Source organism: Rhipicephalus sanguineus, chromosome 1, assembly GCF_013339695.2.
Source record: "Rhipicephalus sanguineus isolate Rsan-2018 chromosome 1, BIME_Rsan_1.4, whole genome shotgun sequence".
Lineage (NCBI taxonomy): Eukaryota > Metazoa > Arthropoda > Arachnida > Ixodida > Ixodidae > Rhipicephalus > Rhipicephalus sanguineus.
The window spans coordinates 303444164-303516252 of NC_051176.1; the positions used below are offsets into that span (position 1 = coordinate 303444164).

A 72089-nucleotide genomic window follows, 5' to 3' on the forward strand; every position below is an offset into this window, starting at 1 on the left:
TGCGAGCGAAACAAACAGGGTTGTTCCAACCTGCTGACACTTTTCGCAGGACACAAGCACGCCAACCTCGCAAGAGGTGGCCGCAAAAACCTGCACTCTGTATCGCAGGGGTCTCAAACTCATTTACGCTAGCGGGTCGCAGTCGTCTCCCTCGAGGGCCGGGACAGCGGTGCAAGTTGCTAACCTGACAATTACTACATAAGTAGTGAATGTTGCGACAACCATTTTCTACCTCAAATTGTGCAAATACCACTACTTTTTTAAAAAGTGTACTATGTGGGAAAGAAATATGGTCACGCAAGAACCTAGAAACTAAGCAATTAAGAACGAACACAGCGCGATAATAAAAACATCAGCGCTGCGCATGCGCGGTAGCACTATAGTGCTGCGGTAATTTGAGCCTGCTCCTTGCATAATATAAGACGGTCAACGTAGACGTAGCTTGTAGGTTGACGATTATTGGGCATAAAAAAAGCTGTCTATTTTTGAATTTGGTGCGAATATTGGAATAATTTTAAAGCGAAGCTGACCTATTCTATACACCCAGAAATAGTTTCATGAAAGGAAATCTGTCACCAAACCTGTTTTAGCATGCGGCTACAAAGGAAATCCTTTGAGTTCCTGTGACACACGGATGAACGGCATTATTTTCCCTTGTATGAACCTCCCTCCGCCTGACTGGTTTACGTTGTATGCGCATGCGTGTGCGTGTGTGTGCATTCGAAAGGAACATAGGCACGGACATAAACCGCTTTCAATGGGTCGTGTAGGCGGGCGGTGTTGGAGCGCCAATCGTGCGCACTTCTCAGTCGCGAGGTGTACAATTTTTTCGTGAACGGTACTTGCAAATCGTCACTAAACAAGTCTTACGCTGAAGTAAAAAAAATAATAATAATAAATAAGGCCTCGCCTATACCGGTCCTCACAGTAGGCGGGATACGCATACTGGTACGGCATCAGCTTAAATGAAAAATTGTCAAAGGGTGCTCTTGAACCCATCCGATATGGTAGATATAGTATACACAAACCAGTGAGGCAAGCCTTTTTTCTAAGAATTTCTAATCGTTCTGATCACCAGTGCACTTATCTTTTTGAGGTGGTGCTTACTTTTGACAACCATGATTCAGCGAAATAACGCTTTATGTGGTTTTTCTCTTTTACTGATGTGCTTCCCCTCTGCTCGCCTGATACGGCAGCTCATCATTCCTCCTTTCTACCCCGCTTTCCCCTCTCCTCCTCTTCTGTTTCGGTTGGGGAAGAGTGTACGAAGCACCCACATACACGCGCTAAGGTAGGCAGTCAATTGCTGCTTGAAGAAGGCAAGACCACAGTCGTCGAAACAGCCTGTGTGCAAGAATTTTTCATCTCTTCAAGCTCTCAACTCTTGCCTTATTTTGGATTTGTATGTTACATCAGACACCCGAAATGTCTCCAAGAGTGGCGATATCCTCATCTTCCCTATACTTCCAACCCATTCAGGTGTGAGTGGTCTGCCATGGAAAGTTACATTGCGGTCTGCTGCAAGCTTCCATTCCATCGTTATTTCTTATATGGCCCTTTTTTATTTTAGTATTATCAAATAAGCCAGTAATTACTGCTTTCACATTACCAATTCTCTTGAAAAAAATGGCTAGAATTGTTAGTGAAATTTGGGGGTAAAATCGAAAAAAAAAAATGATTGCTCCTAGATGAATGACTGAATGACAGTGCTTCAGGCCAATTTTGAATCCTCAATAATTGTACACTTCTGTATGTCTATCAATTTTGACTTTTTATAGACACATTAAAACATTTGAAGCGATTCTAAAAACCTCTGACAGTCGGAGAAGATTTCATGCTTTTCATTTCGCATGCTATGACGCATTAAAGCATAGGACACGTGGTAAAATATTATTACGGACGAAGGCGGTAATAGGCACTCTAGCGGTATAGCCAGCTACGTTTTTATACCTTGATATGCATCCACCCCCCCCCCCTTCCCCGCACGCGAGAAGCATGACATTGTGCTCGCACAAATATGTTTAGCAATCTTCAGACATAAAAAAAACTGTTGCGGCTCGTGTAAATGTACATATGACGGAAACGACTAACTCCAACGTGAAATGGAAGGTAATTACTGTGGAACGCAGGTTTCGCGAACAGTGCGTGATCAGTCTGTTCATAAGAATGCTCTGTGCCTATCGCTTCATGAGACTGTGCAATTAAGCCTGAGTTGGAAATTATTCATCATTCTCTAGATCTAAGTGCATTTTAGTCCCCCTATACTGAGGTGACGGGCCATACTTTCCGGCTGTAAAATCTTAGATCCTGCAGTGCGTTACGATACAGCACGTACTTTTACGGCAAGAAAGCTTTTTTTATGTAAAAACTTGGATTTAGTTTGGTGTAATTCCTTGTAAGAGCGATCTTGCCTGCTCAAGCGTCGCATCATGCTTGAAGAGTCCTCTGAAAACTTACTCTCGGTGTCGACCAACTGTGCCACTAAGAGACATTACTGAGTGCAGTTGAGTTTCCGGGCCCATAAAAATTAGTCTTTTTTACATTTGTTGATTGAGCTTTACGGCATCATGCAACTTCGGTGACTGACTGCTAAGCTTTTGTGTTCACCTTATATCCATAAGCTTAGTATCCATAAATTTGAGCCATATATGCACGCTATACGCTCTGTTTGGCTCCATATAGCTTATCAAGCACAAACCGATTTTGAGGAGGTAACATCGAGATTGTTTTTCGAGACTATCGTCTGACTTCGTTTGCAGTTGGAATTGCCAAAAACTGGGTGCGGAGATCACTTCTACGCTTACGTGTGTAATCACGCTTGTTGCATTTCATGTTTCGTGCAGTGTTTTTTAGCCTTGCAAGCACCGTGTAGTTCTCTCTACAGCTCGCGGTCATTGCCTAATGGGAACGGCAGTCGGTCCGAGAGTTTCAACGCTTTTTTTTTTTCATTTTTAGCCGCAAAGCGAGAGATAGAAAAACATTGATGCGAAGCGCTCGCGAAACTTAGCTTGTCGGTGTGTTTGAGTTGGGCACTCTGTTTGCCCGTTCAGCCATCGGCCGCAGGCGCTGCCAGACCTCATGAGACTCGATACTCCCACGTTGTCCGAGGACCAAGTAAAGCCGACAAGCCTTCTCGCAGCTGAGGATTGCCTGAAGCGGCACTGACATACCCTGCGGGTGAAATGAAAGTAAGACCAAACATAGAATGAACGAAGACTTAAAGCCTTTAGTTTCAGTAATGTCAATCGGTAACAAATTCAGATATTGCTCTCCTGTACGTGCCAACTGAAAAAGCGCACGGGCATTTGATCTGCTTCGCAGATTTCGTGCGGCTCTTACATTGGTTATTCAAGTTTCGGAACGCCCCTCTGTAATCACAAGTAGCACATTTTATCAGGCATACATGATCCGCAAGTTTTAGCACCAACATACAAACAAGTAATTGCTTATTACAATCATATTTAGAATCCATCTTTGCGCTGCGCACGAACTTGACCAGGACACAAGAGAAGAGGACGGGACAAGCGCTGATCTTCAACTGAAAGATTTTATTTGAAAAAACAAGTGCGATAGTGTTTGTATAAGTCAGCCATCAGTCTCATTATCGGAACAAGAAATCCGTTTCATTGATCGAGTGTAATCTTGCGTGGCACGTGTTTCTGTATATACATATATATATATATATATATATATATATATATATATATATATATATATATATATATATATATATATTTGTTTTTTCAAATAAAATCTTTCAGTTGAAGATCAGCGCTTGTCCCGTCCTCTTCTCTTGTGTCCTTGTCAAGTTCGTGCGCTGCGCAAAGATGGATAAGTACCAACTCGCCCGCCTATCAATCCTACTGCATATTTAGAAGGCAGCAACATTGACAACAACCTTGTTTTTTCTTCGTTTCTCACAAAAGTGCGAAGCTGCCATTCTGTTTTGTGGTTGCTATAAGAAGACTTCCGAAGACCTTTTTGACGTGCAGCCGTCGGGTCAGGTGAGTTACGTCCAGCGTGTCGAGCAATGCGGACAGCGAGGCCGCGATCAGACAGCGGTCTTCTGTGATAACGTCATGAAGCTCGCTATTAGCAAGACAAAAACCGCGCAAACCTAAGCGTTTTTTGTGATTTCTCAATGCAAAAGCATTGATTCAGTTCAGTTCAGTTTATTACCTTAAAAACCCCCAGGGGGGTATTACATAAGGGGTGGTTACGTGAAAAACAAATGCAAAAGTGTTCTTAATACAATGCAATAAATTTGTTATTATGAAGTTGTTAGTACACTACTGTAATCTTTATAATTCGTTGTTTCAAGATATTCTGTCAGACGTTGTAGAAACAGAGATGGGCAGGTGGTGGCAACGATTTCCTCGGGAAGGCCGTTCCAGACTGTGGCCTGCAGTTCGAAAAAATGATGAAGATGAAAAAATTCACGCATATCCACGAACTGAATGATGATGAGTGGGCGAAGCACCGGGGATCATTCGGGTAACCGTGAATCCCCCGTGCATTGCCCACTCGAGCATGTAAATGCGCGACAAACACGTGTGTAAAGTATATACACACGTATATGTAAAGTGTGTAAAGTATGTTGTTTTATTTTATTGATGACATAAGGCGTATATGGTGTTGACGTGCGGACTTCGTTTCCCCTTCATTAGGACCGCCTTGTGGTCGGTGAAATGAAGAGCCAGGGGTTCTTGAATGGGATGTAATCTGACGTTAGCGAAGACGAGGTCTATACACGTCCCCCTGGTTGTTGTTGGATGTTTGTGGTCATATGAAATGCATCTGAGAGCATAACGCGCTTCTAGCGGTTTCCATTCAAACCAGAGCACGCGCCGGGAGCGAGTGCTGCTACCGCAGCGCCCCTAGCGATCTCCATTCAAACCAGAGCACGCGAAGGCCTGGAGCGCTGCTACCGCAGCACCCCTAGCGGACTCCATGCAAACCAGAGCTACGCTAGACGCGGGGGAACAAGGCTCGACCCTAAGGTGCTTCGCCCCTGAAAGGTTCGCGCACGTGGATGCGACACTTGGTGCGAGTGACCTAGGCGGCGAGATGTGCGCGCTGCGGGTGAAATGTAAGGTGGTTGACGAAGAGAGCCGAAAAAGAATTTGTGGTAGAGCGATAGGCTAGCGAGGCGGCGACGATAGGCGAGAGGTGAAAGAGCGCATTGCAATGTTAGACTGATGTCATATGAATTCGCGGCATGAATAAATCTGGCCGCCCGATTTTGAACCGCCTCTAATGCTTTGAGATATGCCTGATGTGGATGCCATACCGATGATGCGTGTTCCATTTTTGGCTTACTGATATGCGATTAGTTTTACGTGCTTCGCAGCATGTCAGAGATTACGTTTTAAAAGACCTAATATTTTGTTAGAAGCTGATATTAGGTTTGTGATGTGGGTGCGCCAGGATAAGTCACTGCATACAGTCACACCCAAGTATCTATATGATGATACTAAGTCACGGCGTGTACTGCTAATTTGGTAATGAAAGGCTAGGGGGTGAAGGCTTCGAGAAAATTGCATTATTTTACATTTTTTGGTATTAAGATACATTAACCAGGTGTCACACCATTTTGATACGTGAGAAAGGCCTTCGTGTAGAGCTTCTTGGTCAGTTATGGTTCGCATTCTGCAATTAATAATGCAATCATCTGCAAACATCCTAATATGGCTAGTAACATGCAGTGGAATGTCATTATTATATATTAGGAATAAAAGTGGTTTCCGAGTGAACGCCGCTTAAAGGCCAACTCCGGCGATTTTTCGAGGTCGATGGATCTCAATGAAATTCGCTGGGTACGTTCCTTTGCACGTTTCCGTCATTTATGCCAAATTACAAGCTTGAGACATGCGCAGATTGTTTGCAAATGAATTTTAAAGATTGTCTGCAAACGCACTCCTGGCTTCCCACAATTATTGGCAACATTGCGTCTGTGACGTCAGTATTGGGAAGGCGGCGGAAGTGACGCAGCCTCACAGCACATTCTCACACGCGGAACTTAACTTCCTTAGGCGCACGAGACATCTGTTTTGCTTTGCGCCAGTATCATTTCAGCGCCAACTTACTGCAGAGGTGGACGAAACTGCCCACATCTTTTTTTTTTCAATTTTCTCGATATTTACGAAATCTACTTCTTTGCGTGTGTGGCAGGACAGTGGTTATCAGTGTGTCACAAATTAGACCGATTCTTTTGTACCCGAGTAGTTGTTAACGTAAAATGATATTTCCGAATTGCAACCCTCTCGAACGCTAAACAAATGTTCGGATACTGAACATGCTAAAAAAATGGCGGAATATTTTGTTGTTCCTGAACACTGTCGCTAGAAGCTCTGACCATTCTGCTACTCCCAGAGTACTTGACGCCGCCATCGGAATTTCAAAACAAACTCCAATACTTCTTGCTATCAAAACACGCAAACTACTTCCTGAACAAGAAAGGCATAGACTATCCTCAGTGTATTTGCTCTAAAGTGGCTTCAAACGTCATCAGGCTATGGGACCTTCACTACCGAGCTCCATCCAGATGTTTGAAATTTCGTACAACGACTGCCCATGAAGACAAATGTTGACTTCATTGTTAATTACAATATCTGGGCTTTAACGTCGCAAAACCACGATATGATTATGAGAGACGCCGTAGTGGAGGGCTCCGGAAATTTCGACCACATGGCATCCTTTAACGTGCTCCTAAATCTAAGTACACGGGCCTCAAACATTTTCGCCTCCATCGAAAATGCAGCCGCCTCGGCCGGGATTGACTTCATTGTTGAATTTTAGTGTGAAGAGTAGGGCAGCTGATTTTTCAGCAGATAAGTTCACCTCCATATGTGCCGCAAGCATGACAACAAATTATCGTCATCCAATCGTATGTCCACTGCCGGGCGAACGCCCCTCCTATGTTTATCTCCAACCCACCCTGACCTGATCCCATTTTATGCCCGCAAATTTCTTAATTCGGACGGCAGTGCACCTCATCTATTGGGACGCTCTAATTGAGCATCGCTCCTTCTCACGAGGTGACCTGCCCAGCTTCTCTCTCTTAATACCGACTAGAACATCGTCTGCCTCAGTTTGGTGTCTGGTCGACTCTGTTTTCTTTCTGTCACTTAAAGGGGTCATGAACCACTTTTCCGAGTAATGATCTAATGACCTCAGTATCGGAGTTTACTGCCTCCCGAATCGATTGCCGCAAAAATTTCTCGAATGCGTCAAGAACGACCGGAGTTACGGGGGTTTGGCGCACGCTCTCAGCGCTTTCTCTCTTTTCTCGTCCCACCGAGCGCACTGGAAGCCACACAGGGAGTGATGGCACGGGGGAAAGAAGTTACGTCAGCGCGCGTCGTGAAACGCGATCGCTCTCCCGCTGTGATTCGCGTGCGCGAGTGTGGCCACCGTGTAAAGTTAGCAGACTGAGGAGTGTGGCGCCGACAAGTGGCGGCACCCCGTGGCAAGACGCGCATCTAATCTGAACGCCGCTCTCGATTTATGTCGGCTATCGGCCAATGAGGATGCTATGTCTTTTGCGACGCGGAGAAGCAGATACGCGACGTCAACCGGCAGGCGCTCCGCCCACCGACGAGAGTGAGAACCGGCCTCTGTTTGAAAAGAGGGAGCCTGAGAAAACATCAACTTCGCTCTCCGCTTGCAGCCTTTACGCGGCGCGCACGACTGCAATATTTGGCTGAGCAGTTCATAGCCGTGTCAGCTTTCCGCAAAGTGTGTTTTTCAACAAGCCCAAGGGGTGCTTCATGACCTCTTTCATGTTACGCCTAATATATATTTTTTTTTCATTCTATGGCACGCTGTTGATGGTCGTGCTGCCAGTGGTCAGGACAGCCTGACGTTCTGGAGTTTTGCTACGTACAGGTTCCTGTTTAGCGCTTCCATAATATAACGTGGCAATACTAAAGGAAGTACATACATGCGTGAGCCATCCTTCGATGTCCTTGCTTCCGTCTCTCTTCTCTTTCTCTTATCCTGTGACTGCTGACCCGAAGGTCGCGGGATCGAATCCCAGGCGCGGAGGCCGCATTTCGATCGAGGTTAAATGCTAAAGGCCCGTGTGCTTAGTATTTAAGTGCACGGTTTAGGTGCACGTTAAAGAACCCCAGGTGGTCGAAATTTCCGGAGCCCTCCACTACGGCGTCTCTCCTAATCATATCACCATTTTGGGATGTAAAACCCCAACAATTATTATTATTATTATTATGATATGACCCAGTCTTGGTGCTCTCGCGGCGGTTTTATTAATTTTATATATACTAAAATTTTCACGGCATGAAAGTACTACAAACATAAATGACAGTTAATGCCATGAATATCATTTTATGCTTGTTATGTACGTCATGACACACATGGCAAGGTCTTGGTGCACTTGTGGTCGTTTCATGAACTTTGTATATACCAAAATCGGCATGACGTGACACTAGTGCTTCACCAACATGAATTCTAGGTCATGACATGCATGTCTCGTACGTGATGGCAACGCGCCATCACATCACATTGATGTCATGATGCTTTTTTTCACTACCTTGCTAAATACTAAAATGTGCATCAAATGACGTCCCTGTTTGACGAGCATGAACGACAGGTGACAACATAAATGTTCATGACATGTATGTCATCTGTATCATAACATGAAAAACACGAATGACATGAAGCAAACGTCGTCAAGACGTCGCGGTCGTTTCATTATAGCTTTACGAGAACGTAAGCACATGCATGCATGGCAAACATGCGATAGTGAACCACACATATCATGGCATGAATGCCTTTCAAGACCAAACAATGCGGTGTATACAGCTCCTCGCTGACTGCTTCGCCTAACATCGATTTCCACAGTGCGTGGGATCTGCCGGTATTTTGTCTCAGTTCCATTTTCATCTCCCTAGACTCCCATGAATCTTTACCAATATGTACGCTGCCTTAATTAGTGGGAAAAAAACGTTTTACTGGATGTGGCTGACCTGAGTTATCATTACAACCTTTATGTGCTCCGCATACTCGTTTCTGAAGAGGCCATGGAACAAGAAATGAGCATCGGTTAAGGAACTAAGTATTAAGGAACTAATTGCCTCGCAGTGAACTAAGTCCACTGCGAGGCGATTACATGCCTCCATCACCAGTTTTATATTACTCTAGTCCAAGTCAGGTTCTGTGGTATAGCACTCTTCTTGTGCATTGACACATGCCGACGGTACCAGCAATTACACTCAAGCACCGACACGTAGTACTGCTCTTTGTTTACTGTAATGGAATAATTACCCTTAATTTGTTACACGCACATTAACTGCAAGCTACGCGTGAATAGCCGGCAGCAAAAAGATGTCCGGTGCTCCCACAGCGCTGTTACAAACGCACGCAAAGCATTTATGATTGCAAGCAGTCGTGCAGACTGTATTTCTGGTGAATCTGACACAATTCTAGCAAGGAAATATCCACTTCATTCTGGCAGCTTGCACTTGGCAATTTTGAGCGACTTCACAGTGTTGTCCAAACGACGGGGTTGCCTGACAGTCCAATCAGCCAAGTTTGTCAGGACCAGACCTATCGCTTCAACAGCGCCCGTTAACGAACGATGCAAGTGCGAGAGCGTCGATTTCTATCATTTCCGAACTACCGTCGAAATGATTTCTCAGGCGTCGGAATAACGTGAAACACGTGTCAGAGCCAAGCTTTCCTCTGCGCACGAACGGCGGTCTGAGTGGTGAGACTTTTCTATCGCTCTCATCCCGGGCAGCCATTTCCTGTGGTTGACGGCCACCCACTTTCCCGTACCACCGTTTCTCGCCTTCGAGCTGCGCGTAATTATTCCCGCTAGCGTTAGCCATAATAGCATCGAGTAGAACCTCGTAGTCCTCGATAGGATGGCATTGACGTCGCAGGATGACGAAAACTGCGGATTTTACACTGCTCCTGCGCAAAATAAGTACAGGATTTACGTATTCATCAAGAAAATGAAAGTGTATTGATGTAACAGACATTTGTTTATTGTTTTCTTGATACTTTCGACAATTCCACATTTGGTTCATTCGAACGTTTGTTCTGATCCCGTGAAATCCGCATTAACGAGCTTTTACTGTATACGCCTGAAGTTAGAACACTGCAACTATGTAGCATAGAATACTTTCTTTGGTACATGGGTGTCTGTCAAACATCCAGCTCAACTTAGGCTGTTCACAACGTCTTTCGTCAATATGACGCCGACACAACTAAGTATCGAACCGCGCCTTCAAAACTGCTACAGAGGCATTGGTTGTTCCCACAGATGAATGCGAAGTGCCTGAACGCAAATCCCACAAGAGCGAAAATGCGGGCAGATCAGTCGAATGCAACGCCCAGCCCTGAAGATGAATCGAATGTAATTAAGGCCGCCTTGTCACGCTAGGCTCCAGTGCAGCGCAGTGAATAAGCGGTTATCCACGCACGAAATGTCTGATATGAAGGTACTATTGATCGGTAAAATCCAGGACTGGCAGAAACTATAATTGCGTGTGTAGGAGCCTCATCTCTGGAGAAGGACTTCTTTATGGCATTTATTTCGTAAGGCGGCCCGATAACCTGTGTAAATTGTGTACAGGGCCTTACGTATCTCCAGCACTTAGCGTAACGATACGGTTTGCGTGACTCAGAAGTTCAAGGTACGCAAACAAAGTAAGCTGCTACTTGGTGTCAGACCTGACAAAGGCTCTTTGAGACCTAAGTGTCGCTTTTTATGTCGGAGCGTCTTGTACGGACGACACAATCGCCGAACGGACTATAGCTGCTCATAATTGAGGCGAGCCTCGTTTACGTTTTTTTTTTTCTTGGTTGTCAACGAGTGCTAGAGTGCAGCTGTCACGACAATTCACATTAAGGTGGAGTCACGGTTGCAGCCATGTTGGACAAAGGTCTGCCCAAAATATTATGGACAGAGCCAGCTACAAGTGAAAAGAGGTGACGCTTTTTTTTCCCTCTCTCCGCTCGTAATTGCCTAGTTGGCCTCTAGGACAATCCGAACTGCTGTATAACAAGGCACTAAAAATGTTACGTGTCGGCCCATCTACAGGGCGATCACTTAATTCGTTTGGCCTCAAGAACCGTAGAAGGGCTCGTATGGCTTTTTGGGCTGATGAGCTGTGAGCCCAAGCTCCCAAGATCTTTTCTTCAGTCAAAGGCCGATCATCAAGTCTGCTCAAGGAACACTGCATGCAGAGTCCGACGATGTTGGTCAAAGTGGGGACAGCGAACGCGAATTGTGTGCACGTATGTTCTCTCTCTCTCTTTTACCCCGTCATTCCTCTCCCTACGTGTAGAACAGTGAACTGGACATAGTCTTGTTCACATCCCTGCAATTCCTGTATTTCCTTAAAGAACACTGGATGACGTACAAACAAACAAAACTTGAAGTTGGCAGAAAAGGGATGAGCGAATATTTACTTAATTGTTCTTGTTTTATCCATCAAAAACCTTCAGTACCTAAACAAGGACTGCAAGTACTCGAGTCTTCGGAAGTGTTCTTCAACTTGAGGGGCTTTCTGCTGAGGCGTGAGCTTTGGCTGGTTTCCGTGTGGCACGCCAATCTAACGCGCTGTGATCAGCGCATTAGAAACCAGTGCGCTGTGACTGGAAACCACAGGACAACAGCTAAGCAGATAGGAAAATTATTGCGCTTTCAAATCCTTTTTCTTAATTATGACAATAGCACACTTTTGAAGCAACAATAAAACATTTCAAAAATGACAAATGGTTCCTTCTAGGAATGTGAGTTGTTAGGATCGAAGATCATGCATAAAGAAGAAAGGTGCACTGATAGGAAAAATAGCTGATTCGAAAAGAGCGAATTCGTTTACTGCCCATGTTGCTTTATAGGGCACATATGCTTGAAACATTTGGTTCCCGCCGTAACTTGTTTTTTCAACGCATGTTGAGGATTAGTTTGCTTCAGAAATGCTTCATTTCGTACGAACGGATACGCCCTCCATTTAGCTTGCACGAAGGTCAGTTTCGACCGAAATTTACATTCAGGTAGGGTTTTTTTCATCTGGTTCGATTCAGATCAATATCCGATTTTGAAAGGCTGGTTCGTACTAGAAGCCTTAAGTGTGCGCTGTTCACGCAGGTATGTTCAACTGTTGGCTTACAGCAACAATTGTTGTGAGCTAAGCAGACTGCGCGTAACACCTAGGCTTGCGTATTAATATTGCTTTTTTGTGACTAAGAGCAACAGAAGGGAAGTGAGAACACAAGTGCATTTTACATCGACTGTAATCGCCATAAGGATTACCTAAGATCCCACCCCACACACAGCCACTGTCGCACTGAAGCACGCAACACAACAATTCTGAAATATCTGCTTCCAGCGCGGCTTCGACATATTTTACGACACCCGATTCTCGTACTCGTTCTGAGGAGAATCTCAGACGTTATCTCCCTCCGAAATTTTGTCTCTCATGCTGCAGCCCGTAAAAGGCAACCATCTCATTTCCTACGCTGCATCAGCAAGAACTCTAGTAAGAGCAATTTTGACTATTCTGACGCTGGAACTTCAAAGCTTCTCTAGCATTCTCTTCCAAAAAAGAAACAAAGCTACATATGCACGAAGTTTCGGTATGATGTGCAAGACAACCCTAAAACAATACACACTGTTGCGTGCTCCATATACAGAACTTGGGCAGTCCTCAAAACGGTGCGTTTACAACTCCACACCCGTATCCACCGCTGTCGTTCCACACAACCTGTCGAAATATCATTGCACAAATGGCATTTGCAAGTAATTCTCACCATAAAAATTGTAGGAGAAAACAGTCCGCTGTGCCTTTTTTTTTCTTTGTCTTTACTCGGTGACAACTTTTCTTGACAGTACTGTGGAAGCTGCGGAACCGAAACGCATGCATGCTACCGCGCCAAAAAATAATACTTAAGTTTACTGATAGTTTTGTCATTTGCCTCGCTGAAATGAATACAGCTTTACTTATTATGAGAATCAAACAGTTGCGGAAAGTCATAGGTAAAATACAGTTATTCCTCACTTTGCAAGAATGCCGTCCTTTTCTTTCCATTTCCTAGACAGCACGACCTTTTCAGCACGCCCGTTTTCCGAAGTAAACATGGCGTCCGGCACGTAGTAGGTCAGTGTGCGGCCGCAAACCAGGGCTGGGCAGATATACTCAAAAAAAGTATTCCGGAATACAGATATCGAAATACATTGGTTGGAAGCCTAAAATACAGATACTGAGATACACTTGTCTTTGACGTAGCGGGATATTTTGGAGATACTTTAGCAAAATGGCGGCAAAAGTATCCCGGAATACAGATACTGAAATATTTTTTATTTCGGGTATGTTCATACTCCGCAGACATTCATTAAGTGTAGCATAATATTCTAAATGCTGCAGCGCATTGAAACTTGCAATTTCTTTATTTATCACGGTACTCTGAGCGCCATTAAGGCAGTACAGAGGAGGGTTACACTGTACATAATTGTTAATAACGACATATTTACAGATATAAGTTGCAATAAAAATGCTATTTCACAGCAAGAGTAACACGATTTGTACACCGAAATCAAGATACTTGGTGGCAACAACATCAGCTACGCTAGAAATAGCATAGTTCAAGCAAATCGCTGGAATCACTAACACCACTGAGTTGAGAAAATGTATACATTTCACATAAGATCTGTTTTGCTGAAAAGGTTGGTGTGTTAATTACACTTAAGCAACAGGAGCTTCTCAAATAGGCCATCATCTAGACATCGTCGGTTCGGCCTCAACACAAGACTCGCGAACGAGAAAAGTCTCTCTACCGCTGCAGAGGAGCACAAATTCGTGTTATAGCGGATAAATACTGCCTTTATGGCCGGATAGTCCTGCAGCATGGCGATATCCCTTCTCGGGTCATCTAAATACCGGAACACTTCCGCCCGCACGTGGGTCTGTTCTGACCGTTCAGATGCCGAAGTGTCTTCAAAGTCATAAAAACCGTGATTAATCACCACCGATGATGACGGCTCGTCGCACGTGTCTTCTTGGATCGGTGCATGCGCCTCAGCAGCTCGCACGAGCAAGCTCTCAAAGTCGGAAGATTTAGCCACTTCGCTTGAGGTCCACCGCATCTTGAAGTATGGTTGTGAGGAGGATGCAAGTATTGCCTCATCATCTTCCATCCTGAAAAGCGCAGAAAGCCGCTTTTGGAGGCCTTATAGACAGCTTTCTAAGATGATAGATCCTTGCCAAATTTTTTGCTTCATCGAAATTAGCTTCTTTTCTACGGTGAGAAGCGTTGGCAGAAGCTCTCCGTAGTAGCCGCAGCTGCTTTTCTGCAAGATATCGATTGCTGAAAAAAATTAAAAAAAAAGTTTTATAAAGTAAGCTGCCTGATTTCCTCCAGTGATGGCGATCGAAAGTAACTTTTAATTAATAAACGTAGACGACTCTTGAAAACATATATAAAAAAGTACCTCACCTGCAGCAATTGGGTAGAGAATCCCGCGATATTCCTCCAGAAAGTCCAACTCCGCGTCTCTTATATGTGGTAGGCCGAGCTTCTCCGAGAGTGTCTTGAGTTTCTCTTTGTTCATGAGAAGTACGTCCAATGCGTGGTAGAGAGAGCTCCACCGCGTGATGCAGGGCGTTGGCAGCTGTCTTCCGAGAACTGATATTACCATCTCTGCAGACTTTGGCCGATTTGATGAGCCCCAATACTGAGCGCATTTCGCCATTGCACTGTCGTTGAGCCGACTGCACGTGGGACTTCTGCTGAGTGCTTTCTTGACGTCAGCCGTGGCTACGAGACTTAAAGTATGACATGCGCACCGCAGATGATGAGGAAGTGACGACCCCGACAGTTCAAGGGAAAACGTAACGTCCATTTCTCGATCTGTAAAGAAACAAACGGGGATAAGTACATATGTTCCCGTTCCCTCTGTCACCAAAACAAACACGAACTCTGCCACCTCGCATAGGGCGAAATAGCTTAGAGAAAAATATTATAATGGAGATGTGCAGGCGTACCGTCAGTGGTGTCATCAATTCCAAATTCTTCGAAAGCCTTTACAAAGTTACTTCGGTTGTCGGTCACTGTGCCTACAACTTTCTTCGTTTCCAGGCTGAAGTCTGCGTAGACATCCAAAAGCAACTCTGCTACACGGTCGTACGAGTGCGTTCCAAGAAAGCGCTTGCATGCTAGAGCTGTCGATTTGCGTTCAAGCGTGTCGAAATCAATCTGAGGATAAAATTAAGCGCACAGGGTTATTTACAGAATCCACTGACTGAGTAATTTTAGGTATGAAAAGCACCGAGTAATCTTTGAGGCAAATGATACGTCGAATTTGTTGCCAATCCCAGCAAGGTCGTTAGGGGGAATTGTCTTTATCAGTGCAACTCAAGCCTTTCAAGAAAAATCACTTAGAGCTAGAAATTGACACTGATCAGTCAACGCGTCGGTCAATCTCTTTGCAAAGGTATGCTTTCTCTCTCGTGTGCGGAGTCGCGTACAGTGCAAGAACGCCCGCTTACAATTTCAAATACAAGACGTAATAACTCTAATGAACTACAAAATAATTAAAATTGCCTAGTTACCTGTAGTATCCGGATATAGCCAGGCCCGCTCATTCGGTAGGCAACTATGAGAGTCAATAAACATGGCGTTTAAGTAAGCCCGCCTCATCATGTTTGTCTCCATCCTAATTCACGCCATCCGGCACGATGCAAACACTACATTGGTGTCAGAAGTATGAAACGTACCACACAGAAGCTTGAAGACAACCATCCCGAGGAATTTACATTGTCGACGCAGCCGAAAACTCTCAGGCAAGCGCAACATGGCCAATGCACTCCCGCCGTTCCCGAGTTTTGACCTTGCGAGTTACCGACGCCAATAACATCGGACCTGAATGGACAAAGTGGGTAGAACGATTCCAAAACTTACTCGTTGCGTGCAACATCACGTCGGACACTCGCAAGAAAGCTCTTCTGCTTCACTACGTCGGTGAAGACGTGCACGACCTATTCCAATCTCTGCCGGCCAGCACGTTAGAAAGCACGTCCGAGTACGAAGCGGCAAAAGCAAAACTCGACGCTCACTTCGCACCACGAATCAACCCAATTTTTGCTGTGTATCGTTTCAGACAAACAGAACAGAACGTGGGTGAAAGTTTGGACGCGTTTTACGCCCGACTCCGACAGCTCGCCCGACACTGCGGCTTCGCGAACGCCGATCTTGAAATCAAGAGCCAGATCATTCTCGCTACAACGTCGACCCGTCTGCGGAAATATGCCATACTGCACGCCATAGAGCTGCCCGAAATCCTCAAGCAAGGACGGCTGTTCGAAGACGTTGAACGTGACGTCTCTGAGATAGAGAAAAGCGTCGACAGCACTCAGTCGGCTCGGCATTTTCGCTGCAACAAGGCGCGAAAAATCGTCTGGAAAACTCACAGCAGCACCACAGCTGCAAGGGTCGTCGAAACCTGAAGCCACCTTTTCGACAATCATGTGATACAGGCAAACGCGACACGCCAAACAACTGTCACAACTGCGGCGGCAAATGGCCTCATCAAGGTGGCCGATCAGGTTGCCCTGCGTTGGGCAAGACATGCAATGCATGTAACAAGGTTGGTCACTTCGCACGATTTTGTCGCTCAACTAAGAAAATGGTGCAAGCAGTACACTGTGACAGTGGTCCAAACAGGAACTCGCAGGCAGCCTGCAGTAAGAGGTGTTCAAGCACTAAAGAACACTCTGCCTCCTTTGAGTCAGGTTCAAGCAGCGACGAATATGCCTTTGTTGCCATGACTTCCCCTCAAGCAGGCTCATCTCCAAAAGCCGTTATTACCTTTATAATCGACACAGGTGCTACGGTGTCCATTGTTGGTGAAAACGACTTTAAGAGCTACCACCTAAATGTTAATCTCCAGGCAACATCTATCAGAGTATTTCCGTACAAAGCAACATCCCCGCTAGAACTTTTAGGCAAGGTTGCTGTCACGATGAGATACAAAGACAAGTGCATTGAAGAAGACATCTTCGTCATTCCCGGGAACTGTGCTCCACTCTTGAGCTTCACAGCAGCATCCAACTTGGGACTTGTCCAGATCACATACCAAGTTCATGACCAACTAGATAACAAGTCAATCGTGGAAGCATTTCCCAAGTTGTTCAACGGAGTTGGAAAGCTAAAGAACCAGCACATTCACCTTTTTGTGGACGAAACGGTCCCACCTGTTGCCCAACCACACAGGCGTATTCCATTTGCCTTACGTGTTGCCACAGAAAAGGAACTCGAACGCCTCCTGTCACAAAGACATCATTGAGACAGCTATCGGACCTACTCCATGGGTATCCCCTGTGGTAATTGTACCTAAGTCGCATCAGCCTGATGAAATTTGAATCTGTATTGACATGCGCGTTATCAACACTGCTATCCAGCGTGAACGACATTTATGCCCGACAGTGGATGACATCAATGTTGCCTTAAATAGAGCAACAGTATTCTCAAATCTCGACTTGAAAAATGCATATCATCAGCTGGAACTCGATGCACCCTCAAGGCAGCTCACGAATTTTCAACACATGTTGGCTGGTTTCGATACAAACGCCTAAACTTTGGCATCAGCAATGCAGCTGAAATTTTTCAAAACACCATTCGTCAAGTACTCAATGGCATCCCCAACGTTCTCAATGTCAGTGATGACATTCTTGTCTTTGGACAAACAAAACAGGAGCACTACACCTCCCAGGAAGCTGTTCTGCAGCGACTCCAAGAAGCCGGATTGGCACTTAACGAAAAGAAGTGTCACTTTCATCAACGTGAACTTACGTTCTTTGGACTTATCTCTTCAGCTGATTGAGTTCACCCTGATCCCAAGAAAATAGCAGCCTTCCTACAAATCAAAACACCAGAGTCACCACAAGAAGTGAAGAGTCTGCTAGGAATGATCAACTATTCAGGCAGATTTCTGAGAAATCTTGCCGACCTCACACAGCCTCTACGTGAACTGACACTGAACAATGCGACTTGGGAGTGGACTGCCCGCCACCAGAAGGCCTTTGACAGTTTGAAACAGGCCATGTCTGATGTTTCTACACAGGCCTACTTCGACCCATCAAAGCCCACAGAACTTGTGGTTGATGCAAGCCCTCATGGCCTTAGTGCAATCCTGATCCAAATAGAGAAGACAAGCACTCTTGTGATAGCATATGCAAGCAGAGCACTGACGCCGGTTGAAAGCCGCTACTCTCAAATCGAACGAGAGATGTTGGCAGCTGTCTGAGGTATGGAACACTTCCGGCTCTACTTGTGCAGTACGAAGTTTCTTCTTCTAACAGATCATAAACCGCTAGTCAGCATCCTTGGAAACCCCAAATCAGTGCCATCTGCCCGCATACAATGCCTTGCCCTCCGTATACAGCAATATGCATATGATGTGCAGCACACTGCTGGTAGTAGCAATCCATCGGACTACCTGTCAAGACACCCAGTGCCATAGGCATGCGCACACGGGGGGCAGGGGGGGGCGGCCACCCCCCTAATCACCTAAGAGGGGGGCGAAAAATCTCTCCCGTACATTGACCCTTCTAGTCACCTAGGAGAGGGGGGGGCGCAAAATATGCCCCATACATTGACTTAGTAGGGGGGGGGGCGCTGCAGTGAACCTTTGCCCCCCCTAATGGGGAACCCTGCGCACGCCTATGCCCAGTGCCCTTTGAGGAGCCAGGTTGTCAAATTGACAAAGTTCCAGATGAGTATGTTCATTTCATCCAGCGCCATTGCATTCCAAAGTCCTTCTCAATCGAAGAAGTGGCTGAACAAACGAAAATGGACCCACAACTGAAGCTGGTCAAAGAAGCCATACATAACTTGCAGGACAAATGGCAAACAGCAGAATTGAAACCATTTGCTGCAATAAGAACGGAGTTGACAACCACATCTGATGGTCTCGTTCTCAGGGGAACACGCATGAATCTTCAGGAACGTGCGGTACAACTTGCACACCGGGCCATCAAGGCATTATAAAAACAAAACAACTCCTTCGAGAGAAAGTATGGTTCCCAGGCATGGACAATTCAGTACACGCACTCATCAAGGGTTGCCTCCCATGCCATGCAGCAGTACCCCAGTCAAGTTGTGAACCACTTGCTCTCACAGAGCCACCAAACAGCCCGTGGGAAGCTGTATCGGTCGACTTTTGTGGCCCATTTCCCGACGGAAAGTATGCCATGGTAATAATTGATGACTTTTCACGTTACCCAGTTGTGCACATCATAAGCTCTACAGATGCTCGTAGAGTGCTACCACTTCTTCGAGCAGTTTTTGCTCAATTTGGAATACCCGAACAAGTACGGACGGATAATGGACCTCCATTCCAAGGCACAGAATTTGCAAACTTCGCTGAAGAACTCGGTTTTCGGCATCACAGAGTCACACCTCTATGGCCTCAAGCGAATGGCGAGGTTGAAAGATTCATGCGGACACTAAAGAAACAAGTCCACACCAGCCAACTTGAGAACAGTGACTGGAAGTCAGAGTTAGACACATTTTTGATGTCATACAGATCGACACCACAAGGCACCACTCAACGGACCCCATATGAACATATGTGTGTGGTTCTCTTTCTTGTCTCCGTCTTTTTGTGCGCCGCTTTTCTTTAAATATGAATGAACTATTGTTTGGAAGGTCAATGCGGAATTTCCTTCCTCAATACATTCCACCCCCGAAAGCAGCTAACAAGAGCGGCACAAGGTCAACAGAATTACGACGGAAGGTGTATAACAAACAGTACGCTGACGCTGGAAGGCACGCCAGGCCACATCGATTCTTTGTGGGTCAACAAGTTCCTTTGTAAACAGCCACAAAAAAAAAACAAATTCACACCATATTATGATCCCTTGCCATATGTGGTCACTAATGTCTCAGGGTCACAAATTGTGGCATCACGAGGATGCCGAGTAGTGGTCCGAAATGCCAGTTTCTTCAAGGATGCTTCAGGCATCGTCTCAGCATCGCCACGCAGTGCAGAGCCAGAGTGTGATGACCTGGCACCTTTGCCGGACACAGAAGCTCAGGCACCAGAACCCCTCCACCAACCGCACAAGCATCCCTGTCGTCGCTACACCACCCGGGACTGGAAGCGTCCTGGCCACTTTGACGACTATGTGTGATACCGGCAAGCATGCTTTGTGCGTGCGTGTAAAATTGTCAAGGGTTCTATTGTCAAGGGTTCTTACGTGTAAACCTTGTGTTGAGGAAGCAGCAAGTGAAACTCAATTGTATTCGCTATTGTATTCATTTTATTATTTTTGTTTGCTCCTCATGAACACTCTTCCTCAAGGGGGATAATGTAGTATTCGGATATAGCGAGGCCCGCTCATTCGGTAGGCAACTATGAGAGTCAATAAACATGGCGTTTAAGTAAGCCCGCCTCATCATGCTTGTATCCATCCTAATCCACGCCATCCGGCACGATGCAAACACTACATTACCCAGTGTGCTGTTACACCCATGAAGCATTTTGTTGAAGTAGACCACACATCCGCAGCGGTACACACATGTGTCGCCACTTGTAGCTCACTCCTGATGCTACAAAGTTTCCCTTCGAATGCGTCATCTATCCTTCTCCCGAGTGTGCTCCGAGACATCAGCGCCACATCAGGGCAGGTTCCTGAAAATATGTGACATGCAGCGTTATTCGTCTAACACATCAATAGAGTAAAAACTGTTCCAGCCAGAATGCTGTTCCCCTACCTTTGACGAACTGCTGAAAAGCCTCTTCCTCCACAAACTGCAGAGGGAGCATGGACTTGACAATCAAGTTCTGCAGAAGCTCATCGAACTTCTTTTGACCTGGACGGTTTTTGGCTAAACCAAAATAATTGTCCAGTCTTGCTGTGGATTCTAGCTGGTTGGTGCGCTCGCGTTCATTTGCAATCTCGCGTCCAGAACTGCACTTGCGGGGCCTCTTGAGGTACTGCTCGTATTCTGATGCACCGTTTGGATGTACCCTCTGTGAATAAATAAAACATATATGTGCTCAATGGAACATATGATATCTATAGAGACACAACTATACCAACGGGGATAAAAATATACGTTTCTTACCTTGAGATGTACTTTGAAGTTTGACGTCGATGTCCGAGAACCAGAAATTACCTTTCCGCAAAGCTTGCATTCTGCTTTGAGCACCGAAGCATTGGATCCGTCCTCTACGGGTTCAAAGAACGTGCCATCCAGTATGGTCCGTGCTGCACGGCCTTCACCGTTCTCCATTGCGCGGTCTTGTGACCAGTGGTGCCTTGCCCGTCGTCACCGTTCCCAAGACTCGTGCGACTCGTGTTACTCGCGTCGCGAATCGAGGGCCAAACCGTCCTACAGTACAACGAGACGCCACTTAAATACAGTAAAGAAGGCTCGGCTAAGTGATGTCAGACCAGGACTGCCGCGCCGGCAAAGAGCGCTAACATTTCATTGTGGCCGGTGCTGCGATGAAGGGTCATCAAACGCTCATTATGTTAAAGGGCGCCGCACCGGTGGCCACACGCACAGCCGCTTACACACGACCGGGAGACGGAAGGCCACCTACCATGCGAAGGAATTATTCCCTGCAAAGTGGCTTGGCGGGGGCGACGTGGGTGCTTCCGCACTCCACGGTAGAACAAATTGCTTCAATCTGTTCGAAGACGCCACCTTGAAGGCCGCCTCCCGTGTTTCGTCGGTGCCGGGCCAGACGGTTGCGGATTCGACTGTCCATAATTACCTACGTGCAGTGGAGCCCAATATGTCAAAACTACACTGTTCAAACATTGGTTTCATAAAATCACGTTCTTTGGGGCAGAGAGGGTTTCAGCCCTCCCAGGTTGCTCCTGCCACCTCTCTCAAAATAGAAAGTGGAGACAGGGACAGCTGCTCAGAGCACTACAGCAAGCACTCGTCGCCTGGGCCGAAAGGGTCGCTCCTCTTGGGGCAAAACTTGAATAAAGGTTTCGCCACCACCGATGCTCCCAGCACCCACTCCAGTAAGCCGCCACAGGCGAAGTCGGCTCCGGCGGTGGGGTGCCTCGTACCACAAAAGACCGTTTCACACTTGTGAATCATTAGGAACGCACCCCGACACGCTGGAGGGGCGGCTCAAAGCGCGACAAAGATAGCCATCTTCGGGTCACTTCCGCCGCAACTATGGGAAATTCATTTGGAAGTGCCGCCGCTTTGCGCGCGAAGCATTGCAAAGCCTCTGTTTCAAGGCGGTATCCGCGCGCGGGGTCATGAGGAATTGTTTGGCCGCCGGACAAAAAAAAATAGTGGCGCTGCACTGGTCTTGAGAGGCAGCGACTTTCTTCGGCTGAGGCCGATAACACTGCCTCCGCGATTCTGCCGTCGGCGGCATCGGGCGCTTTGCCACATTGGCCATTCTGTGCCTGTGGGGAAACCATCGCCGCCCTCCCTAAGTCGCCGACCGACGGCGCGTCTTGGCTTATTTGGAACACACACACACATATACAAAAAAAATCTTTGTTCCCCTTTCGAAAGACCCCTCAGCTCATTTCCAAAAAAAAGTAACGAGATACCCGTGTTCTGCATAGTATCGTGATACAATCGATGCATTGTAAAAAGTATTTCACTACTGAGATACAAATACATTTTTCAAATGTATCTCGATACAGAAATACAGATGCTCAAAAGTATCTCTGAAATACTATCGCAATACTGCCCAGCCCTGCCGCAAACGCGCTGTCTAGTTCTCCAAGAAAAGACACTCGTAATATGGCACTAAAATGTGCACTGAACGATCGACATGTTTCTCCCATTCGCATTTTTCGCGTATGTGTTTTTCTAAACGCGTTAACGACGCGAGCGAGCAAAACCGAAATCAGCCGCAAGCTGCCTTTGCGGAGCAACACGAATGTGAGGAACGCCCGCCTCCGTAGCCTTCGCTCCACTGTCAAGATAAGTTGTCGCCAAGTGTAGTATCATCTGCCCTGTGCCTTCTGCTGTCTGCTCGAACTTGCGTATTTTTCGATGCCGTAAACAACATAGACTCACATACCCAATTGATCGAAAAGCCGCACGGTGCCCTTGTCAAGGGCACCTTCCTATTTCCGTCGTCATTTTCGTGCATTAGAATCTGCGCCAGAGTTTTTCTCTTTTTTTCGTATAACACTTATGACAAATGGCAACTAATTTTTTAGCGCCAGCTATGCGTTATTGCACATCTTAACACTCGGCTGAGACCTCACGAATATACCTGTTTGTCTGAAGAAATAGGCCACTATTTGGGAAGTTACCAGTGGCATGTGGTGAGGTCTTATGAAAACACGTCACTCTTCTGGCTTTACCGTTTATAGCTGGTATACCTTTGAAAGAAGCAGTGCAGCTAGCTGCTTCCACGTCAGCACAATGTCTTCCGGATGCATGCAGGACGCAATCTTATCCGCATTTCAGGAAGCAATCCGGCACGCACTGCAATCTCGTTCGGGTGTTCTTGACGGGAAGCTAAACCTGGTGCAGTTTATTGACCGGAAGCGCAGTACCAGCTACTGCCACCGCAGTTTTCGGATTATCTGTCACGTGCGGACATGTTTTTGCATAGGTCGGCAAACTCACTCATGAGTCGACTCACTCAGACTAAGGTGGGGCCGTGAGTCTGAGTGAGCTCGGCTGAGTAATATTTTGGTGAGTTTAAGTCCGAGTGAGTCTGGTTGATGAAACTTTTATTGAGTCTAAGTTGGAGTTGATCCAGTTGGGGAAAATATTGGTGAGTCTAAGTCCAAGTGAGCTCTAAGCGCAAATTATATTTCTTGAGTGAGTCCGAGTGAGCTCCACCTTTTGTTGCCGACGTATGGTCCTGTATACTCATCTTCAGCATTACTATCAGCCTTATATCGGCTTACGTTTATACTTAAGTCTATTCACACATATCTCAGCACACTAGCAGTCATGCGTCATCTCACTATTTATTGATCAGCGGCGTGAGTTATTGGAACGGGTGCCATGAACCTCCCTCCCCCCCCCCCCCCTCACAAGCTCTTTCATGGGAAGTTTTTGATAAGATATCTCGTGCGAGTCGCATATTTCATAAAACTGCTTACTGAATCGATATATGATAATGATAATATATGATGATAAATCGTATTTGAAGATACAAGATCCAAAGGCGTATCGTAGATCACCAATTATGTGAGGTGTTGGCGTTAAAGAGGATTAACACCATGATCGAAAAAGCTAATTTTACGCCAACGGACTCATTAATCGACTCACTCAGGCTCACTCAGACTCAGGTGAAGCCGTGAGTCTGAGTCTGAGTGAATCCGGCTGGGTGATATGTTGGTGAGTTTGAGTCTGGGTGAGTCCGGCTAAGAAAAAGTTTAGTGAGTCTGAGTCCGGTTGAGGAAAAATTTGGTGAGTGTGAGTCCGAGTGAGCCCTCAGAGCGAAATATATTTCTTGAGTGAGTCTAATTGAGCTCCAATTTTTTGCGGACCTGTGGCTTTTAGTGCCTCACAGTATTTTAGCAAGTGACCTCGCGTCAACCAAAGTTGACGTGGACACAGAAAGCTCCGTCCTTATTGACACCCTGCGTAAATGCCCTTCGGCATTCAACGCAAGTCTTCACCCTGACTAACATAGATCCACTTCCCGGGGATTCATAAACGCGCCCGACTCTCTCATCAGCGATCGGGGCGAGGAGCTTGATTCGTGTGACGCAAACTTGCATGTTGGGCGGGCTCCACCGCTATTCCTGCTGCCACTCGCGACTGAAGGAGGCCAGAAAATGAGGCAACTTGGATTCATGGCCAACAGCGCAGAATGACGAGAGTGAGGACGACACTAGTGTTGTACTTCAACTGGCGGTTAAATGGCCCGCGCAACTGCGCCTCATGCGTCCTCATTGAATTGTCATTGTTGTTTGAGATTTTGTAAACAGCTGGTATATATTGACTTGTGCCCTCCAGTAAACTTTCACTGCTCTTTCTGTCGTCGTTTTGCCTGTAACCATGAGCGGAAAGCATTGATCGTTAAATGCCTCATCTCTGAGCAGGGACCGCTGGATGAGCGCGAATGCAAAAGACATAGGACTCTGGAGCCGGTGAAAACGTGGACGGCGAATCGCTCGCAGTCTTATGAACAATCTTAGGGTAAAGAAGTATTTGAGAATACTGGCCAGCATCCTCGCATTAAAGTTTTTCTCTGCTTCTAGATGCTTCTAAAAGGCTCAGTCAAAATAGTCTCAAACCTTTAAATAATTGTTATATATAGACGTTGCGGTAAGATAAAGCTCACTACAGTACGAATGAACCGCCATAAATGTGCATGGCTCAAATGGAACACTTTAACCAACGTGCATGTAACGAGTTATTTCTGTTACGCAACATTGTGTTTGAACTATCATTAACTTACGCTGACATGCAATTGAAGGTGATATGTTGATTTTTCTAGATTGCACTCGCGAAACATTGAAGTACTCTGAGATTTTTAGTAACAACTTGCGAAAGAACGAATGGTGTTTTGCATAGTTGTTACGTAATGCTTGCGTGCGCGTGTGTGTTCGTGCGCGTGTGTTTCTGTATGTTTGTGTTTGTGTGTGTGTGTGTGTGTGTTTGTGTTTGTGTGTTTGTGTGCGTGCGTGTTTGTTTGTGTCACCTCAGTAGAGCACTACCCCCCTAGTCATCAAAGGGGGCCGCAATGTCTGCCCCGGACCTTTACTCGGCCGGACCGTCATTCCGCACGGGTTTTGGCGATAACCTCTGATACTGCATTCCAAGAACTGCTTCCTTCCTGCCTTTACCCCCGGAAAGCCGGGGCCCAAAGGCAGGCCGTTGTGAAAAGCATCGCTTCTTTTGCATTTTTTCATCTATTGCGAAGCTGGTGGAGAGCGCTGCGATGAAACTGTCACAGTCGACGTGCCTGGTAAGCTCACGATGCACAAAGATGCGCCGATCCGCCTGGTAACGCTTGGCTCAATACCTTACCATGAATAGGATTAGGCATAGGAGTCGCTGACTGCTTCACATGACGTCGATTCCGGCACTGTGAGGGATCTGGCAGGATTTTTACAACTTTGTAATGCTTAAACAAAAAGTTTAGCAACGTTTTTGAATATATAGGCGAATAGTGCCAGCATATGTGGTTCTTAAACACCAACAAAGCATCTAGGAATTAGGGGTTAGCGAATATCTGAAACTTCGAATATTCGATTCTAATAGTTCAGTAATCGATTCCATTGGCAAGTCACATTTACTATTCGAAATATTCGAACACCACAAGACTTCATAAGTAGTGAAATCAGCGCAAAGAATTACATGTGCTGAATTTCCCAAAATTTGCTGCGCAAATAGGCCAATTAGTTTCACTTGCCACATCCCCCCCTCCAATTCAATGCGCCTTTGCAAATGTATTCAAGGGTAGTGGCCAGAGCATGGCACTGTGTATGAGGCCGAGCACGTTGTTGCAATAGAGTTGCGAAATTATACTGAACAAAACCACCGAAACAAATGGGGTAGCCATTGCAAAATTAAGAATAAATGCCTACAAATAAGGAAACCCAGCATTATTCTCGGTTACCCTAAGATGAAGCGGTAAACATCGTGCCGATCAGCTGTCATCCTCCCAATTAATAAAACATACTTACAGGATCAAGACAAGATTAACATTTCCCCACTAAGGTGCCTAGTGAGCGGCTGTGTTCGTTGTCTGGAGGAGTGGCGACATGCACAACGGGTCTTCCCGAACATACCAAGCGGCTATCCATCCTTTGTTACAACATTAAATGACTGCATATGTTATGCTGTCAATCACTGGTGTTGTACAGTGCATAAATTTCCTGTATATTATTTGTTGTACAACAAAGTCACCCTTTCATATCTGGTTCGTGAATGAAAAAAGAAAGTTGCAAATTTGACATTCCTACACCCCTACTAGAAATTGTATTACGCCACTCGGAGGGAATTCTTTGCTAAACTTCCACCCTCCTCTGTTTAATAAGTTGTTCGCTTACTGAGGTAACAACTGATTCAGTTCGTCCCTACTTGAAAAAGTCAAGTAATCATCCGTGTAAAAAAATCTCTTAACAATACAATCACCGAAGGCGTCTTCTAAGCAGTTGTCAAGCTTGCTAAGGTATGGATCACTGAGGACGGTGCCAACCTTAGAACCAACGCAAATTCCTGGTCTCTGCACAAAGACGCCTTTTCTCTACCCAATCGGCGTCGACTTTAGGTACACAGGAAGTATTTCCAAAAAATCCCCGTTGAAACGCCACCTCTTCATTCAGTGAGAAAGGTGTTCAATGTCCATGCTAGACATCCGTGGGGATCCTCCTCTGCGAAAAACTGAACGAGCGCCTATATATGAGGTACGCATGTGTCTGAAAAAGTCAAGCAAGGCAGCTCTGCAGGCCACTTGCCAGGTCCAGTGCCCGACAGGCCTTCGAAACTGTTACACTGCGTGTTTTTGTTTTCGAGACATCCGACGGAACTAGGCGCCGCTTAGATTTTTCGCGAGAAGGGGCCCTTGAAGGCGACGGTTTTAGCAAGGCTCACTCGACCACTTCGACTACGTTCTTGCACTTCTGCGGCTTGTCTCGCGCCTGTTTATTCCATACCAACGCTTGTTGCTCAGACTGTTATGGTTTTACGTTTGAAAACCACGATATGATTATGAGAGACGCCGTAGTGGAGGGCTCCGGGGATGTCAACCTGCTGGGGTTTTTTATCGTGCACCTAAATCGAAGCACACGGGCCTCTCGCATTTTGCCCCCTTCGAAATGCGGACGCCGTGGCCGGGATTTGATCCCGCGACCTTCGGCTCAGCAGTCAAACACCATAACCACGAGACCACCGCGGCGGGTATTTCTTGCTCCGGTCGTAAGCTTATTGTCTAATTGAGTGATTCTTTGTTGCTGACTGTCTTAGGAGTAGCTGAAACAACGCGGCTGCACTTCAACGCAGATTCAGCTGTGGCGCTGCCTAGAGCTGCTCATCCCTTGGCCTAGAGGAGGGCCGAGACGACGACCCATTGGCCGGAGGGCAAAGACTAATGGCTGAGACTGGAGCGGGCGCACGTATCATGGAAGGCCTCGGTATGAGTCCTGACGAGCTCATGGTAAGGCTTTAAAGGAACCGTCAGGTAGCAGCTACGCTAAGTATAGTCTGAAAGAACCGGTACTGTGTGACAAAAGTTTGTTGTAATATTCTATTTTTGTTTGCAATTACATTTAGACATCACAGACGTATACTTTTCTTCCTGTAGATGTCTAATTTCTACTTGCCTCTCTCTACAGCCTATAACTCGATTAGGCCACTATAAGAATAATCAAGTCGCCACCTTTGGTGACTTTCATTCAAACGCCATTACATGTTATGCCTTGCTTTTCGGAAGACACATGGGGTTTCTTTCATTCGAAACAAATTTGTGGAAAAACTGCCGCGTAAGAGCAATGCGGCGAAAGGATACGTACATAAAGAGAGCAATCTCTGGTCTGAATTAGGAGGAACAAATCGTGTAGCGCATATACAGGAAAGGATGCAAACGAGTCTGGTAGGAAACAATCGTTTCGCGACGCCCACCTTTACGCCTGGATTCCAGAAACTTGCGCAATTAACCTACACTAACCGACTCTTAGCCAGTGCTAGTAAACAGTAAGCCAACACAACACAAACAGTTCGCCAACCCTGTTCGTTGTGTGCGAGTAAATACGGTACGCTCAGTTGAATGCATGTCATGTTCTGCCATACATATTGGGATCGCTGCGGTCATTTCTTTCAAAGAAGTGACCGCATTGACACCTTTTAATTTATGTCACTCATGTCATGTCATACATGACATTTAAGTAATGCAATTTATGGCATGCCATTCTTACCATTTGCCATGCATGCATGCGAATTCTTGTATACTTACGCAACACTAGTCAACACTTGGCCAAGCAGTGTGGGCTCTACGCGATTGAATTTGGTGCCTGTCTTGGGGTCATTCTGTGCCAAACGTCCCAGACATTGCGCTCGACCCTCTCAGATTGTGTTCTAAAAATTGTGGGCGATCATTTTAGTCCACTATTTGCCCTCCTACCGTATCTTTGCAAGGAAGTTTTTTTGTTTTTTTTTCTGTCCTGAGGAGCGATTTGAATGTTGCCGTATAGCGGGAGAAACCTAGATTTCTGAAAAATCCCTCAAAAATACAATACTACACGGAGCGTCTTCAATAACTTCTGGTTGCTTGAAAAGGAACGGCGCTTTCTTATTTCCCTCAATTTATGACCCCTACTTTGTCTCCCGATATGTTTTGCGGTGAAGCAATACGGCGATTCTGCGGCCACTTCGACAATTTTTTTTTTTTTTGAAAATTCTGCATTGTTATCACGTGGCTGCAGCGCTTGTCCGAGGGTAGGGGTTCCCCCCTTCCGCAGACGGGCTGTTTACAATACTCTCGTCTTTTCGCCACAACCTCGCGTCGCCTGGGTTCGAGATCTTTCAGTGTGACTCACTACAGTCGAACCCGCATATATCTAACTCGCTAAACAACGGGAACAAGTTCGATATTTGGCATAATTCGATATAAAACTTTTACAGAATTCACCATACTTTCCGTGCGAATTTCGGTGCGCAAATTAACTTCACAGCACTACTTTTGCGATTATGCAAGGAAGGCGGCTTACGTCAATACGCGGGGATTTTTTTTTTTTTTTTTCCGCGGTGTGTAGTTGGGTACGCGGGCTATGTTGTAGGCGAGAAAATACGGTATCGATGTAAATAGCGACTCAGCATCTTCATACGCAGCTGTGCGTACTCTTTGGGCGCCGGAAGCCTCTAGTCTTCCTCGACCCTAACGTTGGCGTCGTTTTTCAATATCATATTCAGCGTGCTTCTCGGGATGTCGCACGCAGCGGTGACGTCGACTTGTTTTCTCTACGTTCAACTGTGTTGGCTGTCGCCAGCTTAGCGAAGAACAGCCAGGTTCTTCCGTTTTACGGCAGCAGTTGCGTTAGCAAAAGCAGCTGAGAAGCGAACATCGACCCCCCACGGCGACCGCGACAAGGAATCGCGGGAGAGAGCACGTGATGGCAACTTTCTGCTCGCTCTGCGCGACGCCCTTATGATAATACCGCTCACTCTCCCGAATACATGCGGAAAAGTACCCTTCCGTGAGAAAACGCCCACCTCTGGTGAACGAAAGCCAACTTTCTGGGGTGTATCGCACTGCCCGGTGTTCAATATATCAAGTGTTCTGGCTATTTTTGGTCGATGTGGCCGTAAATTTTCCTATAAATTGACGTTAAAACACTGTCGTGGTCGAAATAGGTCGATATAAAGGATAACTTGATTTACCCGAGTTCGACACGGTCGGGTTTCGCAGCACACGGGAAGCTTGGGAAGGCGCGAGACCGCACGGTCGTCGTGTCTGCCGTGGTCGCCTCGTGCCGAGAGTTCTGGAAAGCTCTGCATGCTGCCAGTCTGCTCGGTGACTTTTGTGGGCGCGCTGCCTGTGACCTTGGCGTGGATTTTCGTGGCGCGTGCTGGGTCGAAGCTGATGCAATTTTCCACTGGCTTTAGAAAGCGCTTTCTTTTGTGTGACGGAATGCCGGTGAGAGCAATTTAATGGATGGTCTTTCAGCTGACGTTTCCCTGGATGCCATCTGACATTCTCGTCCATCCTTGTTTGCTGTTACGCTCCACTGTGGCCAGCAATATCTCACGCTCCATTGAACCAAAATATGAAAGGCTTCATTTCAGCATCTCTCCCTCAAAAGACCGCTCCCTTATGCTTGAGAGATTGGTTCGTTTCAGTGCGATTATCATCTATGCCGGCACCATAGCTCAGAAGAATGTAGCTTTTTATTTCATATTTTCACAAAGTGCACGACTCGCGCCCTTAACGGAAGCGAACGTTTCGGCGAGCAGTCTAGTCTTCGTCAAGGCTGCCTTGACAAGTCTGTACTTGTCGAAACTCCATTCCTTGTTCAAGGATTTTTTCATTACATGTGGCGCATGCTATGCTCAATAAACTTTAAGTTCGTGTGTGTTTACGTAGTACGGAATACGCAGCATGAAATAATCCATTGTGGAACATTTTGGCCACTACCGAAAGACAGCGGCAACTGTGTAGCAGGTGGACACAGACTGTGAAATGGCGCATCAAGCCATTCGTTAAACCATTTCATCGACAGACATTGTGTGGTCGTTTTAGCGGTGGCAAGTCAATGTTCATTTTGTAGAGAGAGCAGTTCGTGCTTAAAACACTGCTCAACAGAGAGAAAGGTAAGCCTATTTTACGGTTTTCTCTTAAGGGACAATAATAAATTGGTTTAGGCTAATGAATTATACTGTAAAAACCCTAGTATCGTTAGTTTCACTACCTTGGTTTTATTAGTAGCTGAGAAAATCAATGTCAGAAGTTTCCCTTTTAAATTTCCCGCCGAAGCCTCCGATAGGGACGTCACGGATTTAGATGTGTGTTTTTTAGTATTTCGGCCGCATTGGCTCAACGAAATTTCCGGAAACTTTGTATTTTAGGTCTCCGGCTCCCTCAGAAGACGATGTGCTTCATTTTTACGGATTATACGTGCCCTAGTAGGTGCCGTCAAAACCTATGACGTCATGACGACTGGTGCGGGAACTGCAAAGTGGCGTCACCACCTGCACTTTCTTTTTGCGCGTTTTCTCGTCTACCAAGCGTCTCCCGGCAGCAAGCATAGTGTTTTCGGTATTGTGAAAGAGGAATTTACTGATACGAGAAAAGTGGTTTTTCTCTTTAGTGTGCCTTTACTATATCACTGGCGATAAAACATCATTTTCCGCCTGCACAATTTAACGCCGACGGTCTAAACGACGTTCTCCACAGTCTAAACGAAGGTCTAAAGCATTCCGTGAAAATGCTTTAGACCCTCGTAAAACGTTACCGTAAGCCATCTTCGTAAGAAGCGCAAAACTACACACAGGGACAGCAAGAAAGACAGACACACAAGCGCTTGACTGCAACTAAGCGTTTATTCGGAAGCGCGACATATAAAAAGGAAAGAAAGAAGACAAACAAAACGCCCACGTGTCATACCGGTTATTACTCATCCATTATTGCCCAACACACCATCCAAAAAACGAAGTTCCTTCTGCGTAAGCGAGATAGACGGTGCACTGACACAATCAATATCATCCCGTTTCATTTCTGCAGCTTCAACTATCAATCTCGTCAACATATCCCTGTTGCGATACAAAATGCAAGTGTTATCAAAGTATGGCACACAGCCACAATCCTTACAGTGGATAGCCAGGTGTCCATCCGCGCCTTTCTGCACCTTATTATCATGTTTTTTTACTCGCTCATTGATACATCTTTCAGTTTGTCCAACGTATGCGCGGCCACACGACATGGGTATCCTATACACAACAGTCTGTGCGCACTGAACATAGTCATTGCGATGGTTAATTTTGCAACACTTTTTTTCTTTCTGAACAGGGCAAGTTTCACTACACAGTTTAGACAGCTTTTCTGGTGCAGACATAACCACTCTTACGCCAGCCTTATTTCCAATCTTCTTAAGATTATGTGCTATGCCGTGGATATAAGGAATAACAGCACACTTTTGCTGTTGCAAGGATATATCATCACGTGGTCGACTTTGATTCTTTAGGTCCCGATAGAGCGATTCGGCGACAGCCGTAACGAGTCTAAGTGGGTAACCTGCCGCCTGCAACCGTGCAACCTGTTGCTCAAAGCTTTTCTGCGTTAGGTGTAGGCAAGATTTCTTTAAAGAACTGAGAAGGCACATACGTGCCACAGACCTCTTTACTGCTTTAGTGTGTGCAGAGGAGAAAGGAAACAAAGGTTTCCCGCTCCTAGGCTCATAAACCCGACAGACATGGTTATCCAAAAACCATAATGTCAGGTCACGAAACTTAAGTGCGTTAGAATTTGGCATTTCGTGTGTTAGTCTTAGGGGCCGACAAGATGTTTCAAATTCTTTAAAGACAAAATCCGCGCAACCTGGAAACTCATTGGAGTCACATTTCAAAAGGACCAAATAATCATACACTTCTTTATTAAGTTACCGTAAGGCCGTTTTCTAGCTGTAGAAAAACCCCCACCCAAGCTCTTCCGTTTTCTAGCATAACATGTGAACGAGAATCTGCTGCAATAAAATTGTTCTCTCAGTTCGCACCGCGTGCTTGTGTGCTATCCCCATGCTTGTGCCGTATCTTTACACATTTTTAGGACCTGTTTTCTGCCTGAGCAGTCACAGTACAATGTATGCACACTACCATAAGTCGACATTCTGTCGTGGAAATTCCTTAACAAATTGCTAACATGATTTCGCCAAATGGCATGTTCAGAAAAGTGAGACACACAGATCATCGAGTTCTGCATTATGTGATATTATACCGCATGTCTCGTTTCTGTACAGATATGTGTGATGCATCAACCATGCATTTCCGTCTTTCCCTTCGCCGTGTGTAAAGTCGACAGTTCCACGATTTCTATATCAACGTAGAATAATGAGGCAAAGTAAATAGCAACAGCATGCCGCCTTAAAAGAGTGAAAGTTATTACGCTTTCACTTTGTTCAACATAACTGATTACTATTCGAAGCTGCCTCTCACTTGTGCACAAAGTATCTGTGGGCATTAGCAGTTGCCTCTGTTCACATGCAGGCCCTTCTGTCTCAAAACAAGAGCGGCAACGATACAGCGGAGCTACACCGACAGCTAGAGAGACGTCTACTCTCGTTTCTTGACCGGAGGGCTATCGACAGCGACACGCTAGCCGCACTGCTTGCAGCGTACACGCTGCTTATCCTCACTGGCGCCACGGGCAACGGGCTGGTCTGCCTGGCGGTGGCGCGGCGACCCAAGATGCGCACGGCACGCAATTTGCTGATTGTGAACCTGGCGGCTGCCGACCTCCTGCTGTGCCTCTTCACCATGCCATTCTCGCTGGTGGAAATTGCGCTCAAGACCTGGCCCCTGGGCGGCACCACGTGCAAGCTGGTAGCCGGCCTGCAGGCCACCAGCGTCTTTGTCTCGACGCTGAGCATCACGGCCATCGCCATTGACCGCTACCTCGTTATTGTCTATCCGACCAAGCAGCACTGGTGCTTCTCGGCACTGGTCGGCATGCCGCTCATCTGGCTGCTGGCGCTGCTTCTCTCCGTGCCCATGTTCATGTACCGGGTGCTCGACCACATTGAGCTACCGGATCCCGTGCGAGGCACAGTCGTACACCTCGAATACTGCGTCGAGCACTGGCCTATCGAGGAGGGCCGGTTCTACTACTCTATCTTCTCAATCGTGTTCCAGTACTTCGTGCCCATCACCACCGTGACCGTGGCCTACGCGAGTATTTGCCGCCGCCTGCGCGTGCGGCTCGTAGCCAAGGCTGGCCCGCTGAACCAGAGCGCACCTCGTCAGCAGCACGACAAGCGCCGCATGCACCGCACCAATGTGCTCCTGGTGGCCATCGCCGCCATATTCGCCGCGAGCTGGCTGCCGCTGCACATCCTCAACCTGGTGGCCGACTCGACGCCCAGCCTTACGGCAGACTCTCGCCTGTATCGTGTCTACTTCGCCTGCTGCCACATGGCCGGCATGAGCTCGGCCTGTTCGAATCCACTGCTCTACGGATGGCTCAACGACAATTTTCGACGAGAGTTCCGGCGCATCCTGTCCACCTGCTGTCCACGGCTGCGAGCCAGGCGTGCGTCGGCTACTGGCCCGCCATCGGAGAGCCGGCCGCTCACGGGACAGGCGCTCGTGCTATTTCGCCGCCAACAGCGGCCTCACACCCAAGATACCTGCGTGGAAGCCGCCCCACCGCGACCAGCCGAAGACCAGTACGAGACACTTATCGTTCTCAGCCAGCCATGAACTCGACGACCGCCTACAAAATTTTACAAAAAAAACTGTCTTCATACTGTCTTGAATATTCTGGTACGGCTCACTGTAAAGTTATGAAGCGTCAGGACTTTTCAAAGCGCACTCGATGCTTCGAAGTGAGCTGTGCTTTTGCGTTATTCAGTTGAAATGCGCCTTTCTTTTAAACAGTAGCGCCCTACTTTAGGCTAAGACACTGCAAGTGAAGCCGCCCTATTATGCCTGTACTTGCGAATTATCGTGGTGCGTCACTTTATCTGAAACTAAACGTTCTGTATTCCGGAAACATTGCGGAATCGAGGAGAATTTTCGGGTAAAGCATGCTTTGGTGCCGACTCCGTGGCTGTCATAGGCGAGCGCAGGGTTCCCCTTGGGGGGGGGGGGGGGGGTAGGGGGGGGGGGACAGTTTCGTCGCAGCGTCTCCCCCCTTCCCTTTTTGGTCGAATCCAAACGACGGCATGCTTCATAATGGATGAAAAAAAAATAAAATGAAGCGATAACGTGCTTGTCACAATGGCCTGCGTTTGGCCCGTGTCTTTTAGGGAGTAAAGATGGGAAGATGCAGCAGTGTCGTTAAAAAGCTGCTCTTTAAACAATTACGGGACAGGCGCGACAGAGTGCAAGTGTGGGGTGTGTACCCGCGCGCATGCCTACGGTAGCAGCTATGTGCTAGCTTGAAGGTCACACAACTTAACGCGACGCGTTGGAGAATCGGCATTCCTTGTTTAAAGAAACGCTCCCTTGGAACCAGACCTGAGGCGGTGTTCGTCATATTAATCATATGCTCAGATTGTTTTCAGGAACTTCATTTTTCGGAAGGAGACTTGCAGCTCAATGGCATCGTCACTTGTTCAATGCCCATACTTTTTTCCCTTTCCAGGTAAATGTACATTTTGGCCCTTCCTACTGAGTTATGTTCAGTGGTCTAGGGCGAAAAAAAAAAACTTGTGCAACGTTGACACCATTTCCCATCTCTGAGTGATTAATTATAACAAGGCAAGAACCGAAAGCTGGGGTATCCTGAGAATGGTCCGTGTAAAATTTGCATCTGTAGTTTCGAGTCTCTTGACAATGTAATATCAAGTTTCTTGTGAAATAAAGGGCCTGGATATGCTCGGTGTTGAAATTTGCATCTGAAGTGTGGATGATGTTGACAACATGGTAACGCTCCGTAAAGAACTCCAATTTTGTGTCAGAGCAAATCTGCGATGCAGAAAATTCGTGGGGCAGCAACATTCATATGAGAAGGAATTACCAGCGTGTTCGCCTTTCTGCTGTAGACGCCGCTGTAGACATTCGTTTTCACCGGCGTGAGTGACTGCACACGATGACGTTCTTCCTCGGGCTCGTAGTTTTTCACGGTCCCACTTTCGCTGCCTGTCAGTACTGCTGCTGTCGGCGCCGTTCCACTTTTTCAATCTTTTTTTTTTTTTATCCGGCATGAACGCGCTGCGCCGTCTCGGCGTCTTTCTCCATATTTGCTTTTTTGTGTGTGTGCGTGAGCACGTGAGCGCGCTCCGCCAACTGCGCCGTCTCCATTTTTCGTCTATTTTTAAGGCGAAAGCCTGAAGTGCCTCATCAAGCGCAAAATTTGACTGTCGGCGTCGGCGTCCCGCGGCGTCGGGGACGAGTGATGGAAAAAATCGTATTACGCGATGACGTCACAGATCGCCAAAATGTGTTACGTCATCATGACGTCACAAATTTTGGCATGACTTCACGTCACGTGGCTCGACGTCAGATGATGCCGTCATCACATGACACCGTAGCTTGGTCAAAGTGCGCAGATCACGGAGGCAGTGCAAAGCCAGGAGAGGTGCCTCCGATCCTGGAGGCAATGCAAAACCACGCTAGGTGCGCAAAGCTTTCGGAGGGTGACGGGACAGGATCAATAGATCGACTGAGAAGAAGATGGCTTCCTCCTTCGAGTCGTCTTAAGTGAATGCAAAAGGGACCCTGTGAGTTTGTTTTTGTCCATTTTGTCTACGCAGTGTCGCGAGCTGCCCAAGATACCCCTCCTGGAAACGCATGGGCTAAAGGTAAACAGTTTCGTTGCAATAAAGAAAAAAATGCTATTGTATTTTAAGAGAGCAGCGCGATAAACGAGCGCGATAAATATCGTGGCTCTGTGGTAGAACGCCTGCTTGCCACGCAGACGGCGTGGGTTCCATTCTCACTCGAACCTAAGCTTTCTATTATTTATTTTATTTGCATCTCTCTCAATTTTTCTGTCACGGACAAGATGATCATTTTTCGCTCACGACCAACGACGCCGGCACCGGAATTTCTGCGAAACGAGCTCTTTAGCGCTATCGCATTAAAACTGGAAATGAGAGCTTAGAAGTTTGGCAGCTCGTATTAAAATGACAAACAAATGACAAATCGTTGGTACCACGTGAGATCGAACACGCATGTCGCTCGTTAATTTCCTTTTGTCTGGGATTTCGATACGTTGTGTGCGCATATTCAAAGTGCACGGAATCAAAAATCTTATTTCCGAAAAACGCTCACAGCGCACTAAAAAAATATTTCAAGGTGGCGCGCAGGCATCCCGTTATCACTTACCGCAATAATTTTCGATTTCACGGCCGCATTTATTACAACCGTTGTTGCGAAAATTTTTGCAGCTGGTTTTAATACGCATCATTGTTCATTACATCCATGCTTTTTTTATGCTGTCCACAAAAGAAAAACAATGTGGAAAAATGGCAACTATGGCCCAAGTTAAAAAGAAACATTCGCAACAACGTGTATAGTTAGCGTTAAATGCTGCCGTGAAATCGAAAAGTATTGCGCCTTGAAGCGTATCCTATTCCACACAAACTTCATAATAATGTCATATATAGATCAAAGCCTCTGCAACATTTCTGCAAAAGAATATTTTCCTACAGGCACTGTAGAACAAGAAAAAAATAAGGCAGCTATGCACTAGTGGTGCGAAGACTGCGGAAACAGCGGAGCTGGTGGCCTTCCCCTCCTCCTCACCCTCACTTCCCTTTCGCACGCCCTCGCTATGATGAAGTATACATGGCTATGCTATGCTATACCCTCTCCCCTCCTCCTCACCCTCACTTTCCTTTCCCACGCCCTCGCTATGATGTATACATGGCTATTCTATGCTTCACCCTTTCCCCTCCTCCTCACCCTCAGTTCCCTTTCCCACGCCCTCGCTATGATGAAGTATACATGGCTGTGCTATGCTATACCCTCTCCCCTCCTCCTCACCCTCACTTTCCTTTCGCACGCCCTCGCTATGATGTATACATGGCTATTCTATGCTTCACCATTTCCCCTCCTCCTCACCCTCAGTTCCCTTTCCCACGCCCTCGCTATGATGAAGTATACATGGCTATGCTATGCTATACCCTCTCCCCTCCTCCTCACCCTCACTTTCCTTTCGCACGCCCTCGCTATGATGTATACATGGCTATTCTATGCTTCACCCTTTCCCCTCCTCCTCACCCTCAGTTCCCTTTCCCACGCCCTCGCTATGATGAAGTATACATGGCTATGCTATGCTATACCCTCTCCCCTCCTCCTCACCCTCACTTTCCTTTCGCACGCCCTCGCTATGATGAAGTATACATGGCTGTGCTATGCTATACCCTCTCCCCTCCTCCTCACCCTCACTTTCCTTTCGCACGCCCTCGCTATGATGTATACATGGCTATTCTATGCTTCACCATTTCCCCTCCTCCTCACCCTCAGTTCCCTTTCCCACGCCCTCGCTATGATGAAGTATACATGGCTATTCTATGCTTCACTCTCTCCCCTCCTCCTCACCCTCAGTTCCCTTTCCCACGCCCTCGCTATGATGTATACATGGCTATTCTATGCTTCACCCTCTCCCCTCCTCCTCACCCTCAGTTCCCTTTCCCACGCCCTCGCTATGATGAAGTATACATGGCTATGCTATGCCATACCCTCTCCCCTCCTCCTCACCATCAGTTCCCTTTCCCACGACCTCGCTATGATGAAGTATACATGGCTATGCTATGCCATACCCTCTCCCCTCCTCCTCCTCAGCCTCACTTTCCTTTCGCACGCCCTCGCTATGATGTATACATGGCTATTCTATGCTTCACCCTCTCCCCTCCTCCTCACCCTCAGTTCCCTTTCCTACGCCCTCGCTATGATGAAGTATAGACCTTTTCACAGACGGCTCCCTGGGCGCCGCCATAGTACTCTTTGGGCTGCGCTAAATAGTCGTGACCCCTCAAAAATGCACTAGCGAGGCTGTGACCTCGGCCTTTGTACTCCCGCGCAGCCCAGCATGGCGGCGTTTTTTCTCTCCTGTGAAAATATGTATACATGCCTATGCTATGCTATACCCTGTCTCCTCCTCCTCACCCTCACTTTCCTTTCGTACGTCCGTGCTATGATGAAGTATACATGGCTATGCTATGCTTTACCCTCTCCCCTTCTCCTCAACCTCACTTCCTTTTCCACCCCCTTGCTATACTGTAATATAGATGCTGACTATGATATGCTTTCTTTCTCTCTCTCTCTCTTTCGTTCTTTCTTTCTGTCTCTTTCTCTATCCCTTTCTTTCTCTTTTCTCTTTCTCTTTTTCTTCCTCTCTTTCTTTCTGTTTCTCTCCATGTTGTTCTCGTTCTCTCACCCATAGCAATGCAATCACATCGTTCGCATAAATGCTTGCTTTGCTAGCGTGCCTGGATAGCCTAGACCGGCAGTAAATAAAAATGTGCCTGCATAGCTGAATGGTTACGGCGCTCGCCTTCGGCCCGTGGTTACCCGGATTCGAATCCCGCCTCGCCGAGAATTTTTTGTTTTCTTTCTTAAATGCGAAGCATTTCTTAGCGAACCAAATAGACTTTGAGCGTTTCTATCTATCTATCTATCTATCTATCTATCTATCTATCTATCTATCTATCTATCTATCTATCTATCTATCTATCTATCTATCTATCTATCTATCTATCTATCTATCTATCTAGCCACCTACGTCTGGGCTCTCTCCTGGTCACCTCATTAACTCGGTGTTGACCAAAATTGGCACGGGAGGGTATGAGGGTATGAAGAACATGACTGCTTGGTCATGACGCCAATAACGCGACAATCCAGGCGTGTACGTCATGAAATCCTTTCCTCCAGCCACGCGTGGTACATACCCCTAACTACGGGCCGAGGAATGCGTGTATGTGCCACAAGTGAGTCACAGTTTATATCTACCCAGGTACGGCGAGAACAGACATATAGGCAGTTATAGTTTAGCGTTAGCGTGATAGCGGGGGTTAAGGGAATAGCGTTACCGTGCCGCAAACGTTGGTTGCGGAAAGCGTGTTTTAGTTTAGCGGGATAGCGTTTACGTGCCCAAGCCGGGACGGTGGCGCCCCCTAGCGAAGGGTGAATGCGTTAAAAAAAAGTGAAAAGAACAAAACCGAGAATGCTTGCCTGTATCCCCGCACACAGCAATATTACTCCTTTTGTTAGCGAAAATAAAAGTAAATAAATATGAACTAAGCACAAAAAGCGAAAATTTTCATGTTGCAGACTTGTTTACACCGATCTTCTAGATAGGCCTAGGGACGTTTGAAATGGGAAGCAATCTCAAAAACTACGCTAAGTTATCCGTAATACCGTGTCGTCGAAGCTACCTGAAGGCAAGCGAAGCCATTTCGCACAGTCGTTTGCTACGAAAGAAGTGGATCCGTCCACATCAATGCTAAATTCAGTTCGAAGCGGGCGTCGAAAACCGCCGCCATGTTTTACGTACACTACGTTAACCACGCAAACACGCTAACGCTAAATCTGAAAAATAGCGTGCGTACGGTAAACGCTACGGGTCACGTACGGTACTGCGCATGCGCATTTCGGTCCCGCTATTCCGGTAAGCCCGCTATTCCGTTAAGCCCGCTAAACTATAACTGTCTATTGGTTACTGAAACGGGAGAGCGTCAAGAAAATTCGCCATCAGACGAGCTTACCCGACGAATGCAAAGAATAAAATTGAGGATCCCGGCAGGAATCGAACCCAGGCATTCTGCTGGCAATCACGTATTCTACCACAGAGACACTCCGGGTCTTAATACTGCTATGGAAAAAGACCCTATGCGCCAGAATCATGACGGTGCAACGTAGCGGTTGCAGTGCCGGCTGGTAATAAACATTACTTATGTAATCCTATGATACAGACCTCATGTCGTCTTAACGTCAATTTTGGTTCCAGTGTTTGCTAGGCTTTTATAACAGTCGAATAAACAATATATATGCACTCCTACGACTCAGCAAGCTATATTCAAGCGCTGCTCGACCCCGGAGCAATACACCAACGTATTCTACGTGTGATATTCACAACATCGCACGCGACATGTGAATCGCACTGTAGCGTGCGCTTTGTTTCAGTAAAACTGACATCTGTGCTTTAACATTAGTGCTGACGTTACGTCAGACCATAAGTTACGCTTTAAACGTCAGTGTAGTCGGCGTGCCTGGTAAGCGCACGATGCGCACATAGCTATTCCATTTACAAAAAACGTCGTCCACCTCGTAACCCTTGGCTCAAAGCCAAAAAAATGCAGCATAGACAGCTACTCGCTCACTGTTTCGCATGAAACCGATTCCCACAATGCGTGGGGTCTGCCGAACTTTTATTCTCCTCCTCCTCTCCACTTCTTTTCTTCTCTCCTCCTTTCTGCACACAATCCGGCGCCTAACCTCGAGCTTAAACAGCTCCTCTGATCACAGATAGTCAAAGAAGCGAGTTTTTCAAAGAAGCTCGTCTTCAAAAAATAAAATAAAAATACTCCGGTCCCAATTTTAACGAAAATTTTTCATCGAAGACCACTATGTAAGTCAAAACACGTTTTCAATATTATGTGTCCTCATTTGCTTTGTTCACAAAACGTAACAGGCCAAAGGCCTATGCCGAGTGTGCTGGCTTCATTGTATTTGCTGGTTGTTGTCAGCTTGCATTGTGCATAAATCTACAGTTTTATGTTGCTGCAGAATAACTTCGCTCTGGTGGCTTGTTTTCAACAAAAATATATTCTCAGATTATATTGGTGCCTAGCGTGTGCGGGCGTGTGCTGCTGCCGTCTTATAAACAGCACGCGAGGCACCGCGAGCACATGTTTTAGCTGCCTTTGCAAAAACCCTCCTTGCACACACAAATCATCTCTGTGCAGCAGCAAATGAGTTCCACCAGCAGCAGGTGCTGCCTGCTTTCCTTCCACCGCGTGCACTGGATACTGCAAGCATCCTCTCCATTTGACGCACACTGTGTCCGAATAACAGTTGTAAAGAACGTGGTTGATCCCTGCGTCATAGGAATCGGTATAACACGAAAGTGAACCGTGTCTTCACAGAAGTAGTTGATTGTTTACTGTGCATTGATGTACGAGAGCTTGCACGATGTCTACGGGTGTTTCGCAGCTATAACACCGTTGTACATGGATGCACCCACATTGACGCCTTGTGGCACGTCTCCATCCCAGCGACTAACTTCCATGATGTTGACTTAACCCTTGTGTTAGCTGAAGTTGCAAACATACAGCGGACGCGCTGACATCATAGGTCGGCACCATAAGAGAATACTCACTCATACTCATTCACCCTAATTTTTTCAGGCTTCACGCTCAGTCACGTTCATACTATCGTGTACTCACGCTGTGATGTGTGGTACGCGTTTGAATTGTGCGCCTTTGAAAAGTGCACGTCATAAAGAGAGAGACGACAAGGAGTGCGCGCGCGGAGGTGAGCACAGTGCCGAATGGAAGACGACGACGGCGAATACCTTCACGAGGGCGTGAGGCGCAAGGGTTCGACGGACAAGTGGCCCAATAAGAAGACAGCACGGAGCATGTGAGGGGCCAATCAACTGTCAACGCGGTGTTCGAGCAGTGTCCAATGAAGAGTAGATAGGTGGACCCGAGGGCGAGAAAAGCCTTGCGCACGGAAGAGAAGAGAGGGGAGTTCGAAGGGAACGAGACAAGCAGATGGTTGTCACCGGACCGGGTGCTGAAGATGGGCCGTCGGGTTGCGGACCCGTGCCTCCAGGACTTCAACCGGCCGGGGCTTCCTGCCATCGAGTTCCCATGCGAGACTATAACCGTGGTGCGCGGACTCCACCCCAAGGCCTGCAGACTCCGGTGCTGGCAAGCAACCTAGCAGCAGCAGTTGGGCTACGGGCCCAAGCTGTGCGTCCAGCTGCTTAACCAGTTTGCCGCTCGCTCCTCATCGTGCCGCCGAGCAACCACCGTTCCCTCGTCAACGCCAGCCAGACCAGCCAACTCAACCAGTCAAGCCTCCATGGGTTGGTGACACCGAACTCGAATTCTTCTCCGCTCCACCACTCAGCTGCGTCAGAACTAGACCCTATAGTTTAGATCTTTGAAGTCGCATTTTGTTCGTTGTTAAAAGTGTTTTAAGGTGTGCAGTGAACTTTTGATTAAGTGTTTACCTGTGTAGAGGTATTTCTCCTTCAGTGTATAACTAAAAGTTGTTTGTGTTGTTTGTTAAACCAACGGCTTTGTCCTTGATAAAGCTCTCCGACGCTCAATCTTAGAGAGCTATCGTAAACAGAAAAAAACCTGCATCACAAATTGGCGTCCGCGACAGGACGCCAATTTGTGGTGCAGGCGACGACGTCGAAACAATGTCCAGCACGAGAGCGCGCGGCGCAGAGGTTCAACGTGCAAGTGCCCAATAGGAAGTCACCACGGAGATTCCAGAGGCCAATAGTTGGGCACCACGAAGCTTCATGGCCAAAATCAGGACAGGACAAGTGGGTCAGAGTTTAAAAAAAAAGCCTGGGTCGTGGAAGATTGAGGGGAGAGTTCGAAGCGAACGAGACAAGGAGAAGGTTGTCACCGGACCGGGCACTGAAGATGGGCCGTCGGGTTGCAGACCCGAGCAACCAAAACTTCAACCGGCCGTGGCCTCCTGCCATCGAGTTCCCGTGCGAGACCATAGCCATGGTGCGCGGACTCCACCCCAAGGCCTGCGGACTCAGGTGTCGGCAGGCAACGTAGCAGCAGCGGTTGGGTTACGGGCCCAAGCTGTGCGTCGAGCTGCCTGGCCAGGTTGCCCTGGCATCTCAGCGCGTCGCCCAGCAGCCACCGTTCACTTGTCAACGCCAGCCAGACCCGCAAACTCAATCAGTCAAGCCTTCGCTAGTTGGTGAGACCGAACTAGTATTATTCCCCGTTCCGCCGCTCAGCTGCCTCAGAACTATACTCCATAGTTTAGGTCCTTGAACTTGTATTTTGTGTGCCGTTAGATGTTCTTAACGTGTGCAGTGAACTTTTTATTACGTGTTTACCTGTGTATGGTATTTCTCCAGTGTACAATTAAAAGTTGTGTGTGTTGTTTGTTAAACCAACGGCTTTGTCCTTGATAAAGCTCTCCGACGCTGAGTCTTAGAGAGCTGTCGTAAACAGAAAAAGAACCTGCATCACACGCCCATAGTACTCCCTCACGCTCAGACTCACATAAACACACTCCAAGCTACTCACTTACGTCCCTATCACGTGTACTCGCACTCTACGTACTCACTCACGTTCATACACATATATACTTACACCCCGAGATGCTTACTCACGTTCATACTCACGTGCACTCACTCCATTACGTGCTCACTCATGCTCATACTCACACACATACCGACTCACTCGCGCTCACACTTACACGAACTCACTCTCCAAGCTCCTCACTCACGTTCATACTCAGGTGTACTCGCACTCTACGTACTCACTCACGTTCATACTCATATATACTTACACCCCAAGCTGCTTACTCACGTTCATACTCACGTGCACTTACTCCATTACGCGCTGACTCACGCTCATACTCACACTCATACGTACTCACTCACGCTCATACTCACATAAACTCACACTTCAAGCTATTCACTCACGTTCATACTCACGTGTACTCACACTCTACGTGCTCACTCACGTTCATACTCATATATGCTTACACCCCAAGCTGCTTACTCACGTTCATACTCACGTGCACTCACTCCATTACGTGCTCACTCACGCTCATACTCACACTCATACTACTCCCTCACGCTCATACTCACATAAACACACTCCAAGCTACTCACTCACGTTCATATGACGTGTACTCGCACTCCACGCACTCACTCACGTTCACACTCATATATACTTACACCCCAAGCTGCTTACTCACGTTCATACTCAATTGCACTCACTCCATTACGTGCTCACTCACGCTCATACTCACACTCATACCACGGCCGCTGGATAAGCTTTTTATCCAGCGGCCGTGCTCATAGGTTCTCACTCGCGCTCACACTTACACAAAGTCACACTACAAGCTACTCACTCACGTTCATACTCAGGTGTACTCGCACTCTACGTACTCACTCACGTTCATACTCATATATACTTACACCCCAAGCTGCTTACTCACGTTCATACTCACGTGCACTTACTCCATTACGTGCTAACTCACGCTCATACTCACACTCATACGTACTCACTCACGCTCATACTCACATAAACTCACGCTTCAAGCTATTCACTCACGTTCATACTCACGTGTACTCGCACTCTACGTACTCACTAACGTTCATACTCATATATACTTACACCCCAAGCTGCTTACTCACGTTCATACTCACGTGCACTCACTCATGTTCATACTTTCATATACTTACACTCATGGGTGCTCACTCATGTTCACTCACATTTACGCCTACTCACCTACTTTCATTATCACGTCTCCTCACGCTCATAGGGCACTCACTCGCGTTCATACTCACGTGTACTCACACTTATTCGTACTCACTCCCATCACTCCCACTCATACATCAACTCACACTCACAAGTGCACACTCACGCCTACTCACGCTCATGGGTGCACGCTCACGCTCACTCACGCTTACACTTACTCACCCAGATTCATTTTCACGTCTATTCACACTCACAGACACCCTCACCTTCATACTCACCCACTTTACCTCCGCTCATTGTCGTATCGCCTCACGATCACGGTATTCACTCACGTTCACCACATGTTTTCTAGCACTTGTTTCTCGCGTTCACTCCCATCATACGCGCTGATGATGAGTAGACTCACGTCTACTCTACTTCACGAGTACTCTCACGCGTTCACACTCACATCTACTCACACTACGGTACTCACTCATGTTCATACTCACTCGAGTCTGCTCACACTCACATGCACTCACGTTCATAATAAAGGTCACTGCCATTCACAGATACTGGCGTTCAAACGTCCACTCAGTTCCTTCAGTCACACATTCACATCCACTCAACCTCAACGGTTCACGATTGTTTCGTTTGTGGGATGTCTAACGGATTTTCGCAGTAGGATATAATGGAACGGACATCAGCCCCGGCTAGGGTGGAATCTTGTGGAGCATTTACTACGACTATATAGCCTTTTATTCAATTACTTATAACGAACTCATCCTCACTCTTTGTGAGATGTAAGTTGATCGATGCATTCCAGATCAAAATGAGGCCCCAAATATATCACGTCCCTTTCATGGTAATGAGTATCATCACATCCCAGTATTAACGCCGCAAATGTGCGTACCTGTTGTATCATAATGTTGGTTAGTGTATGTACATCCCAAAGCGACTTGGACTATAAGAAACGCCATAGTGAACGTCACCTGGTAAGTTCGACCGCCTGGGGTGACATGACATAGCATATGGACCTCTAGAATTTCGCCTCGATATAAATTCGACTACCGACGGTGGAATCAAGCCCGCGCCACGGTCAGCAGCCGAGCACCGTAATCGTTAGGCAAACGCTCAGTGATTAACTACCCAAAACCGAAATGAACGAATGCGAATATTTGAACTAGTCGGCTTGTGTGCATTCCGCGTGTACGCCCTTCGAATAAGAGTTAGCGCCATGTACAATCCTCACGGATTGAAGCGCGACAATTGAAAGCTATGTAATCATAGGCGTGCGCACGGAGGGGGCAGCCCCCCCCCCCCCCTAGTGACTGAAGAAAGGGGGGGGGGCGCAAAGTCTGCCTCATGCATTGACTTAGTAGAGAGGGGGGCGCTGCGATGAACCTTTGCCCCCCCCCCCCTGATGAGGAACCCTGCGCACGCCTATGTATGGAATGCACGTGCTTTCGCTTCTACCGTCTTCAGTCTGTGTCATATCGGTGTAAGTTCGGCTCGAACACTTACATCATAGCTAACATTATCGGCAGCGGGCAAATTCGTGTCGATACGATGCTGCTATCTCGAGCAATTGGGCGTACTGACAGTTTGCCGTCCTTTTAAAGGTCTTGCTGTGTGAATATCTTGGCAATGTGTTGAGTAGCTTCCGAAGTTTTGTTGCATTGGGCACATATATTAATAATCATAATGGTAATAATTATAACGAAAGGAAATATTGGAACGTTCAAAGCAAGCGTGATTTTTTTTTTCGAAAACTTACAGGGATTGCGATAATCTGCAAGTACACTGTTTACGTACCGGCGATGCAAATTTTGGAAAAAAACGAATTGCGCGAAAGAACAGCGGAGCTGTTGAAGCCGAGCGTTAGTCCGTCCGTTGTGGACAAAAAACCTTGCGGAGCGATGAGGTCACCTCGCGTTGCCTAGCAACACCCCTGTCGCATCTGGCGCCTAGCAACCCCTGGTGCATATGCGCATATCTTCGCGCTCGCTTCGCTATCTCGCTATTTAGCCCTTGCGTGGCAAGGCCAGCTACTTGGATTAAAAAGAAACTATGCGTAGCTTGCACTAGTTGCGCAAGGCTAAAGACACAGCGGAGCGAATCGGCATCTAGCTGGTCCTGCCCCGAAGCTGAACACTACTGGCTACCACGTAGCAACGCTGCACTGGTTTCTGATGCGGGGCAGCTACCGAGACTGAAGGCTGGCTTAGAGTGATTGAGTGGGACTTAGCGAGTCTGTTCATCGCCTCGCAACACTTAGAAAATACTTGGCAATGGCTCGCAAAACTTGGCAAAGACTTAGCAAAGCTTCGAAAGGCCAGGTGCCGATCAGCTCCGCTGTGTCTCTAGCCTTGCGCCACTAGTGCGAGCTACGCCCAGCTTTTTTTTTTTTTTTTTTTTTTTTGCTGTGCTTTGCAGGCGAGGCATTTACACGCTGAAATCAGGAGGTACAGCCCACGTTAATAAACCCTAGGTGGTCACTCACTCACACTATGGTAATCACTCACGTTCATACGCTTTTTTTTAACTGAAGCTCAAGCTCAACTTCACTCAAACTCATAGGTGCACCACTAAGGTTCGCTCTACTCGTACTCATAAATGCTTATGTTCATACGTATACTCACACTCAAACTCATGCACGTTAATACTTATATCTACTCCACCAGGGGCGTAGCCAGAAATTTTTTTCGGGGGGGGTTCAACCATACATTATGGATGCTCGTGCGTGCGTTTGTATGTGTGCGTATATATATACACAAGCAAAACTGAAAAATTTCGGGGGGGGTTTGAACCCCCCCAACCCCCCCCTTGGCTACGCCCCTGTACTCCACTCATGGGCACTCGCTCACATTCACACTCAGTTTTCTGTTCTGCTCTAACCGGCTTGCTGTGGAGAGGTTGAGGTGTATATCACCTCGGCTACTCCATTTCTATAAGTCTGCAGTTTTCCCTCCTAGGCATCCGCGGTCATACTCATGTCTACTGCAGTGTTGCGGAATGGGCGCCTCTATTCCGTTCCGATTCCATTCCGGGCAGTTAGAACTTGCCGCAATTCCATTCCTTTCACTTCCTCAGAATGAAAAAACTTAGCCCATTCCCACTCTGGGAGTGACCGGGCAGTTCAATTCCATTCCTGTAATTCCTCAACGTAAGAAAGGCATCTTGATAGTTTTATCGAGTAAAGAATGAACGCGCCATAAAGCTGATGTTATCAGATGCATTAAGAACTGTACACAAAACACGTTACCAAGGTCTAGGAATAGTAGCTTGGTAACAAATCTCGTGCAGTACAACCACCCTACTAATTCCCATAGGTGCAGTTCTCCCGCTACCTATAGTATTTGCATGGTCAGCATGTTTGAACGAATGGTGACGTTTTAATATTGTTTAAGCTTAAATGTGTTAAAGGAGTGGTGACAGAAAATTTATGAACTTCTGTTTTTTGCTCTTAATCAATGTCTACTGACTCGATAATAGCGGCAACGAAACTCATTTGCCCCAGTGCGAGACGAATGTTTAATTATATGCTCGTATGTTACGACCGGAGGCAGTTTCGATTTCGAAGAGCACTCGGTGGCCCCGTGACGTAGCCGGCCTACTAGATCAGGTGACCGCGAGAGCCAGTGACGTCACTGGCCAGCTTCTGCCATGTTGCCAGCGCTGCTGTTTCGTCTGCTGTGTTGAGCAGGTGTTGAGCGTTGCGAGTGCTTGTTTCCTCGATCGTCAAACTACGTTTCTTATCTAGTACGGCGATGGACGAAAGAGTGGGAGGAGTGTAAAAATCAGTAAGAAGAGCTCGATTCACTTTGCGAATCTCGCCGGTAGCTGCGATTTTGTTCTTGTCGTCGTCATCCAACTGAGGCGACGTTTTCCGCCAGGCTTGGAGTAGCCGCAGCATTAGACGTGCTGAAACATTTTCGTTCCGACCATTCGTAACGTAGCAGGATGAGAAGTGACGAAGGAAACAGTGAAATCACAACATTGGCGCTTTGTAACAGTGTTCATGCGTAAAGGGGTATTCGACGGGGGAGGAATGTTCGGGGGAGACGGGGGATTGCGTATCACGTGACCGCGACGTCACGGATTAGCGAGTGGGCGTGACCCCCCCCCCCGCGCCTCCACGGAGGAGACGGGGACGGAGGCGCTGTGCATTGTGGGTTGTCCGCCATTTTGAAGTCATAGTGGTCATAGTCAACCAAGCCGGGAAGCGCGCGTGCGGCAGCTCCGAGTAAACAAACAGACGTGCCGGCGCGATCGTGCATGTTGTTATTGTGAGGAGTACCGAGCATTAACTACGAAGTCAGCGAAGAACAGAATGTACGCCTCCACGCTCTCCCCTAAACACCGCGAGTGATACAACGAGAAAATCCAGCTATCCGGAGTGGCCCCGTTCACGCTGCAGGCAGCCGACTGTGAATTTGTGAGCACTCGTCGATGCCTCGGAAATTCGTGAATTTGTGGTCTTGCGGACGTGTTTTGTTACGCGGCAGCAGCTCAAAGGAAGGAAGGCCGTTGGCGGCCACAACTTCGTGACAAGCGGCTGGGTAAGCGAGCCGCGAATGAAGCAAGTTGCTGCCGTTAGCGGGATCATCATGACACAGGTAAGCTTGTAAGGACGTTTTAGACATTTATCTTTTGCATTCTTTTGTAAGGTGACAAGCCTCAAGTCGAAGTGTGGTTCCTGGGGAAGGGTGAGGGAGAAATCCTTGCCGCGCACGGCCTGAAACGGCGAGGCGTGTTCCCACATCGCAGCGCTCCTCTTTTACGTGGAATACGGCCTGCGAGCGCGTGAAGAGCGCTCGTGCACAGACGGCTCCAAGAGCTGGTTGCCTCCTGCCATGAAAGAACTTGAGGTGCGGCCCGTTGCCGAAATGGGCTTATCGTCATCGGCGATGAAGAAGTGGTGCATCGACACTGCAAAAAGCGCAACTTGTGCACCGCAGCTTTGACCGCGACCAGTTTCTCGGCGTACTGATTGCAGCTGGGTATGGACCTGCAGTAGCGAGCACTTATGTGTCGTCGGTGAGAAGCAGCAAAGGTGCCGATTAGCATCAGCTATTCGAGAAAAGTGCAATAAGTTTAAGTTTGCATGAACTCTTGGCAAAATATGCCAAGGTGTACAGCACGCTGCACAAGAGCGCTGCAATGTGCGAGCACGCCTCGCCGTTTCCGGCCATGCACGAGCAGTGCACAGCAAGGATTTCGCCGCCACCCTTCCCCAGGAACCACACTTCGACGGGAGGCTTGATGCGGGCCTGCGAATGGGTCACCTAATAAAAAAATGGAAAAGATAAATATCTAAAACGTCCTTACAACCTTACCTGTGTCATGACGATCCCGCTATCGGCAGCAACTTGCTTTATTCGCGGCTCGCTTACCGGCCGCTTGTCACGAAGTTGTGTCCGCCAACGGCCTTCCTTCCTTTGAGCTACTGCCGCGTTACAAAACACGTCCGCAAGACCACAAATTCGCGAATGTCGGAGGCATCGACAAGCGGTCACAAATTCACATCCACTCAGTCGCCTGCCTGCATGAACGGGTCCACTCCGGATAGTTGGATTTTCTCGTTGTATCACTCGCAGTGTTTCGTGGAGAGCGTCGATGCGTACATTCTGCTCTTCGCTGACTTCGTAGTTATTGCTCCGTACTCCTCACAAGAACACGCAACTGCGCCGGCACGTGTGTTTGTTTACGCGGTGCTGCCGCACGCGCGCGCTTCTCGGCTCGGTTGTCTATGACTTCAAAATGGCAAACTACCCACAATTCACAGCGCTTCCGCCGCTTGTGAAAGCTCCCTATTGACGGCTGCAGCAGTAGCAGTACAGTCTTCTAGAACTGTAGTAGCAGCAACTGCGGACCTTGCTGCGTAGAGTTAAAGGTAGCATATGCAGTAACTATATTGCTGCGGAGCCCGTAGCGACATCTTGTGGCGTTTTGTCCAATTAGCGCAAGTAAGCCGCAAGCAGAGACGTATAAGGCAAAAAACAATAAGAAAGGAAAAAGAATTCAAAATCTGCCTACTAAACATACAAGGTGGCAGTAAACTCAAGTGGGCAGAACTACAGAACCAGATAGACAAAGAATACATCAACATATATGCACTTACAGAGACCCACCTTCGAGACGAGGAAAAACCACTCTTACACACAGGGCTTAGTTGGCTTGGCCAAAACAGGAGAAAAGGACATAAACGAGGAGGGGGAGTTGGGTTCATAACAAAAGACCAGACCACACAAGAGGGAAAGGATGCCTGCCAAGAACACATGTGGATTACTGCGAAACTCGATAAATGTCACCTCAACATATGTGTTGCCTATATGGCTACCGGCTCAGAACAACAAACTTGGAATGAAGAAATCTATAACTGCATAAAAAAAGACATAGAACAAACATATAAGAACAAGCCAATCCTCCTTATAGGTGACTTCAACTGCCACATAACTGAATTGGAAGGCTATGAGAAACATGCAGCCGACTTTCGCAAGCTGGTCAAGCAATGTAACCTACACATAGCCAACCTGGACCCTACATGCAAGGGAACATACACATGGTCACGCAGATTGAGCAAGTCTGCTATTGACTACGTCCTATACAACGACAAGGTCTCGCAGAACCTACATATAACATCCATACACATAGACGAAGACAAATCCAACAACTGTGGAAGTGACCACAACCGAATTACAGTAACCCTAAAACAAAAACAAGACCAAACGAACTCTGCAACTGTGCATACCAAACCACACTGGAGAGTAAGAAATGAAGACCGCCTCAGAACCTTTGCAGAAGAATTGGACCAATCGATGGAGGACTCTCTCACATATAAAGAATTCATTGAGAAATGTCTATCCGTGGCAAATAAAACCATTGGGAAAACATCTGGAAAAAACAGAACACGGACGACACCATGGTTCGACAAAGAACTAAAAGAGGAGATACAAGAACGAAAGAAACTCTCCAGACAACACCGACACACATCAGCTGAAAACACTAGCCTAAAAGATGCCATCTGGGAAAAATACCTAGCTCAAAAGGGAAAAGTGAAGGTGATGGTTGCACAAAAGATAGACAAAGCATTCAAGCAACAAGAAGAACAAATAAGAAAGAAACGTCAACATTACAGCCAGAAGTTCTGGAGATATATTCAGACCATGGAACCACGAAATGCCCGGCCCAAGATGGTTTCTCTCCAAACAGGAGATGGCGGCAGTATTCACGAAAAAGGAGAAATAGAACAATACATGACACACCATTTTAGATCTGTACAAGCAAACTACGACATACCAATACACCAACTCACAAATATCACAACAGAAGGCCGATCTAAAGAACAGAAAGAAGCTGAAACTCTGACCTGGGAGATCTCGAAAGGAGAATTAAAACGACGCATTGGTGCCATAAAAAACCAGAAAGCATCTGGCCTTGACGATATTCCAAATGAATTTCTGAAAGCTCTACGTACAAATGCCCGAAAAACGCTACTCAACTGCTTCAATGACATCCTAAAAACAGGTGACATTCCAGAAACATGGAAAGAAACTCGTATACAACTTATCCACAAAGGCAAAGGGAAAGCAGAAAATGACATCAATGCCTACCGTCCAATAGCAGTGCTTAGCAACGCCCTGAAACTCTTCAGTACAATTTTAAATCACAGGCTACAAACCTACTGCGAAAAAAACGATATACTCTGTGAATCACAAAATGGCTTCCGACCCTGGAGACGCACAAGTGACCATATATTCACTCTCACTCAAGCGATAGAGATGAAGCACAAAGAAAAAGCACAACTCTATCTCGCCTTCCTAGACCTGGAAAAAGCCTACGACTCGGTCTCTCATGCCAAACTATGGCAAAAGCTTGAGGATGTACCCCTAGATAAAGAATTTATTGAACTACTGAAGGCACTCTATGCAGATTGCACAGCAGTATATGATCTCCATGGACATAAATCCCAAAAAGTGAACCTAAAAGTCGGCCTGAAACAGGGGTGCCCATTATCACCAACCCTATTTAATCTATTCATTAATAATCTTTTAAGAACACTTAACGACAAGGGACCTGGGCTGAGACTCTCGACGATAACAACAGACAACCGAGAAGTATACACCAAAATATCATGTTTAGCATTTGCTGATGACATCGTACTTCTAGCTGAATCGGCAACAGACCTCCAAGACCTTTTGGATATCTGCTCCCAAGGTGCGACCGAAGACCACCTCAAATTCAACACCGAAAAGACTCAATGGATGAGCCTAAACACAGACTCTGACGAAGCTACTTTCACACTGCAAGGAAAACATATAAAAAAGACGGCAACCTATAGATACCTCGGAATCGAAATAACCGACAAAAAAGACTACCTGGAAAAACAAGCAGAGTTAGTTACAAAGAAATCAAACTGCCTAAAAGGCAGAGTGTGGCATCTCTCCCGCCACTCGTACAACCCATACTCGGTGGGTCGTATTTTGTGGAAAACGCTCGCTGTCCCAGCGGCAACGTATGCGCTTGATGCACTTACGTACCCAACTGGAACAATGAAGTGTCTAAACAGACACCAAAATGAACTGGGACGGTGGTTGTTGGGCGGAAACTTCTGTACATCGAATGCTGCCATAACAGGTGAAATGGGGTGGTCACCTTTCGAAATTAGGGAGGCAAGATCTAAATTCCAATACATGGGCAGACTGAAATTCCTGCCAGAAACTAACTTCAGCAAGCGAATATACCTGCATCTACGGTACAAAGGCATTAAAACCCTCTGGATGCAACGACTTGCAACATTAGAGTCAAAATTCGGCCCGAACCCGAAACTCCAACAAACCAAAAAGAAAGTGAATGGCGTCAGGAAGTGAACGAATGGATCACCCAGATCAGCACGGACATCTGGCGTAAAGCGGTCACCAAGAAACACAGCCTATCGTGTTATGCAACACATAAATTGGCGCCGGGCTGTGAACCATATTACAGAGGAGACAAATCAAGCGCACTACTATTCCAGGCTCGCACGGGGTCTCTGGCGACTCAACAACGACGTCATGAACTCTTTGACTCCGAACCGTCGTGCCGCCTATGTGGAGCAGCCGAAGAAACTGTCACCCACGTTCTACAGGACTGCCCGCGCCTGCACGATAAACCCCGCACCTCACCAAGTCTGCCGGAACTCCTGGGCCTGTCGGGCCAAACAGAAGAAAACCATTTCGATAGGGTCAATTACACCAAGGATCTCCTGCTACGCTGGGATCGTCTTAACAGAGAGGTCGCGACCACATCGGCCAGGGAAACGCCCCACACACCCTCCTCTGCGGCCCCGCGCACCAACACTCCGCCGCCTTGTGGCAATGGGTCAAAGCAGACTGACGAGAAGCTGGCAGGGCCAGTCATGCTTCAAGACCCAAGTCGAGAACAGTGGTTGAGACAAAGTACTAGCATCACGGAACTCCCAAACACGGCCGCTGGATAGGTGACCCCCTACAACGGTAAACATCCGCCATGTTTAAACGGCCTGCAGAACACGGCATGGCTTGGCTCGACTCTTGACTCGACTTCCACCAAGCCAATCGTGTGTGTGTGCAGCGCCTCCTCTGTGTGTGTGCGTGTGTGCATTAAGCGACACCGTGACCCGTGACACTCTGCTTATGCACGAACAAAACAACGAAAACACTTGACATTTGTTTACATTTTTTTTCTTCCTGTGGCACTTAAACTGCCTGCCCTGTGTTAAAAGGGAATAGGAACACCTTACTTACTTACTTACTTACTTACTTACTTACTTACTTAATTACAATAACCTTTTTTTTTTCCGTCGCGTTGCTGCTCTTGTCGGGAAAAAAGCAATGAGAATACTGTGGGTTGCTAATTATCTCACCGCTAATGCTTTACACAGAATCAGTAAGCGGGTAAGTCGCTGCGATGTTACATTGTAGGTCTCTGGTTAGGCTATGCATCATCAGGTGTCGCTACCAGCGTTGTCCGTCTCGTACACGAACCCGGTCAGAACTCGTGACGTACGTGGTATCCGCTCGATGACCTCATCGTCTTTTGCTTCTATTTCCGATTCGGCACTTTCACGAACTTCAAAACTCAATTAAAATACTTTTTAGGCTGTATTTCTTGCTGATATTGTACAGATGGCACCTGTATGCACCCATTAGTGTGGTTCAACAGTCAAATTGTGTCCGAATTTGTGTGTCACCACTCCTTTAATGTTAAAATAACGGCATAGCGTATTTTTATGCTGACAACAAGAGTAAGCAGTTCTGCCACGCGTCTGGAGCGGTCGTGAATATGTAAAACTAAGATTTGGTTAATGGGGAACAAAACCCTCTAGATCTGCTGGTATTAGTTGGAAGAGTGCACCGCTCGGGCACCTTGTGCCTTTGCATCGAATACGGAAACTGGGTTGCACTGCTCGTCAGCACTCACGCTTGTCAAGAGCGCCTCGCAAGCATGGAGGCAGGGTTCTGTTTGGTGTCGCAGAAGTCCGTGGTGTGCCCGTGTCACTGGGGCGCACGTAACCCACGAGCCGCTTCGCCCTCCTCGGTATTTTGCCACCGTCCGTGGTGTGCCCGTGTCATTGGGGCGCGACCCACGAGCCGCTTCGCGCTTCTCAGTCTGGCAACAGACTTCTGCGACACCAAACAGAACCCTGCCAGCATGGATGGATTCAGAACTTTCTGTGTTCGCCTGTGCGCAGGTATGCAATGTCTTCCTTGTCGCGATGGTTATTTACGTGTGTCGGGTACTAAACTTCTCGTGAGATAAAAATCAGGCTGTGCATAGAGTATTCGCCACTTTCGTGTGGGGGTGTCAATCTTTACGACCTTCTAGAAAGACCTTATGCTGCCGGTACACTTGCTATGACTAACAATTATCACCCAAGCTGTTTATCATAGAAAAAGGTTCCACTTCGGACTTGTCGAGTTTCAGACAAAACTTGACGGCAGTCCTTCGTTCCAACGAGAGCTGCATTGTGGCTTGCACGGGAAGTGAAAACGAGTTTCACGGAAAAGTCTCTCCTTAAACAAAACAGTGCGCCGTGCGGTGGCGACTTGTGTTACGACTTTTGTGGCCCTTTGAATGTGTGCGCCGTGCGGGGGCGAAGAGGACGGCGATCGTGTGCGCGGCGTGCCTCGGGACAGCGTGAGCAGGGCGTGGGCCGTGCGCGAGAGTGGCATTCCAAGGCTGGGATCTCCTCGGATTCCATCGCTCGGATTCCATCGCACCACCTTGCCTTACTTCCTTCCTCTATATGCCACACTCTGTGTTCAGCAGTACTGTAGCATCACATCGCGCAGTGCTTCCCTCCAACTTCACGCCTGCAGCAAGACCGCCGCTACCAGTGTAGTGCCTGCACCCACCCGAAGCGCTTCTTACCATACCCGGAATCCAACAGAAAAAGCAGTCGTCATATTTAGCCCTACAGCACGCCACACTACTGTACGTGCATTAGAAACATAGCGAATCGCCTTCACATTTACACGGACGGTTCTGTCTCTTCTACAAGCTCAGCAGGGCACTGGTTATTCTCGCGAAGTCCGTCACCATAAAATTCAAGATATTGCATTTGACATCATCGACGGCTGCAGAACTCGCCGCCGTCCGTGCAGCGCTCGAGTTTGTAGTTAAAGAACCTTTCGCAGGCTTGGTCCATCTTCTCTGACTCCAAGGCAGCTTTTCAATGTCTTGCCATTTCGTTATGTTCCTAATGAGCAGTTAGTTGCTGCTATAAGGCTCCTTCACCACCATGCAATCGAGAAACAAAACAGCATAGCGTATCAGTGGATACCAGGCCATTGTGGAATATACGGTAACGGCCATGCGGATGAGGCCGCCCGATGTGCACATGACAGTGCACTCCGCAGGTATACCGTTCTCTAGAACCGACGCAGCTACAAGGCTTTGTTCGCTCGCACCATATCGTCACGTGGTTGTGACAGCGAAGAAAACTGCCGCAAGACTGGGAAATACAGAACTAGTATTTATTCGGCACTCTTGTGCCCGGAAAATGAAAAGTCAATGTGCAAGCAATTCACGTTGTACACTGATAGCGGCGAAAACTGTCGTCGGCCGTCGAGTAATTTGATCATCGGTGGAACCCGTCGTCTTTTATACATCAGTCATCGAACCTTCCAGCGTTATCGCTGGTGCTCGCGTATAAATTCTCGAATGAACTTGACTATTCGCGTCATGTGCGTAATCTTAACAGAATGATCTCAAACAATCGCGAAGCTTCACAAACATTGCAGCGCGGTTTGTGACAGTTTTTTGTGGGTGAAACCTCAAGACATCGAAATAAAGCAAAATTACACCATTTCCCGCTAAAGGGGACCATGAGGCGATGCGAAGTCGGAGCACTTGCACGATCGCGTTCTGTTGGCGTTCGTTGGGCATGCTACCGACGTCGCATCGTGGAACGCGAAGAGGAACACTACGCGCGTCGTGCCTTCCCTCTAGCCTGGCCGTTAATTCTCACAGGGCGAGCGGGGAACGCGGTCGACAGGCGCGCGAGAGGGGGGCAGCGTAGGAGAGAGAGGGGGAGGGGACGCGCATGCGCTGGCGCTCATCGCGGCGTTGCGCAGGAGAGAATTTCGGCATGTCGAGCCCACATTTCAGAGGAGTCAACCGAAGCAAGCGCTGGACTGAACGCGCGCAGCGCTCTACCGCTTGAAGGAGAGGAGACTGGAGGAGGAGAGTAGCGCATGCGCTGCGAGAGCAGAAGCGAGAACGCAGGAGAAGCGCAAGCAGGTGCTGGGAGAGAAGTGGAGAGAGTAACGCGCAGCTGTTGGAGAGAGGGAAGGAGGAGAGTTGCGCATGCGTAGTGTGAGTGGGGACGCCCACGCCGCGCGACATACCCCCGAGCAAGAGATGCTTTGCATCTAAAACAAATGGCTGCGAAGTGAGGGCGGCGAGCCGAAGACCCCGACTACGTACAACGAGAGAATACTACGTAACGGGAAAGGCAACGGCGGCTGCGAGAAGACTCCGAAGCGATGGAAGGTCCACGCCAACGCCGATGTGCCTGTAGATATATGAGAGGTGCGAACGCTTGGTTTCAGTGCGAGGTTCTGTCTCTGGAGTTTGGACATCCGTGTCTTTTCTGTGACTGTCTCGAACTCGAGCCTCTCTGCGCTGAGAATCAACGTAGAAACAGCCTAGCATCACCTAGCTAAAGCCTAGCAAGGACCTAGAAGCAACCTAGAAACGACCTGCATCACCTAGCTAAGGCCTAGAAACAACCTAGAAGCAACCAGATTTGTCTTCAGAATCGTCCAGTTTTGCTGTTTCAAGCCTTGCGCGGCTTAGTGAAAGCTTCGCCATTTTTTTTTTGTCTTTGACCCAAGCGTTACGAGGTGCATCGACGTGTTTTTGTCAGTGTAGTAGTCGTGTGCACATCGTGGGCTTACTAGACACGTTGACAACACTGGCGTTTAACGGGTAACTTATGGTGGAGTGTACTAGAACAGGGGAGTGCTCGGAACGAGCTTCGAAAAGTGAAGCCCAAACAGGGTCAATCCGCTTGCAGCGCTGCAATCGGTAGTCTGCAATGTGTCGTCGTTTAAGAGTTGCGCGCGGCTCCGCCGACGTGGTGCAGGGGTAGAATGCCCGCTTTCCACTCAAAAGGACCGGGTTCGAATCGCAGCTGTAGATGGTGGGTTTTTATTTTTTGTGTCACCTTTTATAGCTGTATTGGTTTTCTTTTGTTTCTTAAAACTAGCTTCAGTTGCTACGTGTTGGTTCAAAAAGTAACGCAAAATGTGAAGTAAAATAGAAGAAATTTGACAGTGAGCGCACTTATTTGCAACGCCACCGCCCGAGATTGAACAAAAACGTAAAGTACTGCCCCCGAGATTTTCGCGAATACGAGACTCGAAACGAGATTTCACATTTTAGGTTACTTTTTGTAGGAATACGTAGCAACAGAAGCTAGTTTTAAGAAACAAATGAAGACCAACACAGCAATAAAAGGTGACACTAAGAATAAAAACCCACCATCTACAGCTGCGATTCGAACCCGGGCCTTCTGAGTGGGAAGCCGACATTCTACCCCTGCACAAATTTGGCGGAGCCGCACGCCACTCTTATAAACGACGACATATTGCAGACTACCCATCACAACGCCTCAGGTGAATTTTACCCTGTTTGGGCTTCACTTTCTGTACATTGGTGCGGCGGCCGTACCGAGCACTCCACTGTTCTAGTACATTCTACTTATGGTCTGACGTAACGTCAGCAGTCACATTCGAGCACATACGCCAGTATTATCGAAACGAAGTGCACTTTACGGTGCGATGGTGGGAATATCATACGTAACTTTCGTTAGCGTAATCCTCCGGGGCCGATCAGTGCTTGAATATTGGTTGCTGAATCACAGGAATACAAATTTAATGTCTGTTAGGCTGTTATAAAAGCCGAATCAACACTGGAACCACAGACGTTAACCTGACGTGACGCATGTATCGTAGGAGTACATATGTAATGTTCATTGCATTGTTATAAGACTAGATAGGCAGTAATGCAACGACAATTGATGTTGCACCGACACTACGCTGCATAGGGTGTTTTTCCAAAGCAGTTTCTAGAGCTGGCGTGGCGCTGTGGTAGAAAACTTCACTGCCACGCAGAATGTTTGGGTTCGATTCCTGCTGGGATCCTATGATTTTATTCTTTGCATTCGTCGGGTCAACGCTGCCGATGTCGGTTTTTCTTAACGATCTCGCATTTAAATTACTAATCTCTGTTCTCGACTTTCTCGGTTGATTATAAACTGACAGTCCCCTATGGCGAATACCCGTACACCGCGGCCAGTGGTAAACGGGTATGTGCCACACGTGCCTGGAGGAAAGGGTTTGACGACGTTCGCGACAAGATTTTCAAGTTATCCATGTCATGACCAGACAGCCATATTCGGCAAATCCTTTATCCTCCCATGCCAATTTCGGTCTATACCAAGGTAAGGAGGCGATCACGAGAGCACCCAGACGTAGGCGACTAGATAGATAGATAGATACGTAGAGAAACGCTCAAAGTGCCTTGGGTTAGCTAAAAAGTGCTTCGCTTTTAATAACTGCAGCTGCGAAGAAACGATATCCCATCTTCTATGTCAGTGTCCACGTTTCATAATAATAATATCTGGGGTTTAACGTCCCAATTAAAGCCACGATATGCTTATGAGAGACGCCGTAGTGGAGGGCTCCGGAAATTTCGACCACCTGGGTTTATTTAACGTGCACCTAAATCTAGGTACACGGGCCTCAAACATTTTCGCCTCCATCGAAAATGCAGCCGCCGCGGCCGGGATTCGACCACATGCTGAACAATTACTCGATGACGTGTCTGTCTCTCGAGTTTCCGACCACGATCAACGGTGGCTTCATAGACTTGGCGTTCAGTAGGAACTGTACGGTCCGCGCCGTCTTGCCGGATCCGCTCACCGTCCATTTCTCGGATCACAAAGCGCTGGTACTAACCGTGAGCTACAACGATAACACGAATAGGTGCTGATCTGTAGTGACGTGTGTAGTGTGTGTATGTGTGTGTGTGTGTGTGTGTGTGTGTGACGCACTCGCGAGGTGCATTAATGCATCATACGAAAAGCGTGAAGTGTAAAATAAATAAATAATACTTCATATATAAATGTGTGTGTGTGTGTACAAATGCATCATGACAACAACACTTTAAATCATTAATTACACTTAATCATCATCATCAGTAAAAGTGCTTTGCACTTAAAAACGACCAGACCTCCGTGGGTCGGCTGGCGCGTGCTCTCTCGCTGCCGTCTCCTTCGCTCGGCTCTGCAGTTTAGTCGCGCGCGCCCCCTCATAGCATCACCCCGTGCTTCGCACTTCCTCATACTCCCCTTCGGGGAAATGCGGGGTTTTTTTTTTTCGGAACAAAGGGTTCTGGGACCTTGCCCGGGCCCGTCCTCAGTACAGAAGGCTTTGAAAGCATTATTGCGCTTCTTGCGGACAACTGGTCTTAGATACCTGCACACTCTAAGCAGCATCGCACCCGCATTTCCTTTTTTTTTTTCTTTTCTTGCTCTCCCTTTTATTGCGATAGCAATTATATGGACAGTCTCGGCTGGATTTTGCCGTCGCCGTCGCCGTCGTCGCCGTCATGCACCGTATATGTATAAGTATGTATATATATATATATATATATATATATATATATATATATATATATAAAAGCCCCCAAGAAAAATAATTCAGAAAAATGCTTCCGAAGCGCGGAATCGAGCCAGGGACCTCTTCCTCCGCAGCGAGTGGCGCTAGCCACTACGCCACGAAACGCAGATCCTCCACGTAGGCAACGGCGAGCGTTATATACACCTGGACGGACTCAGAGACGGCTGCGCTTATAAGCGTTTCTTCATTACCAGCGAGATGGCGTTAGGAGCGCGACAGGCGCATTTAAAAGTCGTCGGCGAGCTCGCTCCCTTCTTCTTATACTTGCGCAGGGAGAACTTTGCCCTTCCACTGTCTGCTCGCGCGGTTTTCTTGTGCTGAGGGGAAGAGGGATGTTTGACGCTTTCACCGTGATGTCCGCGCTCATGTTACGGAGCGTACGAAAGCCACTCGAGCTCAAGGGACGCCGCTAAACGAACAAACAGAAGATGAGCGCGAACTATCAAGTTTCACAGCTCGACACTTCAAGCACGCTAGTTTCCTTCGCTGCTTCGGCCCCCTTTGCAACAGGAGCGCTGTTCAAACTGAGAGTATCCATTGGCGAGCCTCACTTCATATAGCATTAGTTTCTTGCTATCGCATTCATTGCTTCGGCCTTGCGGCGAAACTGTGACTTTTTTTGTAACATCTCACTTCCATCATCTTTTATCCCCCTTAGTCCTTCCCCCAGCACAGGGTAGCCAGCCGGTCTAAGAACTGGCTAACCTCCCTGTCTTTCCGCTTGTTTCTTCCTTCCTGACGCAAATACAAGGTCTTCACAACGTGCAGGTGGAAACACAAATAGCCCAGACAGATCGTCTAAACTCGAGTCCTTGCTAAACCGCTATCACGACCTGTTCAAGGACGACCTCGGCATAGTAAAGGGAGAAAAGGCTACGCTCTTCTTAAGGGGTGATGCGAAGCCAAGATTTTTCAAAGCCAGAAGCGTGCCTTTCGCTCTAGAAGCTGCGGTCGAGCAGGAAATGTCCAAGCTGCAAGAGCTGGGGTAATTACATCTGTTACAACGAGCTCGTACGCTACGCCTGTCGTGCCAGTTGTCAAACGCGATGGTTCAATCAGACTGTGCGGTGACTACAAAGTCACGCTAAACCCGATATTGGACATCGAAAGGTATCCTCTATCAAAAGCGGACGAGCTGTTTGCCGCGCTGGCAGGCGGAAAACATTTTTCGAAGATTGGCTTAAGCAGAGCGTATCGGCAGGTCGAAATGGACGACGAATCCAAAGAATACCTTACGCTGAATACGCACAAGGGCCTGTTCTTGGTCAACCGCCTACCGTTTCGCATTTCATCTGCTCCCGTATTATGGATAACGCGCTGAAAGCACTGTACGGCGTAACTTACTATCTCGATGACATGCTGATCACAGGCCACACGGAAGCACAACATTTGCTTACCATGTTCTGGCGCTCTTTGGCCATCAAATGGCCATTGCGCCAATAAACATCATATATCATCAACATTTGCTCAATCTTGGAGCAGTGCTGAAGCGGCTTTAGAACGCAGATGTCGCGTTAAACCTTCGAAATGCGATTTTTTTTCGCAATGCACTGCAATACTTCGTACACGTCCTCACAAAAGACGGTGTTAGGCCGACTAATGAAAAGTTGGTCGCAATTGCAAATGCACCGGCTCCGAGAGACAAACAGCAGCTGCAGTCACTGATAAGACTCAAATTACTATGGAAAGTTTGTTCCGAATCTCATCCATACACTTTCCTTTGAACAAGCTCTTGAGTAAGGACGAACCTTGACAATGAAACGCCGCTTGTCAGAGTGAGTTTGGGGAAGTAAAAAAAACTGCTGTTGTCACAGCATATGCTGGGTCACTATGACCCCAGTTTCTCATTGCAGTTGTCATGCGACGCTTCCTCCTACGGAATAGGCACAGTTTTGTCACATGTTTCTCATGGCCAAGTTCATCCAATAGCTTACGCTTCGCGCGCGTTAACAAAGGCTGAACAATGTTACAGCCAATTAGAGAAAGAAGCATTAGAGCTTGTTTTTGGAGTCAAGGAGTTTCATTACTACGTACGTTTACGCACGGAAGTTTGCATTGCTCACATATCACAAGTCACTTGAGACGATCTTTGGCCCCAAAACAGGCATTCCTGCCGTAGCAGCGGCCAGATTTCAACGCTGGGCAGTCGCACTTTCTGCGTATTCTTTTTCGTTGCAGTTTCGCCCTTCAGCGCAGAACGTGGACGCTGATTGCTCATCGCGCCTTCCACTCCAGCAACCGGGAACAGACGGGGCAAAAGAAACTTTTCTGGTTCATGGTAAAAGCAGCGCAAAAAGACGGTACCACAAGAAGAAGAACGACACAGGACAAGCGTTGACTAAGAGAGATGATCAGCACTTGTCCTGTGTCGTTCTTCCTCTTGCGGTACCGTCTTTCTGCGCTGCTTTTACTATGAAGATAAACCAACTTGCCCAGTTTTGTACGCTGTTGCTTTTCTGGTTTTACGTTTGGACAGCATGCCCGTGTGTACAGATCGCAGAAGAAACTGCACGTGATCCAGCTTTCCGTCCAGTAGTAAAGTACATCTTGTTAGGCTGGCCGTCTAAGGTATCTGCAAACCTGAAACCATTTCTCTTCAGGAAACTAGAACTTTTCTTATATCAAGGTTGTGTCATGCTGGGAATGCGTGTGGTGGTACCGCAAAAATTCCGTCAATTTGTCCTAGACTACTTGCATAAGGGACATCCGAGAGTAGTGCGCCCGAAGGAGCTAGCAAGAAGCTATGTGGGGTGGCCAAATATCGATCATGACATAGAGAGATGTGTCGGGTCTTGTCACGCATGCGCAGAGACACGCAGTTAGCCGGTGAAAGCGCCACTCCATCTTTGGTCCTGGCCGACGCGTCCGTCGCAACGCCTACACCTGGTCTTTGCAGGTCCAATAAAAGGTATATCATACTTAGTATTAGTCGACGCCCACTCCAAGTGACCAGAAGTATGTCCCATGACAACTACTACTTCAGAGGCAACCATTGCTTGCATTCATGAACTTCTCTGTAGATTTGGATTTCCAGAAACACTCGTGTCCGATAACGGAAGCCAGTTCATTTCTGCAGTATTCCAAGGCTACCTAAAGCAAAGGGGCATATGGCGCGTAACGACCGCACTGTGTCGCCCAAGCAGCAACGGATTGGCTGAGAGTTTTGTTCCGACTTTGAAGGCAGCGCTTCGTAAGACCAGTCCGAGGACAGCCAGTGAGATGTTGCCTGACTTCCCTCTAGCGTATCGTAATACGTCTCATGCTACGACAGGGGAAGCCTCTTCCAGTTTGCTCCTTGGGAGACTCCTGCGGACCAGAGGTACGACCAGCACTCGAGAGCAGAGTGTTGCAGCGCCAGTTTGCGCAGACAAGGCGTCACCAGTGTCGCGACAACGTATTCGCCGTAGGTGATGCTGTTCGTGTGAGCAATTTTCGATCGGGACCAAAGTGGCTGTGTGCAACAGTTCTCGCCCGCCCGGGACCAGTGTCATATCGTTTGAGTGTAGTCACTCCGCGTGGTATGTTCCAGTGGGGGCGCCACCAAAATCACATCCGCAACGATAACACCGACGGAGTTCGATCTACCCTTCAGCAGAAGACTGCATCCAGTACAGGTCCAGGCCACCGACTCGTCAAATGACGTCGACATCACGCCAATCGCACAGAGTGAACCGGCGGACGCTGCCAGCGAACGTCGTTACCTGCAGAGACAGCGCCACCCACCTGATCGCTATGTGCCATAAACTTTCCGGACAATACTTGAGATCCCAAATAAGTGTGGGGGATGTGGCATATCTGTACACGTGTTCTCGCACGATATTCGTCACGCGGCCCTTATCGCAACACCCTCGCCCACTATGTGTATAAAAGCACTTGGCTCACGAATGGGCGCGGGAACTTCCTTCGGCATTCTTTGGTTGTCGTTACGTTGCTGGCATGCAAATAAAGCACGTTTAAGTACTGTCGGCGTCTTCATGCCTGCAAGTCCCGGGACACGACATATATTGATCAACGGATGAAGGTGTTCTTGCTTTAATAGTGTGGCCGAAGCCAGTTTGTCCTCAATCCACCATCATGGTCAGGAGATACATGGTGATCTTGATTCATGAAACACTGTCATTTTTAGTTCTCAGTTTTATTTGAAAACTGGTGAAATGTACCACCTTCAATATTGAGTGAAATGCTGCACTGAACCTACAGTTACAGAAAGTTCTTGTCACATGGTCACTGATGTATACGAGCTTACCTCAGTTCACATAAGTGTTGCATATTTTGTCGGTTAGAAGTGTCGGTAACGTCGCCTTGTTAATGTTTGTGAATGTTTGTTTCAAATAAATGTGGAATTTGTGGTTTCTCTTGAAAGTGGTTGCCTTATATTCGAAAGCTATTTGATTAGTGTTTGATTTGTAATCGATTCGGTCCTAAAATTCACTACTCTCAACCCCCCGATAAATAGCAGTTGTACAATATAGTTCCAAGTGAGTTGGACACCTCAAGAACAAAAAAAAAGGCACGCATATAAACCGACAATGCACAAGAAGGCGTTGATTAGGTTGGAATTAGATACGGGCATATCCAAGGGAATGTTCAAAATTCAAGAAAATTGTACATGAAGTTGAATGCAGTGTACAAGACATGCAGGTTTCACTTTTGATAATTTTGCATAAGGTCTACAGTGTACTTTTTAGTATGCTAGTATTTACATAATGGTGAAACCAAGCCACACTGTGCATAGTTTTACTACTGGGAAAGCCATAGGAAAAGAAAATACCCAGTAGACGAGAAATATATGCCGACAAGTGAAAGCCATCTTACTTTTGTTCGCGGCCTGATCGAACGTGGCTAACGCTCCATGCGCAGGTGGAGAGCGGATGGTGACGATACATCAACCAGATGGTAGTTTATCATGGCTGATTATTTCAGCTGTGCGCCAAAATCCACCATATTAACAATATGTGCAGAGCCATTTTGGGACACTTGTAATGTGTACCGAACAATGTAGAGTAAGCCATGGCCTGCCAACACGCTGGGAACCTGCACGGCAAATCAGCGTGTATTAGTTCTTCAAGAACAAGGGAAAGTAAATAAATTCGTGTAACTAAGGTTGCTTTGTCCTAAAACCTTCGGCAAGGAAGCATTTCTCGTTGTCGTGCATGAAATCGTTTAATTTGTTCACATATACTACCACCTTGCGCATTTTGCTAAGTCTTTCCTCCATTTTTCGCAGCCATTAAAAAAGTGGATTGGAGAAAAGCGGGCACACTAGACCAGAAATACAGGAAAAATATTTCTCAAGTTGTCTCTAACAAACTACACGGAGCTGAATCATTACAAATTCACATGCATGTCCTCTGAATACAACCAGGCTTACGTCCTTAATCTTACAGGCGAAAGAAAATGCTGCAAGTTCTCGTAAATACTTTTTTAGCACGAAAGTGTTTTATGCCGGGGTCTACGAAGATTTTCATGACGTATTTCTGTCACGGAAATACGTCAGCAAAATGAACGCAATCAGACGGCAAAGAAAAAAACAAGAAAAAGTTCCGTAAGCGGGAGTCGAACCCACGACCTCTCGGTTAGCGACTACAGGTGACTGGCGCTCTGACCACTGCGCCACGTTCACACATGCACAAGCCTCACGAACGCGCCTTCTATCGCTCAGACTTTCTTCTCTCGCAGTGCTCTTGATTCGCCGGGTGGTGTTGCCGTCTGGAGGCTGTAGAGTGAAGTAATGCGCGGCCGCTGTTAGCTCCGCCAACGCGCCGTTGCTGCGACTGTCCCATTCGGCGCGTTTCCCAAATGAGAAGTCTAATTTTGTCAACGCCTTAACACGCCGCGAGGTGGCGGCTTTAGCCCAAGCAAAATGGTTAGAGATTGAGGGACAGTTAAACAAGGAACAGATAGGTGTTTATGCGGTTACAGAAACACACCTTAGAGACTTGGAAGAGCCACCACATATTGAAAATTATGTTTGGGAAGGATGTAACAGGATCACATCAGAAAGGAGAGGTGGGGGGGTTGGAATGCTAATTCATAGCAGAACAAAATGGGAGAGAGTGAAACAAACGTGTTCAGAGCACATATGGGTTTCGGGCACAGTAGGTGGAAAGAAAACGTGGCTAGGTGTAGCTTACTTGTGGACAGGGAATAACTGCAGAGAAAAGAATCTGGAGATAGTGAAATGCATAAGCACCGATATTAAATAATTTGGTCATGATGCCGAGATAATCCTTCTAGGGGACATGAACGCTCACATTCATGACCTTGACGGATATTCAGACACCAATGGCAAGTTATTGCTAGATCTCTGCGAGCAACATAGTCTTGAGATAGTTAACGTGGGGCCTAAGTGTGAGGGGCAGATCACGTGGGAAGTCAGAAACAGGCAATCGAGCATTGATTACTGTCTCATGACAGAAGGAATATATGACAAACTTAGAGAGATGAGAATAGACGAAGAAGGCATTAACAGCTTGGGTAGTGATCATAAACGCATAATATTACAAATGGGATATAAAACTGAAAATAAGAACATAGAATCAAAGTTTGGCAGCTCGTATCTAAATGACAAACAAATAACAAATATAGCCGCAAGAGTCGAGGAAAAAGTAGACGAACTACCAGGCAAAGACTGGAAGTATAGTGAGCTGCTACATGTAATCACGAAAGAAATGGAAATAGAGAAGAAAACTATTAATTGGAAAGGAAAGAAAAAGCCAAAAAGTTGGTGGAACAAAGAAATCCGGGAAGCGATCGAGATGCGACGTCAGGCATCACGGGAGCACAGACAGGCAAAAAAGGAGAAGCGGCCACAGGACGAAGTCAACCAAATATGGGAAATATATTTAGAGCAAAAATCCATTGTGCAGAAATTAGTCGAGGCAAAAATTAAAGGTGAAAGTGAACGCTGGATGACAGAGATTCGCGAAAAGAAGAAGGCCGCGCCTAGGATATTTTGGAGCCACCTAAAAGCGCTGGGTAGGAAGTCTGTCACAATGCAACAACATATGGTAGATGAAGGAGGAAATAAATTGGAAGGATATGAAGCGCTAGGTTACATCCGAAAGATAACAGCCGATTCGTTTAAAAAGGTCCCCCAGGGGATTCCCCCGGTGAGTAAAAGTACGCAAAGGAGTGCAACCGACGAAGATGTAGTACTAGAGAATTTCAATTGGAAGAAGGCCGAAGGAAAAATTCCTAAGCGCACTACTCCGGGCTTAGATGGGGTTCCCGTCAGCCTCATTAACGAACTCGGACATAACACTAAAGAAACACTGCTGAAAACCGTAGAAAAGTGCTTACAGGAGAGGGAAATACCAGACAGTTGGCGAAAAAGTAGAATGAACTTAATCTATAAAGGCAAGGGAGAAAGGGATAACATTCGCTCGTATAGACCGCTAACAATTACATCGGTGCTATACAGGTTGGCGATGCAGGCAGTAAAATTAAAAATAGAAGCGTGGGTAGAACAAAATGATATTTTGGGAGAACTTCAGAATGGATTTCGAATCGACAGGCGGTTAGACGATAATCTGTTTGTTCTTACCCAGTGTATAGAAATATCTAAAATAGAAAACAGGCCCTTATACGTAGCTTATCTAGATATCACCGGGGCGTATGACAACGTTAATCAGGAAATTTTGTGGGATATATTGAAGGAAGTGGGCATAGGTGACGACTGTGTACAGCTTTTGAGGGAAATATACCGAGAAAATACAGTTTGTATAGAATGGGAAGGAATAAGTAGCAAGGACAGCCTTGAAATTAGCAAGGGGCTGAGACAGGGATGCCCTTTGTCCCCGCTGTTATTCATGCTGTACATGGCGAGGATGGAAAAAGCGCTAGAAGGTAGCAACATTGGATTTAATTTGTCACACAAACAGGTCGGAGCGATGGTTGAGCAGAAACTTCCAGGTCTATTTTATGCTGGTGATATTGTCTTATTTGCGGACAGTCGAGATGATATACAGCGACTGGCAGATATATGCGGAAGGGAGTGTGAGGCTCTAGGACTAGGATTTAGTGCAACAAAATGTGGATTGATGGTATTCAATGATCACGGAGACCATACGGTCTTAATACAGGGCCAAAAAATACCGAGGGTAAGCGAGTACAAGTACCTCGGAGTATGGATAAATGAGGGGGATAGATATATGGAGGTACAAGAGAAAGCATCGGTAGCAAAGGGAAAGAGGAATGCTGCAATTATGAAGCACAGAGCTTTATGGGGATACAATAGGTACGAGGTGCTTCGAGGGCTGTGGAAGGGTGTGATGGTTCCGGGGCTTACATTTGGGAACTCAGTGGTGTGCATGAAGTCAGAGGTGCAATCAGGAATGGATGTAAATCAAAGGACGGTGGGCCGCCTCGCGTTGGGCGCTCACGGGAAGACGACAAATGAGGCGGTAAAGGGTGATATGGGATGGACAGGCTTTGAAGTGAGGGAAGCGCAGAGCAAAATGAGATTCGAAGAGAGGCTGAGGAAAATGAAGGAGAGTAGATGGGCAGAGAAGGTTTTCAGGTATTTGTATAGAAAAAGCGTTGACACGCAGTGGAGAAAAAGAACTAGGAGGCTCACCAGTAAATATACGGCTGGCAGTGCGGGCGATATGGCAACAAGGAGCATTAAGCGGAAGGTCAGAGAGGCGGAGAGGACTTATTGGATGACAGCGATGGAAAAGAAGCCGGCTCTGAGTAACTACCGAAAAGGAAAAAACGAAATAAGGAGGGAAGGGTTTTATGATAATTCAAGGGGAAGCGCTTTACTGTTTGAAGCAAGGTCGGGCTGCCTTAGAACGCGTAGTTATAAAGCGAGATTCAGTAACGAAGAAGAACATTGTACATGCTGCGGGGGAACTAAGGAAACGGTGGAACATGTACTGATTGAATGTGGAGATATTCACCCAGGTATACGTGTGGGCACGAGTCTACATGAAGCCTTGGGTTTTAGGGACAACAATGGAAAGCTGAACACGTCCGCGATAGAAATAAGTAAGAGACGGTTAGAGTATTGGTGGCAGAAAAGTAGAGATAAAGTACAAAAATAAATAATGGGGGAAAATAAGGTCATTCTGCCTTAAGAGGCAGAGAGATGGACCGTGAATTTATATTTTTTGGTATAATAACATAGATTTAATCAATGTAGATAAGGCATTAGGACAACATGAAACAAGGAAGCTTTTTTTCTTCTTTCTCTTTTTTTTCGCCTTCGAGCCTGGTGGCAGACATGTCACCGCCCCGTAATAAAGGGGACGCTCATAGCATCCATCCATCCATCCATCGAAAGCCTCGCTCATAGCATCCATCCATACTAAAGAATAGTTCTCCAAAGCTCGCTTGGCTATCACACCGCGTTCCTCGCTCGCCCTCTGAGAAATCAAGGCCAAGCTAGAGGGGAGACACGACGCGCGTCGCGTTTCCCTTCGCATTTATAGCCCGGCCGTGGTGTGATATTTATGTTAACTCGTTAACATTCCTTGGGATGTGTCGGACGGAGCAATGCGGCGCCTGCGACTCGTATAAACAAAACCGAGCTTCAGGGGAATGCCGGGGGTCGGGACGTATATCAGCTGGCTTCGGCGGTGTTTTCCTGGAAGCGCGCCTTCGGAAACGCGTGGTGGTGCTGGCCGGAACATCTCCGTCAGCGCCTCCTACGCCCGTGCAGTGGGCGCAAGCCATTGTGGGGCACTCGGACAGCGACGGCAGCGAGCGTCTGCTCACCGAGCTCGGGGCTCCGATTTACGACTTGGAAGTGCTCGCCACGGACTGCGACTCTGCCGAGCTAAATGACCCGACGACTACGGTGTTGTGCTCGCCGTGCTCGAACCGTGGGAACGTGACCTCCGCTCGAGAGTGCCGTGCATGAACTTGTGAAGACCCCGTGCAAGAGTGTTTTTAAGAGACCTGAAGGGAGGGTCCGGGAGAGACGGATTTCGGAACGCGCCGAGTGCGCATCGGAATAAACGAACTGCATTTACCCAGTCTAAGTCTCCTCTCATCAACGACGTAAGAGAGCCGGCTTTCTCGGTTCACACCGGAGAAAGGGGCACACGAACTTCACTGGATGTTGTTACGTTTGGCCGAGACGGGCCCCAAGCCGGGAGAGGAAGACGCCGTGAGAACGAAGAACGAACGTTCTAATGCGGCATGGTTGCCGAAAGAAGGTGTATAAAAGAATGACCCCACGGCGCGGTATGCAGTCCTTTATAAAGGAACGCCGTGATCACACGAGGCGCGAAAACACAACAACGCGCGTGCCCGGCAACAGATATTGCACTGAACAGTTGAGGCAGACTTGGGCGCTGCTGATAAGCGATGCGCGGTGCGCAAACGCAACGATTTCGACCTTAGCCCAAGCTCAGCGTCCAATCAGCGACGCTCATCTGGCTGTCAC

General features: G+C 47.3%; 1 protein-coding gene and 1 pseudogene across 1 annotated transcript; both read left to right on the forward strand.

Annotated features, from left to right (window-relative positions):
- Nucleotides 1-15823: 15823 nt before the first annotated feature.
- On the forward strand, nt 15824-16475 carry LOC125757538 (uncharacterized; annotated as a pseudogene).
- An 11509-nt stretch (nt 16476-27984) lies between these two features.
- Nucleotides 27985-43519, forward strand: LOC119379387 (neuropeptide F receptor). The gene is made up of 3 exons (XM_037648706.2): nt 27985-28093; nt 33631-34840; nt 43449-43519. Exons 1-3 carry the CDS (start codon nt 28028-28030, stop codon nt 43517-43519), a joined length of 1347 nt encoding a protein of 448 aa, XP_037504634.2. The 5' UTR covers nt 27985-28027.
- The last annotated feature ends 28570 nt before the right edge of the window (nt 43520-72089 follow it).

Bases quoted from the DNA above. Each gene is read 5' to 3' on its own strand.
- LOC119379387 (XM_037648706.2), top strand. From the start codon at position 28,028: ATGGCTGAGACTGGAGCGGGCGCACGTATCATGGAAGGCCTCGGTATG. The intron at 28,094-33,630 runs GTAAGGCTTTAA...GTTCACATGCAG, and splicing joins TGAGTCCTGACGAGCTCATG to GCCCTTCTGTCTCAAAACAA. The intron at 34,841-43,448 runs GAACTCGACGAC...TTTGTGGTGCAG, and splicing joins TATCGTTCTCAGCCAGCCAT to GCGACGACGTCGAAACAATG.